The sequence below is a fragment of the Cibotium barometz genome, chromosome 1, assembly GCF_041138505.1.
Source record: "Cibotium barometz isolate CiBa-2024 chromosome 1, ASM4113850v1, whole genome shotgun sequence".
In the NCBI taxonomy this organism is placed as follows: Eukaryota; Viridiplantae; Streptophyta; class Polypodiopsida; order Cyatheales; family Cibotiaceae; genus Cibotium; species Cibotium barometz.
The window spans coordinates 44,486,193-44,558,281 of NC_141046.1; the positions used below are offsets into that span (position 1 = coordinate 44,486,193).

Below are 72,089 nucleotides of genomic sequence, written 5' to 3' on the forward strand. Positions count from 1 at the left end.
TGTGAATTCATTTAATAATTCACTAGTTTTTGGAGCTTCCCTCTTTCTTCAATCCCCATTAGTGGTTCCATCAACATACTTAACCAATTGATTGGTTGGGGGCCTCTACCGTGAACAAAGAATCAAGCAATTTGTAAGGTAATTAGTGAATATTGCTCTTTTCTATAATTTCTCAATGTTTCTCTCTTCTCAACCCCTCTCAAGCTTGAGAAGCTTAATTGGTATGGTTTTTTAAATGCTATTGAAGTTAATTGGTGAAGAGTTACATAAATTTAATAAATGCTATTGAAGTTAATTTCCATTTATGTTTAAATTCTAATGGTTTTTATGTAATTTCTCTCTCTCACTCAAGAAATGGTCATACTCATGACCCATTCTCAATCCAAAAGAAGCTTTTCATAAAGCTTTTTCTTAATCCAAGATTAAGCTATGCTTGAGGCCAAATTAATGGTTTTTTTTTCTATGCTTTTAGTTTATGCATATTGATGATTCAATCCATTATGGATTAATGATCCAATTAGAGATCATTTTAATTATTTCCTTAATGATAAGCTTTATCCCTTAGAAAAATTGAGATTTATCAATCATAGCAGCGGAGCTATGGCAAAATTTTTATAAAAATTATGCATAAAATAATTTCATTCAAAGCATAAAAAGAGGACTTCCTACCATATTCTAGGAATTATCATCCTAGACTAATTGAAAGAATTTCATTATAATCATAGAGAAATTGAATTTTTATATTATGCATAAAGAATAAGTTTTTATATCAAAAGTGTTACTTTTATCATTTTTATTTACATGCATAGAAGTATGCATAATGGATAAATTTTTATATCAAAAGTGTTACTTTTATCATTTTTATTTACATGCATAGAAATATGATGGATAAATTTTTATATCAAAAGTGTTACTTTTATCATTTTTATGCATAGAAGTATGCATAATGGATAAATTTTTATATCAAAAGTGTTACTTTTAGCATAATTGAATTTCATGCATAGAGGTATGCATAAGAGATGAATATTTTATTATAAAAGTGTTACTTTGACAATAATTGAAATTCATGCATAGAGGTATGCATAAGAGATGAATATTTTATTATAAAAGTGTTACTTTTATAATAATTAAAATTCATGCATAGAGGTATGCATAAGAGATGAATATTTTATTATAAAAGTGTTACTTTTAGCATAATTGAATTTCATGCATAAAGGTATGCATAAGAGATGATTATTTTATTATAAAAGTGTTACTTTTGGCATAATTGAATTTCATGCATAGAAGTATGCATAAAAGATATGGGAAGTGATAAGATATGATAAGATGCATATAAGATGAGTTAAGATGTGATAAGATGTGTATGGGATGAGATAAGAAGTGTATGAGATGAGATAAGATGTATATGGGTTGTGATAGGGTGAGAATGGATGTGATATAAAAGATTAGATATGAAGGCATATGGGGTTATATGAATGGGAATGTGAAAATGGATGTATGTATGTGGATATGTGGATGTGGAGATGGGAGTGTGGATGTATGCATGTGAAAATGGATGTATGCATGAAGATGTATATGCATAGATGTGAATGTGGATGTAGACGTGGTTGTATAGAAGTGAATGTGGATGTAGACGTGGTTGTATAGAAGTGAATGTGGAATGTGGATATGGATGTATGCATGTATGTGGATGTAGATGTGGATGTATAGATGTGAATGGGAATATAGATGTGGATATAGATGTGAATGTGAATGTCGATATGGATGTATGTGAATGTGGATGTAGATGTGGTTGTATAGATGTGAATGTGGAACGTGGATATGGATGTATGTATGTATGTGGATGTAGATGTGTATGTATAGATGTGAATGTGAATGTGGATGTGGATATATGTGAATGTGGATGTAGATGTGGATGTATAGATGTGAATGTGGAATGTGGATGTGGATGTATGTATGTATATGGATGTAGATGTGGATGTATAGATGTGAATGTGGAATGTGGATGTGGATGTATGTATGTATGTGGATGTAGATGTGGATGCATAGATGTGAATGGGAATGTGGATGTGGATGTATGTATGTATGTGGATATGGATGTATGAATGAGGACGTGATAGTGGATGTATGCATGAGGATGTGGATGTATGAATGAGGACGTGATAGTGGATGTATGCATGTGGATGTATAGATGTGAATGTGAATGTGGATGTGATGTATGTATGTATGTGGATATGGATGTATGAATGAGGACGTGATAGTGGATGTATGCATGTGGATGTGGATGTATGAATGAGGACGTGATAGTGGATGTATGCATGTGGATGTATAGATGTGAATGGGAATGTGGATGTGATGTATGTATGTATGTGGATATGGATGTATGAATGAGGACATGATAGTGGATGTATGCATGTGGATGTGGATGTATGAATGAGGACGTGATAGTGGATGTATGCATGTGGATGTGGATGTATGGATGTGGATATGGATGTGTATGTATGAATGTGGATATGGGATGTGGATGTATAAATGAGGATGTGAAAATGGAGGTAAGCATGTAGATGTGGATGTATGGATGTGAATGTGGATGTGGATGTGGATGTATGGATGTGAATATATGATATGTGATGTGAAGGAATCTGAAGTGAAGAGATGGAAAATGATGTGATTGGATGAGTACACATATAAATGGAATGAGGAATAAGTAATGTGGATTATATGAGGGATAATGTGGAAAAATTAGAGTTAATATAGAAATTGTATTTGTAAACTGTTTGTAAATGCTGTTTGTAAATGGCTGTTTTATGTCAAGAATGCTGGGAAAGCATTTTGATCGTCTTGTGATTAAGGTCGTGGAGACCTAACTGATAAAGTTGCAACTGCTGACGGAGAGTCAATGGAGGACGTCTCGCGTAGCAAGGTCGGCCGAGGTCTTGACCAGCCTCGGTTTGATTAAAATGGTGAGCTTCCAGTACGGTGGATGAGGGACCAAGGAAGCGGCCTATGAGTGAAGCGCTAGGTCACCTGCGAAGGATCCTAGAGGGTGCTGACCATACGGTGCTCGGGCTCTGGGTCGCCCAGGATACCCACGCGTGCGTCGAGGAAGATATTGGAACAAGGAGTAAGAGTTGTTTTGTGAAACCGGGCATGGATCTGGTTGATTGACCTTGCTGGTCTTCAATGGATGAGTCCATGGCCCTTTATATGGATCTGTTGGTTGATCTTGCTGATCTTCAACGAGAGTCCATCTTGATTTTTATAAATGATTATATTTCCGAGTATTATGGGCTAGGAACTATTGAAAAGGCCCCTTGTGTGGACAGGTGGTGAGCGTTCTAGTTGCCAATGATGCCATAGATACTCTGATGAAGGAATGATGGGAAATTATGAATCAACTGGATAAATTGAAAGATTGTGATCAGTGGTACTATGGTTTCATTAAAGGATTGTTTTAAAGTTAGCTGATGCTAAGGAAAAGGCAATTTCATATTGGGTGTGTAAGTGGTGTGGCTAGTTTTATGTTTGCATGAACTTCCGGCTAGGGGGCCTTGGAACTCTTTTCCTTGGTACCCGGGACAAAACCTAACCAAATTCCAAATTGGATCCCATCACTACAGTGGTTGGGCGGTTGGCTAACCCATGGGACTGGATGGGGTTAGGCTGGACTGATGGATCCGTAAATGGAGACTCAACTTTTGTTATTACGATAGATAAAGTAAATCCCGGACAGTAATTGTTCTATGGATAGGAATCAACGGCTGTGCCTCTTGAATGGGGAAAAAAGTGTTGATCCCAATGATCCAAGTGCAAGTTTCTTCCTTGATCTGATCAAGTATCTTGAAGATGTAATTGGATCAGTTTGATCAGAAATGATCTTGACTACGTTAGAGTAAAAAGTTTTCTTGGTGGAATCACCCGTGCTTTCCGGTAAAGGAAGTTTTTCCGGGTTCGGTTTTGGAACAACCGACAGATTAGTCTCTTATCCGGATATCCGTGGGTGAGGCCCTAAATGTGGGACCCTTGTCCCGCGCGAGAAGTGCTACTTCCGCTGCCAGTATCTTGAATCCGTTGCTCGGTGGGAACAGTGGGATCTCACAGTTGGTATCAGAGCCAGGTTAATCAAGATCAACTGAGAAGACAAATAGGTCAGAAATTTATCAAGAAACACAAAAAGGTTGTAATTGTGTGATATAATTCATACAATTTGATATTCAAACTGAAATTCGTAATTTGGTAATTGGGTCTTCAGATGGAAGTACTGCAATTAAATAGAATCCCTGACTTACTTGAGGCCTAGACATGATGGTATTTACCTTATAATTCCAAGGGCCGTGACTATCCGTATATAGCAAGAGTATAACTGCTCTTTACTGACAGTATATACGAGTAAATCTAAGACTTGAAATTATAAGCGTTAATGCTATCCAGATGATGAATTTGAATGTGGTTGATATGATTTTTAATTCTGTTTGGGAACTGATGAATTGATTGGGATTCTGATTGAAAAATGATGATTTTTGAAATTTAGTTGAAATATAATAACCTGAGCAAAACCGCAATGAGGATGAATGGGACGAGTCCCTGTAATGATAAATGATGATAATGATTTCAGCAAATCACTATGAGATTAGTGGATTGTGCTGTCAAAGTGCTACTGTTAACACTTGACTCGGTATATCAAGTTAAGGGATGACAAATTGAAAACTTGCTTGACTGAAATTCCCGTGGAGGAATGTTCAGAAAGAAAAATTTTCGATCTGATGGACCATTATCGTGTTAAAGATATGAATGATATGATCTGAAATGAATTTATTTAATGATGAGTTCTATATCAGGGATATTTATCCCCGTATTCTGTTGGGTTGACCAGAATATAAGGAACCCTAGAATAAATTGGATCTTAAGAAAAAGAGTTGTCCTCTACTTGGCGAGATGAGGACATCTCGCACTTTTTTAAGTGGGGTAGAATGTAAGATTCCTCCCCAGCCTTCGAGGTATACAGGAGTAAGAATCTCCCTTTTTGATCTTATAATTATTCCCTCTCAAAAATAAAAGAAAGATTCTGTTTTAAAAAAGGAAGACCCTTTCCCTAGAATACTTCTCAGGAGTCACGCTGTTTTAAGGATTCAGAACAATGAGTTCAGAAGTGAAAATCGGTGTTTTGGATACCAAGGTTTTGGTTTTCATTCGAGTACGGCCCAAAAGAAGATCTTTATCTCTTGGGGAGTATAAGAACTTATCCCCCAGATATTGTGAGCCTTATATGTGAATTCAATGAAAGTAGGTGACTTAGCCTACAAGCTTCTTTTACCTCCTCATCTCAAAGTTCTTAATGTATTTCATAGAAATATGTGCCAAACCCAAATCATGGAAAGACGGTAAAACTTCAGTGACAAGATACCATTGGCTTCTAAGTTACGCTAGCTCCTTCCTTTATATAAGTCGTAACTTTTACCTGTCGCTCACAGTAATCTTACTTCCATCGATCTCCCTTCTTCTTAATCTCCTTCATGGCTTGGCAACAGGAATTAGTTTTATCCATGATGATTTCTCACCTTCAAGACGCAAGTGAGTCTGTGAAGAAAGATTTTATTGAACAGTATGAGCGCTCACTTTTTCCTCACCTAGGAACTTCTGTAGCTCAGACCAAATGGCGGACCTATCAAGACATAACTAGGGTAACACCCTAGGGTCAGCAGCACTTTCGTAACAATGTCCGCTTAGCCATGGTTATTGAAGCTTTGGGTTCGGGTCCCCGATACTACTGCGTCATGAGATCACGGCATCTTGGGTTTTCTGAGCGGGTCTTCTTACTGGCGTGTTTTCTTCCTCATGAGAAGATATGACTTTACCCCGTTTTTGGCTTGCCTCTCAGAGGTCCTTTTGTTAGATCACCTCATACCACTGAGATATGTGCAGCAATAACCAACAGAATTATTCCCATAGATGAGTTACCTTATACATGCGCAGCTTGTGAGTGCTGCTTTTGTGATCATATGATGGACGAGCTTATGGAAGTGTAAAGAGTTCTTCTATCTTTACTGTATAAGTTCTGAGAATGAATAAAGTTTAAATCTTGTTCTTATCTTGAATCTTGCTCTCTTTGAGACTTTTTCTTGGTGGTTAATCCTGATTTAAATTTTCTCTAAGTCTCATAATTCGTGCATCTTGCAAAATTATCCCAGTTTGCAAGATGAGGACATCTCGCGTTTTTTAAGTGGGGTAGAATGTAAGATTCCTCCCCCAAACCCTCTTTTGATGTCTAGTATCTTCAACTATAATCAATCCCTCTTCAGAAATATAAAAGACTTATTTCTAACTGTTTTAACCTAGAGAGAGAATATTCAGATTTTTAATATTTTTGGATAGAAAATTATCTCATCTTATTAAAATAAGTTTCCCTGAAACAGAAATTCAAAAAGAACTTTCCAATGTGCAATTGGAATTAATTGGAAATGTGTATAAAGGACCTTAGTCTAAGGGTCTAGATTTTCAGAAATTTTTGGATTATGGTCCAATTAAGGTTCCTATGGGCCAATAGCATCAATCCATGTGTAGGGAGGAGATAAATCCAATTTGTAAAAGAAGATACCCAAAAATGAGTAAATGCTCACATAAGATGAAGAGTTGAAAATGTACAAGGTTTATTAGTAAAAAAAATTATGAGCAATATTAAAAGTATGACATATGTAAGGAAGGGGAGTTCTTTAAAGGAGGTGCATATTTCACATAAGATGAAGAGTTGAAAATGTACAAGGTTTATTAGAAAAAAATTATGAGCAATATTAAAAGTATGACATATGTAAGGAAGGGGAGTTCTTTAAAGGAGGTGCATATTTCACATAAGATGAAGAGTTGAAAATGTACAAAGTTTATTAGTAAAAAACTATGAGCAATATTAAAATGATTTCATTATGACACATATGTAAGGAAGGGGAGTTCTTTAAAGGAGGTGCATATTTCACATAAGATGAAGAGTTGAAAATGTACAAGGTTTATTAGTAAAAAACTATGAACAATATTAAAAATATGAGATATTTTGGGTATCCAAAAATGAGTAAATGCTCACATAAGATGAAGAGTTGAAAATGTACAAGGTTTATTAGTAAAAAAATTATGAGCAATATTAAAATGATTCCATTATGACACATATGTAAGGAAGGGGAGTTCTTTAAAGGAGGTGCATATTTCACATGCTTGAATGAGTTTTATACTCATAAAAATTGAGATATTTCATCTCTCCTCTCTCCTCATTCAAGTCTAGTTCCAAAAAGTTAGCTTAACTGACCTAAAAATGGTCAAATATTGACCAAACTGATTTAGAAAATTCTAAAATCAGTTTGTTTGGTTAGGAGCTCAATTTTTCCTATAAATAGAAGCCTCCCTCTTGTTGAAAAATAGATAGTATTTATGCATCGTTACTCTACTCCACCTAGGCCAAGAACTGTGAATTCATTTAATAATTCACTAGTTTTTGGAGCTTCCCTCTTTCTTCAATCCCCATTAGTGGTTCCATCAACATACTTAACCAATTGATTGGTTGGGGGCCTCTACCGTGAACAAAGAATCAAGCAATTTGTAAGGTAATTAGTGAATATTGCTCTTTTCTATAATTTCTCAATGTTTCTCTCTTCTCAACCCCTCTCAAGCTTGAGAAGCTTAATTGGTATGGTTTTTTAAATGCTATTGAAGTTAATTGGTGAAGAGTTACATAAATTTAATAAATGCTATTGAAGTTAATTTCCATTTATGTTTAAATTCTAATGGTTTTTATGTAATTTCTCTCTCTCACTCAAGAAATGGTCATACTCATGACCCATTCTCAATCCAAAAGAAGCTTTTCATAAAGCTTTTTCTTAATCCAAGATTAAGCTATGCTTGAGGCCAAATTAATGGTTTTTTTTTCTATGCTTTTAGTTTATGCATATTGATGATTCAATCCATTATGGATTAATGATCCAATTAGAGATCATTTTAATTATTTCCTTAATGATAAGCTTTATCCCTTAGAAAAATTGAGATTTATCAGTCATAGCAGCGGAGCTATGGCAAAATTTTTATAAAAATTATGCATAAAATAATTTCATTCAAAGCATAAAAAGAGGACTTCCTACCATATTCTAGGAATTATCATCCTAGACTAATTGAAAGAATTTCATTATAATCATAAAGAAATTGAATTTTTATATTATGCATAAAGAATAAGTTTTTATATCAAAAGTGTTACTTTTATCATTTTTATTTACATGCATAGAAGTATGCATAATGGATAAATTTTTATATCAAAAGTGTTACTTTTATCATTTTTATTTACATGCATAGAAATATGCATAATGGATAAATTTTTATATCAAAAGTGTTACTTTTATCATTTTTATGCATAGAAGTATGCATAATGGATAAATTTTTATATCAAAAGTGTTACTTTTAGCATAATTGAATTTCATGCATAGAGGTATGCATAAGAGATGAATATTTTATTATAAAAGTGTTACCTTTACAATAATTGAAATTCATGCATAGAGGTATGCATAAGAGATGAATATTTTATTATAAAAGTGTTACTTTTACAATAATTAAAATTCATGCATAGAGGTATGCATAAGAGATGAATATTTTATTATAAAAGTGTTACTTTTAGCATAATTGAATTTCATGCATAGAGGTATGCATAAGAGATGATTATTTTATTATAAAAGTGTTACTTTTAGCATAATTGAATTTCATGCATAGAAGTATGCATAAAAGATATGGGAAGTGATAAGATATGATAAGATGCATATAAGATGAGTTAAGATGTGATAAGATGTGTATGGGATGAGATAAGAAGTGTATGAGATGAGATAAGATGTATATGGGTTGTGATAGGGTGAGAATGGATGTGATATAAAAGATTAGATATGAAGGCATATGGGGTTATATGAATGGGAATGTGAAAATGGATGTATGTATGTGGATATGTGGATGTGGAGATGGGAGTGTGGATGTATGCATGTGAAAATGGATGTATGCATGAAGATGTATATGCATAGATGTGAATGTGGATGTAGACGTGGTTGTATAGAAGTGAATGTGGAATGTGGATATGGATGTATGCATGTATGTGGATGTAGATGTGGATGTATAGATGTGAATGGGAATATAGATGTGGATATAGATGTGAATGTGAATGTCGATATGGATGTATGTGAATGTGGATGTAGATGTGGTTGTATAGATGTGAATGTGGAACGTGGATGTGGATGTATGTATGTATGTGGATGTAGATGTGTATGTATAGATGTGAATGGGAATGGGAATGTGGATGTGGATATATGTGAATGTGGATGTAGATGTGGATGTATAGATGTGAATGTGGAATGTGGATGTGGATGTATGTATGTATATGGATGTAGATGTGGATGTATAGATGTGAATGTGGAATGTGGATGTGGATGTATGTATGTATGTGGATGTAGATGTGGATGTATAGATGTGAATGGGAATGTGGATGTGGATGTATGTATGTATGTGGATATGGATGTATGAATGAGGACGTGATAGTGGATGTATGCATGAGGATGTGGATGTATGAATGAGGACGTGATAGTGGATGTATGCATGTGGATGTATAGATGTGAATGTGAATGTGGATGTGATGTATGTATGTATGTGGATATGGATGTATGAATGAGGACGTGATAGTGGATGTATGCATGTGGATGTGGATGTATGAATGAGGACGTGATAGTGGATGTATGCATGTGGATGTATAGATGTGAATGGGAATGTGGATGTGATGTATGTATGTATGTGGATATGGATGTATGAATGAGGACGTGATAGTGGATGTATGCATGTGGATGTGGATGTATGAATGAGGACGTGATAGTGGATGTATGCATGTGGATGTGGATGTATGGATGTGGATATGGATGTGTATGTATGAATGTGGATATGGGATGTGGATGTATAAATGAGGATGTGAAAATGGAGGTAAGCATGTAGATGTGGATGTATGGATGTGAATGTGGATGTGGATGTGGATGTATGGATGTGAATATATGATATGTGATGTGAAGGAATCTGAAGTGAAGAGATGGAAAATGATGTGATTGGATGAGTACACATATAAATGGAATGAGGAATAAGTAATGTGGATTATATGAGGGATAATGTGGAAAAATTAGAGTTATTATAGAAATTGTATTTGTAAACTGTTTGTAAATGCTGTTTGTAAATGGCTGTTTTATGTCAAGAATGCTGGGAAAGCATTTTGACCGTCTTGTGATTAAGGTCGTGGAGACCTAACTGATAAAGTTGCAACTGCTGACCGAGAGTCAATGGAGGACGTCTCGCATAGCAAGGTCGGCCGAGGTCTTGACCAGCCTCGGTTTGATTGAAATGGTGAGCTTCCGGTACGGTGGATGAGGGACCAAGGAAGCGGCCTATGAGTGAAGCGCTAGGTCAGCGAAGGATCCTAGAGGGTGCTGACCATACGGTGCTCGGGCTCTGGGTCGCCCAGGATACCCACGCGTGCGTCGAGGAAGATATTGGAACAAGGAGTAAGAGTTGTTTTGTGAAACCGGGCATGGATCTGGTTGATTGACCTTGCTGGTCTTCAATGGATGAGTCCATGGCCCTTTATATGGATCTGTTGGTTGATCTTGCTGATCTTCAACGAGAGTCCATCTTGATTTTTATAAATGATTATATTTCCGAGTATTATGGGCTAGGAACTATTGAAAAGGCCCCTTGTGTGGACAGGTGGTGAGCGTTCTAGTTGCCAATGATGCCATAGATACTCTGATGAAGGAATGATGGGAAATTATGAATCAACTGGATAAATTGAAAGATTGTGATCAGTGGTACTATGGTTTCATTAAAGGATTGTTTTAAAGTTAGCTGATGCTAAGGAAAAGGCAATTTCATATTGGGTGTGTAAGTGGTGTGGCTAGTTTTATGTTTGCATGAACTTCCGGCTAGGGGGCCTTGGAACTCTTTTCCTTGGTACCCGGGACAAAACCTAACCAAATTCCAAATTGGATCCCATCACTACAGTGGTTGGGTGGTTGGCTAACCCATGGGACTGGATGGGGTTAGGCTGGACTGATGGATCCGTAAATCGAGACTCAACTTTTGTTATTACGATAGATAAAGTAAATCCCGGACAGTAATTGTTCTATGGATAGGAATCAACGGCTGTGCCTCTTGAATGGGGAAAAAAGCATTGATCCCAATGATCCAAGTGCAAGTTTCTTCCTTGATCTGATCAAGTATCTTGAAGATGTAATTGGATCAGTTTGATAAGAAATGATCTTGACTACGTTAGAGTAAAAAGTTTTCTTGGTGGAATCACCCGTGCTTTCCGATAAAGGAAGTTTTTCCGGGTTCGGTTTTGGAACAACCGATAGATTAGTCTCTTATCCGGATATCCGTGGGTGAGGCCCTAAATGTGGGACCCTTGTCCCGCGCGAGAAGTGCTACTTCCGCTGCCAGTATCTTGAATCCGTTGCTCGGTGGGAACAGTGGGATCTCACATTATATAAGAACCTAGTGTTCTAAGGCTTTTTGGGCCATCAATAATAATAATAAGTAACTTTTAAGTAATATCTTGTTTTGATATTTCATTTGTTTGCTGCATCATGTGGCATGTATTTTTGCAACACATATCAATTTTTGTAACACATCACTTTCTGCCGTTTGAGCTCCAATATCAATGAGCCCTCCTCCTTCAGCAGCACCACTCGACTTCAGTTTATACAACGCTATGACTTCAACCTTAACACAACACAACACAAGGAAGCTCCTAAGCACACAATTAGCTCTAAACTACGCTCAAATACACTATTTTCATCTAATTATCCTAAAAAAAGACAAATCAACAATAATTTTCTTCTACTTATTCTCGAAATAAGTTAATTTAACACTTAACTCTAACTTATGCTTCCATTGCTATCACGTTTTAAAAGAAAAAAAGAGTGTATACATGTGATTTTCCAAAAGGACCTAAAAAGAGAATGTTACTAAAATAATGTAAGCTTCACCAACGAGATTAAGGTGATAGCGACAAATGAAGGTTACATAATCAGGCTTTGTCTAAATAAGATTAATGCCCATCAACATGATTAAGGTGGTAGTAACCCAAAAAACATTACATACATAACTAGCTTCAATTGTTCACTAGCATAATTACTATCTTCCATTTGGCATGTCAACATATAGTTGGACAATTAGGTCCACCATATGGCAACGGCCACCAATGGGTTTAGATGCACGTGGGAGCTTCTACATCCATAGAGGAAGGCAGAGTGTACATACAAAGGTCTTCGTATAGATGTGGAATGTAATAAATGTTGTACACTAGCCCATCACACAACCAAGGGCTAGCTCGTGTTGTGGAGGTCCAGGGTGAGGAGGACATGCAAGTAGAGATAAACACAACTAAACCGTTTCCCTTTGATCATCTTTCATTTTTGGCCTTTCATTAGGACTTGTTTGGGCCCTTTAATTTGCCCCAAGCCTAATGACAGTCATTAAGGAATGGTGCAATGGGAGAAGGCCATGTGGAGAAAAATGTTGGGTTTCCCTGCCCCTAATATGTAGGGGTCAAACTTGAATCATACGTTTTTTTTTAAAAGAAATTGGGCTGAAAATGCAAAATCTTTCAATAAAATCAGATTTCCCACCTTTTTTTAATAAAGACAGCTCAAACTGGCATAAATGACCCCACCTCAAAAAGTGGGCTAGGGCCAGAAACGCCCCCCCATCATTATCCCTCATTTAAAGCTACTTTTCCCTCTCCCCACTCCCTCTTCCTCTCTCTAAAACTAGCAATTCGGTTTTGAGTCTCTCTCTAACTAAAAGAATCTTTTTTGGCCTCCTCCCTCCCCATTCTGCCTTCCCCTTCCCTCCTAAAGTTAGATCTATCTTTCTGTGCCTTCTTGGCTATGGAAAGCTTGGAAAACAGTCCACTTTTTCCCCCATCAAGTCCATCCTCTCTTGCTTGCACACATTCTTCACTCTCCTCTTGCTAGCTTATACACATTCTTGACTCCTCTTGCCAGCTTATATGCTCTGCTAGCATTAGGTTGCAGAGATCTTCTTGGCTATGGAAAGCTTGGAAAACAGTCCTTTTTTCCCCATCAAGTCCATCCTCTCTTGCTTGCACACATTCTTCACTCTCCTCTTGCTAGCTTATACACATTCTTGACTCCTCTTGCTAGCTTATATGCTCTGCTAGCATTAGGTTGCAGAGATCTTCTCACACACCTACAACTTCATAGCATTTAGCTTAGTCGGTTAGCCAAGCACAATGAGTCGCCGACCTCGTTCAAGGGTGGAGTCCTTTAGCAGCAGCAACGAACAAGACGACACTAGCTTGTGGGTTACAAGCACCTTTGCAAAAGGAATGTGGGTGACGATGCGTCCAAGCACAAAGGGAGCCCACAAAGTCTCTCGCAGATACATAGGGTTAAAGTCACACCATTGGAAGGGTCGCATAGTGGATCTCAAGCAGGGGGTTGACGGAAGCAAGCAGGTGATGATCCAACACGTCTACAAGGCATCGCAACTCCGTGTTGACAATGCCAATCACAAACGCTTTCCTGCAAATTGTAAGTTTTATTTGTGCTTCTTGTTTTATGGGCTGCACTGAGACATGCTAATATCATTTCATGTTACGGAAGCTTGATTTTTTCAAGTGTGTTCTTGTAATGTTCTGTGCAGACATCTTTCCGTCGACATTTGTGGAATGGGAGCCTTTAGAGGCCCTTTCTGGAACCTTTGAGGCGCATCACTTTGAAATCGGCAAGCTACTATATACTGGTTGTTCAACATCAGAGCTTTTAGAGCGCTCAGTTTTCTTCTTTCATGCAGAGTATATTGTACCCACGTCAAGAGATGGTTCTGGGACTCTACGGAGGCTCCCTACACCAAGTCTCATGGACCATGATTGGCCAAAGCCCGACAATACTTTGGTTGCACTAACCAGACGTCGGATTGAGATTGATGTGTGCAATGCAATGAAGTGCACCTATGGGTCACATCGTGCGACTCTCACGTTCTTCATGCCTTTACATTTGTTTGTGTTTTTGTTCAAGGAGGCTGATGTTCACCGGACTCCTACAATGTGGATTGCAAAGGGAGGCACAGTAATGAGTGCCTTTTTGCCACCTTCGTGGGATTTGAAGGTTATTCAACATCAGGGTGACAAGATAAAGTGCATGGTGGTGTCGGAGAAGATGGTCGTTCGGTACCAGCTTGGAAAGCAACAACTCTCTATTATCTTTCCTTACAGACGTTGGAAGCTGACTGGAGGCGAATGGCAAGCACTCGATTCGGACATCAACGATGCAGAACAGCTTGATGTACATGTTAGCACGCAAGCTGATGTGTGGGATATCGTAGTAAATGCTGATTGGAATATGGCGAACCTAAGGGAGTACTTAGGCCTTAGGTTTGCACTGAAAGGTGACTTTTCATTTGTGATTGATAACACACCTCTACGTAAGAGGAAAGAGGCATCTTACTTTTGTAAAAGCATTCCCTTCCCCAGATGTATCCATATCAAGCAAGCTATGTAACAGATTTTGAGAGATTAATTCAAAACAATTTTGGCTACTCGCAATTTGCGTTCAATTTTGTGCACTTTTAAGTTTTGTCGCGTGTTTTTATTTTTTTGGAGGTTTTAAGTGAGTTTTTAAACATAAAAAATTTTTTAAAGACCTCTTTATAAGTCACTTTTGGCCACTTTGAGTTCATCTCCTCACTCTCGGCATCTTTGCGGTCCCCTCGCCTTCTTCGCTACTCAAGCATGGCCACCCCCGCCCAAGCTCTCCTATCTCAATTGCACAAGCTTGACCTCGATCACTTGATCGAGAAGCTTGCACCCATCTTTCAGACATCTATTGACATGGAAGGCACCGCCGAACTCCATAATGACGTGTTTGGGGCGTTCACTAGCTACATGGACACATACATGGCTGAATATTGTGTCAACTTTGAAGACGAGGAGGGAACTTGGGTGCCTGTGGATCTTATCAAGCATACCTACAAAGCGGACAAAAATTTCAGGTTTAGGCTTGCAAGATTCCTCAAAGGCCTTAGTAGCGCATATCTAAGGGAGGAGGAAGAAGATAACCTCGTAGGTCTTGGAATGGGCAACATTGGCACAAGTTTTTTGAGGTGGGACATGACTCTTGCCCTCCTGATCTTAGAGGGAACAGAGAAAAGCAAGGGAAAGAGGAAGGCCACTCCTCCAAAGAAAGCCACACCTTATCTCTTGATCAAGGAAGCTGACCCAAAGGAAGAGATTGTCACCCCAGTGCAAGAAGCATCTCTTGCACTTGTGACTCTGGCGGAAGAGCCGCAAGCTGAGGCTGTGAAACGGGACATCGAAGGGGACGATGTCATGGATGAAGTTCCAGAGCTCGAAGTGCGAACTCTACACCCCATCATAGTAGAAGGTGTAGAGTTCTTATTTTTGGATGACATCGCCCATGTCCTTGGGCTACACCAGGATGAAACTCTCTCAGTCATTGCTATGTACGCGGGCATGCGAGACACACAACAGCCGTCCAAAGATGATGACATCCACATTGACTTCAGTTCCGCAGATGTCACAAAGGTGCTTGCGCTCCCGGAAAGTCATGTCTCAATAGAGTCCCTTGTGGCAGAGACTCTTGTACAAATATCCCAGTGCAAGGATTTCTACGAGAGTGTGCCAGAAACTAGCTTTGCCCCTCACAAGCCGCTTGCCATTTCGGATTCTGTCAGCCTCGGGAGCATCAATATTAGTGATGCAGACCTTGCGGATCATGATGATGCCACTGAGGTAGTACACCCAATTTCTTCCCTTCTTAATTTGTAATTTTTTGAAGTCAACTCATTCTTCTATCTACTTTGTAGACCGCAAGAGAAATGGACTGGTTCGCAAGCCGAAAGGGTGGAGCACGAAAGGAGGTGGAGGGGAAAGATGCTGCGCTATGGCACTACATCCCGAGCTTCAATGCCGAGATGCTTCGCGTAATTCACAACGACTTTTCAAATGATGCGCAAGCTGAATTTTTGAAGTGCAGAGCCCTAAGCGCCGTCCTGTCTGAAGCCCCTATAGCCCAAAATGCCCATAAATGTATTCTTGTAAATAGGGAAGCAGCTATCTATAGCTTTGGTGATAAAGGTGCAGGGTCTTTCCTAGGATTTTGTGGCCTTAGCCTTGGACAAGGCATCACTGATGCCAAAGAGATAGCCGAACGCATTGGTGACAAACCATCAGTAAAGACTCTCACCCACGAGGCTTTCACCAAGCTCATCAAGCGAGTTGGCTAGATCCAATGTAATCATTTGCCTTCTGTGAAAATCAAACAATTAATGACATCAAGATGTTTTTCGAGCTGATTTTAAGTTTTATCTTCTTGATGTGTTTATATGTTGTTGTCGTGTCCTGTCATGATGTTTCAATCAATTTTTGTGAACGCTCGTCTGTGAAAATCAAACAATTAATGACATCAAGATGTTTTTCGAGCTGATTTTAAGTTTTATCTTCTTGATGTGTTTATATGTTGTTGTCGTGTCCTGTTATGATGTTTCAATCAATTTTTGCGAACGCTCGTCTGCCACCGCCCGTCCGACTTTGGCTCGACTCGACGGGCCAATTTCTCCCGCGTATGGCCCCAGAAGGGTATATCAGCTGTGCGGGGTGCGCCGGGGCCGAGGGGGGGGGCCGGTGGTCGCTCCGTGGAGCCTGTGTGCCACGGAGCGACTTTTGGCTGTTTGACCAGGTGTGATGGCCGTACGGACGTGAGCCCATTGTGAGCGGACGCCCGGCCGAAACACCACGTCTTTGCCGCACGCGGCCCTTGAAGCTCATGACGGCTCCGCCGGCCCGTCGAGCGCGTTGCGCGCGTTTTCCCTTGAGGGTCTCACCGTCACGTGCCCTTCATGCCCGGCTCGGCTCCAGGACGCCTCACCCGGGACTTGCCTTCATTCCATGCCCAACCGGCCTAGGGTCCATCGCGGCCCCGTCGGCCCGGCCCGGCCCGCCGGCCACGTCGGCGGCCGTTTTTTCCACCGTCCACGGTCCCGTCGGCTCATTCGGTCCCGACACCGTCAAGGTAGGGAGGGCATCCCCCGTCAAACAGCCAAAAGTCGCTCCGTGGCACACAGGCTCCACGGAGCGACCACCGGCCCCCCCCCTCGGCCCCGGCGCACCCCGCACAGCTGATATACCCTTCTGGGGCCATACGCGGGAGAAATTGGCCCGTCGAGTCGAGCCAAAGTCGGACGGGCAGTGGCAGACGAGCGTTCACATGAGGTCGAATGTACATAGCGACAACAATTACATGCAAAAGACTACAATTACCTTGACAAGACAACAATCACTTGCAATAGAAAATAACTTTTTTGAAAATAGACATGGTTTTTCATTAATCAAATTGAGATTACAAAACATGGTTTGTTGCATTACAAGGCTTCCCCTATCTAGTGAAAGAGAGCTTCCTCTCCACGGATACGCCTAGCTAGATGAAGATCAGATGGCTTCAAAGTGACACGTTTTGCATGCACCATGCACAAAACCGCGTCTTGGAAAAGCGAAACCAAAATATCCTCGGCACCTTGTTGCAGAGCGCCTAGTGCCGCCGCTTGCACACGATTGACATCCCGGCGCTGGTCGTGGATAATCTCTTTGACGAGACGCCCAAAAGGTGCCTTTGGAATAATTGGTGTGCAGGTCTTTTGATATTTGCGAATTTCTCTAAGGGCAACTGTCCCTGGTCTCCACCTTTGCTTCTTCTGCGTTGTTGGGGGCGGTGGTGCTTGCGCGTGGCGAGTCCAAGCTGGCGTGTCATTTTTAAACTTCTGTCGCTGCTCTTGGAAGTTATCGGAAGGGAGTTTTGAGCGTTTAGGAATGGTTTTCCCCTTCTTAGCCTTTGCAGGTGTTGGAGTTTTCTTTGTCTTTGCAGATGGAGTCTTCGGAGCTGCTCGCTGCTCTGCCTCCTTCCTTACTCGCTCCTCTTCATCTTTCCTGTCTTTTTCCTCACGAAGCCTCCGTGTGTTTGCTGCCCTGGCTTCTCGTTCAAGCTTCTGTCTCTTATTTTCTACTTCCTCAGCTGAGAGTTTTCTCTTTCCTTTACCAAGTGCACGAGCCAAGACTCTGTCTAGCATTGCATTGACAATCCTATTGCTCGGCAGGTGCTCCCTTTCTACTGTGTCTTCATTTCTCCTCTTTGTATATTCTGCTCGAAGACTTTGTATGGCCGCTTCCAAAATTGTGTCATCTTCGTATCCGGCCATTCGCAGGTCAGCAACAAATCCGTGAGCTTTTCTGTTAAGCCAATCCTCCTCCGCAGCAAAGAATGCTATTCTTCTCTTGTTGCTTGCGGCGGCCTGAGCTTCTTCTACAGCCTTCTTATCTGCCTCCGCCTTCCTAACTGCCTCGTCTTCTTCCTCCTTCTTGGCAGCCTCATCCTCCTGTGCTTTCTTTGCTGCCTCGTCCTCTTGAGTTCTGACCGTCTCTTCGGCTTCTTTTCTTGCTCTCTCAGCTGCCTCCATGTCCTCTGCTTCTTTGTGTAATCTCTTCGCTTCTTGGGCTTCTTGGGCCTCTTGGGCCTCTCGCTCAAGCCTCACACGCTCAGCTTCCAGATCCACTTGGGCTTGTGGGTAAATGTTTGGGATTGCAGTTCTATGTGCCACCGGTAAGGGCCCAAGGTCTTTGAAAATGTCATCCTGCGTATTGGAGGGAGGATCATTTGGGGGCTCCATGTGCGTGAGATATTACTGCACGAGCGAGAGAGAGAGAGAGAGCGCGCGCGAGAGAGTCAAGGGGAGAGGAAGAGAGAGAGCTCACAAGTCAAGACTTTTAAAAATGACTATAAAACTCATTGATATTTATAGGAGGCCAAAATTACAAAAAAGTCAATTTACAAAATGAACGCGCCAAAAAGTGGCGAACAAGAATTATTGGGTGGGTAACCACACACGGCCATTTCTTAGTCGACCACTGTGCCATTGCCTCGCTCTTTCACGTGCCATTGACGCATTGCACCCTTCTCTTTCGCCTTGCACCTAACACCTTCATGATTTTGCGCCTCAAAGACAAATTTCCGGCTCGCTTTTGGGCCTTTCTCCCAGTAAGTGCACGGTAAAACCAATTGAACATTTCCTGAAACGCATTGCTGCAAACCTTGCCACCACCATGACCCGTGTTCTTAAAATAGGCCGCCTTGGCTTGGTAATGTGATCGTTCCATGCCTTGGTTGCTCCAGAGTGCAAGAGACCCATATTCATCTAGAAAGAAGGAACTGTGCGCATAGAGAATATGCATGTAGTGTGTTATATGAGTTTCCCCCCAAGCATCGATCATTTCTTCTGTGAATCTGTCAATCGAAGTCTTGAATGTAGCTATCTCTGCTTCATCAAGATACGGGCGCTCAAGAAGCCTCATCATCTCATCACAAGCTTCCCACACATGTGCACGCTTCAATCCTAGTGTCGCCTCATTGCCTCGATAGGTTGTTACATCACAAATCTGCTTCCATAATTCAAAATGTGTATGGCTTTGAGCCTCACCATAGTTTGAGAGCAGGTGTCTTGCTTTTGCACCACCCATACATATCTTATTAGGGTTATCTTGGGTACTTGATGGGTTTTTGCGATCCTTAGAGAGGGTGACAGCACCTGCGTGAAGCCCCACGGATGATAAAACAACTTCAAGCTCTTGGATGCCCTGTTCTCGCCGTGACTCTGGCTCCATGTTCCAAGCATAATTGATGTGGAGCATCAACAATTTGTCCAAAATTCTAAGTCTTGCGTGCAAGGTACACACATGTACTCGTGACAGTGGAATTGAAAGAATAGGGTTCCAAGTAGCATCCTCCTCTGCGCGAGATGGTGCCTTGCTTTGATTGCAGCTCATAATTCCATTGAGCCAGACGTGCATACCCTTCCCTTTTTGTAATTGATTTGAGCCCTTTGCACTTGCCTGCTTACGACCTTTCACCTTGGTTGCTTGTTTGGCCTTCCCCACTGCGACACTTGGCATCCTTGGATGACAACAAAAGATGCATGGAAACAAAGTGTTAGCACCGCTTTTAGTTCCCAACATGCATTTGAGGGTCTTGAGATCACCACCAAGGTGCCACTCTATTTCAAAGTGACCAGTGCCAGGCACATGCAAGACTTCACCATTTGATTGCCTGTGTATCACTCCTTGAATACCTGTACGGGTGAAGTACCACCTCAGACTGTCATGGTCCTCGTGCGGAAGGGTCCATGCCGCCTGCCACCATATGTTCTTCTCAGACTGCACTCCAAAGTAATCTTGCTTGCGTCGCTTTGTGTGCAAGTTATTCTCCGCATCACCTGTTTCATCTTCGCCGTCTAAGCTCTTTCGCTTCAATGCCCTGCTCATGAGTGTCAGACTTGTACGTTCCACCCTTTAGCCCTTTACAACCTGACATTCATCCAATTTGAGGACAAATATAGCCTTTCCATCCGTCTCCTCTAATGTCATATCATAAAACTGAATCATAGCTCGTTGAAGCGCCTCCACCTCGACGTAAACATTGTTAAACTTGTTGTAAGCAAAATCTTTTGAATTTGACATTGGCATGCTACCATCCACCCATCTGTAGCCGCCTAGCAAGTCGGCAATATTGTTGTTTGCTGACTTCCTTGCCATAACTATACTGTATGGTGTTGGAAGTATAGATCGTGTCATTCCTTTGCCTCGTAGACGTGCTGTGATGCAAGTATACAAAGCCCTGTATCCCTTATCACTGATACCTGCTGTGTCGCACACAGTGAGCATGTCAATGGGACTGACAATCTGCTCGAATTCCTTGAGAAAATACTTTTGAATCCTGTCACGCAACGCACCATTTACTGGATTGGTTATCATATTGATTACTTTCTGCTCTGGAATAATGTGCTCAAGGATAGACTCCTCAGTATTGGAACAACCTAATATTGCTTTAGCACATTCCCTGGACATCACATAGTTCAGAGTCAATGACATAACTATATGAAAAAGGAATGTAATGCTAGTTTTGAAGCTGTGATTACCTTGTTTGATGCACACGTCGCTTGCGAGCCCCCCCATCTTTGGAAAGAAGACTCAGAGGCTTGCGCTTTCGCTGCCTTGCATTATATCCCACGGGGAGGTGAGTGAAATGATCGACACGTCGGCGAAGGTTCCGAGTTGAGTTTCGAAGACGGAGATAGTTCTCTATAGCTCGATCCCTCCTTTCCACACCTTTATCAAGCTTCATCTTCTGCTCTGCATCCTCCTTCTCTAGATCCTTGACTCGAGCCAGCATATGTTCTTTTGTGGCCATGAAAGTTGACGCACATTCTTCCTTTTCTGCCTTGCATAATTTTAGAAGCTTCCTGAGGTGATTTTGATTTGAGAGTTCTTGCAAGTACAAAGAATAGAGCCTCTGACAGTACCCTAAGAAACCATTATAACCATCACCCAAGAAGCGTACGACCTGCGTGATATTACGAAAAGGGGGAGGTGCACCAGTCTGTGGATCAAGGGGATAAATGCTTCCATCAGTCCAAAGATCAATGGCTTTTGCACCTTGAAGTCGTAGCACCTCAGCAGGAATACATCCCTTCGTTCGATTACTTTGCATTGTGGCATACTCCTCGTCTAAGTCCACGTGCAAGCGAAACTTTGATTGCTTGTTGGTGATGTCCCGTAGAGCCATTGTACCTAGCAAATGGAGATGGAGATGTAGATGGATACAGAGATGGAAATGTGGATGGTGATGGAGATGGAGATGGAGATGTAGATGGATACAGAGATGGAAATGTGGATGGTGATGGAGATGATGGAGATGGAGGATGGAGGTGGAGGATGGAAATGTGGATGGTGATGGAGGAGATGAAGATGGAGATGGTGATGGAGATGGAGGTGGAGGAGATGCAGATGGATATAGAGAAATGGAGGCCTTGAGGAGATAGATATGGAGAGCTTGCTAGTGATGGAGATGGAGAGCTTCAGCTTGCAAGGATGTGTAGATCTGTACCTTCACAGGAGGGGATGGTGAGCTCTTCCATGAGAGCTGGTGGAGAGGATGATAGATATGGAGAGCTTGCTAGTGATGGAGATGGAGAGCTTCAGCTTGCAAGGATGTGTAGATCTGTACCTTCACAAGAGGGGATGGTGAGCTCTTCCATGAGAGCTGGTGGAGAGGATGATGGAGTAGGAGGTCCAGATCTGCAGGCCATGGCTCCTAGAGAGAGAAAAAGAAGCCCTTACCCAAGTAAAACACCCTAAACGCGTTTTAGAGAGAGAGTGTAGAGAGAGAGTGGGATCTGCAGCACCTCCAAAAAGGGAGGGAACAAAGTGACGAAAATTTTCAAACATTCTTTGTGAAAGGTACTTCACTACAAGACAAAAAGGAATTTAGGTCCATATTACTTCCCAAGGACAGAAGATCTAATGATTAGATTACCTTTAGGCCTATTTTCTTTTTTGTAGAAAAGGAAAAATGCATTTTCAGGCCTAGGCCACTAGCTTGGTCAAAGCTTGATTAGCATTTTAAGCATTTCACTAAGTGTCCAAATAAAAGGGCCCAAGAAGACCCCAAACAAGTCCTAATGGTTATCTTCCATTTTTGTATGAAGTTATTTTCTTCTTTTGTCTTATGTGTCATTCAAACAACAGCTATACATTTTGGTATTTTATTTATGTGTTTGTTTTTGTATATGTCACAATGTGAGTGAATGGTATGATATATCACGATAGATTATTAAAATCACTACAAGTCAGTGGGGGATCTAGCGAGGGGATTTAAATTATCTAGCGTCGCTTATACGATGATGAATACGTCGCTTAAGCGATATATTATCGCTTAAGCGATGTCTAAAGTTTTTTTTTAAAAAAACTCGTCGCCTATACGACGTTTTGGGAGCTGTCGTTTAAGCGAACATCTAAAACGACTGTTTTAGCGACGTTTGCATACTGATATGCGTCGCTTAAGAGATGGCTAAAAATTTATATCCCGGGCCCAGCCGAGAGAGATTTGTTTATTCGACCTGTGAAAATAGTTGTGGCCAGGCAACTTCAAAACCGTCCAAGCTGCTGTGAATAGCATCCCCAAAACCAATAAAAATCATGTCATCATCTACATCAAGGCAGGTACCTTCAGGTGAGTGAATTATATACAATGCATTTTCCTTGTAGAAGCCGACTGGTTTTTCCTTCTAGCCGATTGGTCCTCCTTTTTGCGCTTGCTGCTGCCCCTATCCTCTCGTTCAGCTGACCACCTCAGTGAGTAGCTAACAGCCTTGTGTGCAGCCAGCAACCCTTTTCCTGCAGCCCCGCGACAGCCATCTGACCTTCAGCTTGCTCTCCACGCCTGTCTCCAGTCTACACTGCCTAAAGTGCTCTGTGCCTGAACATGTGGACACACCATGTGTACCCATGTGATTATCATGTGATGACTGACATGTGGACAAGACTGGAAGTCTATATATGTAACAATTTGTTCATGGAATGATAACTCAATTTCCTATCTTCTTGTCAATACGCTTCTACCATTCCAACCTCCTTGAATCCCCACCATGTTTATAGTTCCTTTAGTCATTTAGTAGTTAGTAACTCAATGCTAACACTACTAACTACTGATGCTTCTATCTAGTATCAATTTGATACCCATTTTGGGCATCATCGACAAATTTGGGCGTCAAATACACCTTGCACAATGCTCTAAGGTGTCAACACAAAATCTTACCAATGGGACTAAGGCGTCAAAAGAAACCCTATAAAAACCCCTAAGGAGTCATGGGTATATATATATATATATATATATGGGCCTAAATATATAATTAATAGCGAGTCATGGACTCATGAGAATTGAACTCGGGTCTTTTAATTTCTTGTTGAGCCTGCCATTTGGCTGGGGAACCTTCAACCTATCTTAAATCTGTCGAAAAAATACACCCCATATTTAGAAATATAATTTCGCACACTACAGTCTGCTAGTGACTGAACGGAGGAGTGTTTTTTTGTGCGTAACACACCTGTTTCCATTCAGCTGCTTATCATTGATCAATCCAGCAAAGTTACAGTGTTCTTAGCAAAGTTACAGTGTTCTTTCTTTACTAAATCTATGTTGATGTGGTCCTGTAGAACTGGATATTTCACTTCCAAAGCGGAAGCGGCCGCAGCCCCACCGCCCACGTACACGCTTCATATCCCACCAAAAAAAACAAAAGCTGGCCGGGCCCTATCTATCACGGTCCACAGTTATGGCCAAAGTGGTTTTCAGAAACCCTAAAATAAGAAATCCTAGCGTAGGACATGGCAGAAGCTTTGAGACCAGGCATTAACCAGGACAGAAGCCCTACAATCTGCCGTAACAGAAACCCTACAAGTTCGAAACCCTAGAGTAACACACAGAAGAAACCTCACAATTGGAAAGCCTGGCACAGATAGAAACAACAGAAAAACCTAGAATTGGAAACCCTAGCATACAGAGCATCAGAAAAATGCGAGCACCCTATAAGTTCCATCCTCTCTCTCCAGCAGGCGAGCGCATGCATCTTGTCGCTCAATGTCCAGTTTTCGATGCAGTGTGCACTGTCAATGCGTAGTTTTCTGGCTGTTAGCACACCGACACCCATGATAAAAAGAAATAGACAGAGTTTTCCATCGAAGCATGTATTTGGTGGCATCATGAAGCAGACTGTCAAGCTTGAGTGAAGCTGAAAAAAAGTAAAAGTAGGTGTAGCTACAGTGTGTGTTGTAGGTACTCACTCCTCTTCTCTCCTGCATGTGTTTGATTTATTTTAGCTCTCACAAACTAGTATGGAGATTGAAGCATGTATTTGGTGGCATCATGAAGCAGACTGTCAAGCTTGAGTGAAGCTGAAAAAAAGTAAAAGTAGGTGCAGCTACAGTGTGTGTTGTAGGTGCTCACTCCTCTTCTCTCCTGCATGTGTTTGATTTATTTTACCTCTCACAAACTAGTATGGAGATTGAAGCAGGCTGTAGTAGCCGAGCAGGGGCAGGGCTGCGCCATCAGGACGACACAAGGACTCTGGGCTGCCTTCCGGACTTGGGCAAATGCCCTTTGTGCAACCAAAGGTAGCTACTAGCTATTTTACTGTCTAGGCTTCAATGTGTATTGCAAGTTGAATATACATTTGTACACTGTATGCATACATTTATGTGTATGCACCTCTATGATGTATGCATTGCATCAGTCCATATGCTTAAAGAGTACCTACATGCATGTGTAGTATCTTCATGAGCTATCCTTACTACTTTTAGTAGTCTGAACAATAATGTAAAAGTAAGGACACTCCTTGAGTCCTTGGTTGCATGAATCAAACAAAATGAACCCCATGTGTCTTGCGTAAAAAGATGAAGGGTGTTAATACATGAAGGCAGGCCTTATGTACAATCACCTTGCTCTTAAATTGAGAGTTCTGAAGGGAGTGGTATGTCAATCATGGGGATCAATAATCTGAACAAAGTGAGTATTTGAACATACAAAAGCATATAATACACACTGTGTCTTATCCATGTAAATATCCATGTAACAGAGGCTTTGGAAAGTACTTAAATACAACACATGGAATGCCTCTCTTTTTACAAAGACTTCCCTTCATGTGAAGGTCATATACACAAGAAAAGCATACACAAGAAAAGCATGTGTATGCCATGCATTCACAGAGCATGCAGAACATGGATATGGTTGACGTGTTAGAGAGAGAGAGAGAGAGAGAGAGAGAGAGAGACTCTAATTTTGATTTAGTCTTTGCATAATTTGCTTTTGATCTTAAAGATGTTCGTCTCGGCAACTTCCGGTGCACCTTCATCATCAAGAGGCATGAATATACAAACAAAGGTTAGACAAAACTTGATTTTTTTCACTATGCTCATATATGAAATTGTATTTACTTGCAAGTGTTTGGTATCGATGATTAGTGATGATTTGATTGCTCTTAATATTCTGCTAGATGAGTCAAACTACTCTCGTTCAACTTTTTGGCAAAGGAAAAGTGAATGAGACTAGGATTGAAGAACATCCATCAAGGAGACAGACAAGACATGATGTAGTGATGGAGGAGATATTTGGCGTAAGTGATGACAACAACGACGAATTTGCTGATTCTGAAATTGAGACATGCGAGGATGAGCTTGACTTTGACATGGAGGTACTCGGAGAGGAGACAGTAAGGGCTCCTTCTACCGCCACTCGAGATAGTGAAGAGAAGAAGAAAGGTCCAGTACGTAAGTTTCGTTCAGAATGGGTACGTAAATATGCTTTTCTCAAACATGTAGTTTGTGGTAAAGAAGAATTCATGAAGTGCATTTGGTGTGAAAAATACAAGTTGAAAGGGCCATGGGGTAGAGGAAATGGATGCAAAAGTATCATGCTAAGTGCCATTAGAAAGCATCGAAAGTCTAGAGAACATGCATGGGCTACTGGAAGGTATCGAAGTGAGTGTGGGGTACAAATGCCAGCACATATTGAGGTAATGACATGTAGAAACACATCCAGGGTGATAACAGTGATGAAGCTAGCCTATTTTAATGCACAACAAGACTTAGCATTGAGAAAGTATGAGAAATTATGTGATCTTGCTTATGCAATGGGGGTGTGGAGAATATGCCTATACAGCATGACTATTCTTCATACACAAATAGAATAGCATGTAGAGATTTTGTCATTTCCATTTCTGAGTATATAAAAAGATCTCAACTTAAACAATTATTGCAAAGCCCTTTTTATGGAGTGACTGTGGATGAGACAACTGATAGGGGATTAGAAAAGCATTTGATTATTTATCTTTGCTTTTTGCCTATGAATGGCAAAGCTTTATGTAATATTGAGTTTGCAAGATTGGTTTTGGTAAGTGATGGTTGTGCTCAGACAAAATATGATGCAATTTATAATGTTTTTAATGAGTGTGGTCTTGAAAAGCATCGCATGGTGGGAATTGCAACGGATGGAGATAGTTCCATATTGTTGGGTTGTAATGATGGTCTTGTAGCAAAGTTAAAACGAGATGTGCCTCACCTTGTAAACATACATTGTATAGCTCATAGGGAAGCTCTTGCCGTAGTTGATGCTACAAAATGCTTCAGTTGTCTTTCGTATATTGATAAAATGGCTAACAAGGTGTATACTTGGATATCTGCATCTAGCATACGACATACAGAATTCCAAAATTTGTTACAGGAGATGAATTTGCAGGTTTTAGAAGTGCTACGTATTCATGATGTCAGATGGCTCGCCAGAGGTAATGTTATGGTGCGGTTGACAAAGATAATGCCTGCTGTTTTGAGCTTTTGGCAAGAATCTGCACCTGCATGGTACAATAAACTGAGAGTGTATAAGGTCTTGCTGATGTCTTGAATGACTTGAATAGAATAAGCAAACAGTTTCAGGCAGACATCATTGATATATCTTCAATAACTACTTGCATAGATTTAACTATTTCTTCGTTGAAAAGAAAGTTCTTGCAGGAGGAGTTTGGAAAAGGCACACTCTATCTAAAGAAGTTTATGGCTGATTCAGAAAGTGGGTTTCTACAGCATGTAAATGATGATGGAAAGGTCTATGCGCATAAACTCTTATACACATGTATTCCGGGTAAGGATAAAGATGGTCTTCCATTGGATGTATTGCCAAGTGATGTAATGAGTTGCACTATGCTTGCTAAGGCTTTTGTACAAAAGGTTGTGGATTGCATTAATGATAGATTTCCAGATGTGTTTCTATTCAATGCTGTCAAGCTTTTCAATCCACAGCATTACCCACGTGATAAAAAACGACCACGAGACTCTACGGAAAGAGAGAAGAAAGTCTCCATGTGGCTTGATCAATTGTTGGAGAGGTTTGGGGGATACCTTGTGGATGAACAAGGTTGCAAAAATGAGGTATTATTGTCACGTAAGTTGTAATGCCTGTGGTGACCGACGGCAGACCGGATGGCCATGTCGGGGGTTCAGTGGGAGAGGACGCCCATGCGGAGTCATGGGCGGCGAGGCTAGTGTAGACGGTAGGCCACACACTATATAGCCTGGGGGATGAGGGGCAATCCTCATTCTTCCTCTATGGCTGGGTGGTGAGCCAGAGGCCGTCCCCTCTTGTGGTAATGCCCGTAGCGGCGTTACGGGAATGTAACACTGGTATCAGAGCGTGGTTCGAGGGAATCGTGAGAGTCCGCGCGTGAACGGGGGACCGGAGCCCACTCGATGGTTTTCGACCATTCGTCTCCTTATCCTTATCTCGAATGGAGGGTGTGGAGGGAGGCGGCCATGGAAGAATGGAAGGGAAGCTCTCTCTCTCTCTCTCTCTATCTCTCTCTCTCTCCCCGTCACACACAGCAAACGAATCGCAGGTAAGCTATTTCGTTTTTTGTTTTCCTTTCGAAATTGAGGTGTCTGCGCCATTTTAATCTCGTTGTAGAGAAAAATTGCAACACTGTTTGTGGGGGTGGGGGGGCGCAAACCAGCCCCACAATGACTGCTAAACTAAATGGCCTGCGTAGCGTGGGTGGGCGAAGACCAGCCCACGAAAGACTGCATTGTGAAGGGGGGCGATTTGCTGGATCAAGGCGGCCAGGCGTTGATTTTTTCTACGCTTGAGGACTTCTGAAACGCATGCTGTTTACGTTTAGAGATGAATCATGTACAAGGCGTCGGCTAAGGCTCGTACCCATGACCACAAGGTTGAAAGCCTTCCGCTCTACCAACTGAGCTAGGCCAGCTGCCGAAAATGAGTTTGTGAATACTGGCTGCTGCGAAAGCCTACGAAAGCCTGGGAAGAGCTAAAGCAAACAACGCCGGCTGCTCGTTAGTGTTGCTGGGCGGGTGGTTGGCGGGCGGGCGGGCGGAGTTGAACGCCCTGGCCAGGCGGCCAGCCCAGCGGGCGGCCAGGCCAGCCAATAGGCGGCCATGCCAGCGGGTGGCCATAGGCGGCCAGCCCAGCGGCGGGCGGCCAGGCCAACCCATAGGCGGCCATGCCAGCGGGCGGCCAGGCTCCCCACGGGTGGGCGGGCAGCCACGCCCAATCGGCGAGGGCCGGCCCGGCCCGTTATTAAAAAAAAACAAAAAAAAATCACATTGGCAGTTAGCGGGCGGCCAGCTAGGCGGCGGCGGCCAGAATAGGGCCAGTTGTGAACACTCCCCACACGGGCGAGCGGCCACGTCCGAATCGACGAAGGACGGCCCGGCCCGTTATTTATTTATGATTTTTTAATTTTTTTTAAAAACATACAAAACAACGGCACACCCCACGAAACAAATCCACACGACCGTCGCGCCGTGTGGTCATAGTGCCCGTTTTCCACGAAAGAGACCCACCGCACACGGCCGTAGCGTCACGTGCTAAGCGAGAGACAAATCCCACGGCCGTAGTGCCGAGTCCTTCGAGAGAGAGCCGTTCTATGGCCGTTGTGCCTAGTGAACACGTCTATGACCGTAGCACCTCGAAAGTAGCACATGTGGTGATCACATTTGGTTCAGAGAACTAAATTTAAGCTGAGCATAGACTTAGTGTTGACCATCAAAGTCACGTAGTTTGGCTAGTGTAAATCAAAAACTGAGCTGTGTTTTACTTGGGCTAAGAGGAACGGCAATGGCGTCAATTGTGCCTAAATTAGACAAAGTGCTTATCACGAGAAATCTAGGTAAGCATAATTGAGCCGTAGTGCTCATAACCCTTCACAATCTTTTAACAGATGCTAGAAGATTGTGATAAACTTTGGAAAATGAATCCATGTACAAGCGTAGTCTTGATATGGTTATGCCTTGTAACCAAACAAGTTGCTTACTGTTTGTAGCCACAAGAGAGCTTTGGCCCGTAGAGGCAAGCTGGCCCTTGTTGGTAGTAACAAAATAGTGTCACTACTTGGGCCTAGAGAGTAGTGACTAATTTGATTTAGTCACGTACATTTCCTGGTAAAAGTAATCCCTAAGGTGTGTATTACTTGGGATAAAGGGGCCAGTAGTGCTGCTAGCAGTACTCAATTGAATGGTTTATCTAGGAGTACTAATATGAGGGATTAGCATACGCCTAGATAATAATAGCAGATTTAGGATTGATTTGTAAAATCAAAGGTAAATCTGAAGGGGTATAATCTTGAGATGTAATGCTCAATGCCCTTATAGAAGTTGATCGAAGAGAACTATTCTTAAACTTACTAAGCATGGTTTTCTCTTCTTTTTATTGCCATGCGTCGACATCCCACTGCTCGAGAGTTTGTGGTGATCTTTCGAGGGGGGAAAGAGCCTTTTTATATGTCACATCAATTGGTTTGGTGGTAATTTGATGGTATGGGACATCAATTCTCTAGTCTTGGTGGAATGGGACGCCAAGGCTTGTGCATGTAACTTGACTCTTTGGCAGGTCTGTATGTACACTTGTCTGTACTGATAAAGTGTGCAAGATAAAATTTGAACTTTGAAAATTACCAAATATAGCCATAAGTTGGGATAAAACCCAGTTTTACAGAGTTCGGAGAAGCTCTAGGTAGCAAGACCATGATGGTGTGCTAGTGCTAACAAAGTGATTTAGTTCCGGAGTGATCTAAATCTAGAGGTTAGCAGTAAGACTAGTTTGGTTGAACAGTTTCATGCATGGGGGACGCCCTATAACATTTTGCAAGCGTAGTCTTGCCTATGTTCAACATAAGTGTGCGATTGTGAGCACATTTTAGTTGCTACCATATGAATTTGGAAAATATATTACTTTCCTACATAAGCAATTGTAATATTGCATGAGACAGGCTATTTTGCTTACAAAGTTCATGTGCATGTAAACCCTATAAGTCGTATGACCCCTGGGAAATGAGTGGAGCATTTCTAGGATTTAATAAGGTTTTACATGGCAATAGTGAGTAGTATCTCACTCAAGACGAGCCTGGTTGTTGTTAGTATCGGATCCGACATATGAGGTGTACATAAACTCGGGCTAAGTTAGGATAGAAGGCTAAGCCGGAGAGCTTAGTGGTAAATCCTACTGTATCTGGTGAGTTTTGACTTAACCGGAGTGTTAAGAAGTAAACTCAAAGTCTGGGGCTGAACCCGAGTGTTCGGAGGCAGACATATTTTTGTTAAATCGGCGAATTTAGCAAAAGATGAGCTTGGGGTGAACCATGGTACCCAGGAAAAAAGCTCTTCACACTAAAATAGTGCACAATAATTTTAGGGTGATAAAAATCCATCTCGCAGGAATGTTTTACAACTTCCCATAGATGATAGATGAAGACCATGTACTTTACCGAGTTAAAGTACATAGGTGGTGACTTCGACGCCACATTTTTGTAGGAAGTCACCAGTGGTGTGGTTAGGTCAGTCGAGACTCCACAAGACCTATGCACTAGTTTTTAAGTTGACCTCTATGATAAGGACGTCCAAAAATTCGTGTTGTAATACCATAAATTGTACTGCAATGTGCAATGGAGGGGTCAATTTGTGTAGTCAGTTCTTAGCAGCAAGTGACTTAAGCATCTTGTTATAGATGGCTGTATATGGTACTCCCACTTGAGGGAGGTACGCCATTGGGTACGGAGTTACTCATAGACTAGTATGGAGCTACTAGTGTGATGATAGTGGGTACGTAGTTACTCACTAGTGTGATGATAGTGGGTACGTAGTTACTCACTACTAATACATAGCTGCTAATTAAGATCCTCGAGTGAAAGATACTCTAGATCAACATTTTAAATTACCGAATCACAATCCATGAGTATCGAGGTACTCATTAATATGTTGACGTTGCTCAAATCGAGGGACCGATTTGTTCGATGGTATGGAAAAACAAGGAGAGTGGAGTAACTTAAAAGTTACAAATCACTAGTCCTAGTGAGTTGTCGAGGTCATCCGTAGTTTGATGATTCCCTCTACCTATCAGATAACATTCAATTTTGTAAGCCCTGGCATTTAATCCGTAGTGATGATTATGAGTTTGGTGTGAGATATGGTTATAAAGTTCTTACAAGAGTATTCGGTTATTTGCTTGTCAGGTTATAGCTTGGTAGAGATTGCCACCTGTGATGGGTTGGTAGCTTTGCCGCTATAATGAGGAGGCAACAAATAATGTTCTTATAGTTATACTTCATACCAACACCAAACAGGGATAGGATGAAATTCCTAGATTCATCATCATGAAGTACTGTGATGTTTGCATTTATATTGAATGTATGATGTAATGAGACATTGGGCTTGTGTAATTACCATCAATTATCTAGCAACCTATGGCTTCGCAGGCAAGCTCAGTCATTATCAGTGGATTGATAATGTGGTTATTAGTAGTTTAGAATTTTTCTTGATAGATGGTACAACCCACCCAAATGATTCATAAGTGTGTAACCGCTTATGAAGGGTAATAATATGCAACAATGAAGCACTTTGTTACAAGTGTGAAACCACTGATCTGTTGCAAAGCAATTTATCAATAGTACCACCATATGTGCGTAGACACTATACCACATCTTCATTGCAAGATGTTTAAAAATTTCTTGGAAGGACTCAAGAATATAACAATGATATTAAACACGGTCTAGATTTGTTCTTGGACCTATGACACTAGCGCGTAGTCCGCTTGAGAGTAGAGTTTTTGAGGACAAAAACCTTTCTTGAGGAAAAGGAGGGATATCCTCAAATATCACATAAACTCGAATAGTTGTGTGAGTCCAGACAATACTTGAAGGGATGTGTCTGGTAATAGCAACAAAGAGTTGTAAGTGATTGGATGTAACTCGAGACACCCGTAGTGGTGCAACAATCTTTATCAAACATCTCCACATACTATATGATCTGCTCGCATATATAGTATGGCATAAGAGATAGGAAGTTTGATTGTTATATTTGAAAGAAAATTTTCAAAAGTTACATTTACTCTGAGTTATAGAGTGGAGTTTAACCATCCGTAGATTGATGGTAGTTAGAAACTCAACAAGATTCTAGAGCTTGTGCAAAGATGTTACTCTAAGAGAGAAAGTATCTCTCAACTTTGGAACTAATCCTTGTGATGCATGATTAGATTGGCTCTAGTTTATTTCTCCTATGGCCGTAGAGCTTTCCAAGGAGAAGTTTTAACAAGTTGGTAATGCAACATGGTAGCGTAGTCTACAAATATCTAGTAGCATAGTCTGAGAACTTGCGCTACTAGAGTGCTCTCCATACATTAGCTTCTGTGCTAATGACATGATGCAAAATCAAGGCATGAAATTTGCCTTAAGGTTTTGGGTTGAAATACCAAATCATGGCTTGTGTGAGCATGATCCTATCTTTAGAGAGGTCTGGCGTGCTGTACGTGTATGCACTTTGTCACAGCCGCGCCCACCTTCCTCGCCGGCACGTAATGCTAGTCCGGAGAGACTGGCCGTAGGTGCGGCGGGTAGCGAGGCGAGAGTTTGTCCGGAGAAGCTAGCCGAGTCTTCGGGGTATAGTTTTGATAGTCCAAGTGCGGGTCATCCTGGGATTCAGAAGACCTATGCACTAGTTAAAAGACAGTTTTATTGGCCTAGTTTGTTTAAGAACGTCCAAACTTATGTGCTAAAATGCAGTAAGTGCCAGGTCAATAAACAGAACGTCTTAAGGTTGGAGGACTACTCCATCTGCTGGAGATTCCTCAAGGGAAATGGGAAAGCGTTTCCATGGATTTAATAAGGTTTACCCAAGATGAGTTGAGGGAATGACTCGGTGTGGGTAGTAGTGGACAACTAAACTGGCAAAGTTTATCGCCACGAAGAAAACTGTAAAAACGCCAGAGTTGGCAAAACTCTTTATTGAACATCTCTACAAGCTATATGGCCTGCCCGCAGATATAGTGTCGGATAGAGATAAATAGTTCAACAGTCATTTTGGAGGAAAATCTTCAAAAAGTTGGATACTACTCTGAGTATGAGTACGGTAGATCATCCGGAGTCTGATGGTCAAACAGAAAGGGTTAACCAAATACTCGAGGATATATTGCGTTCTTATGTAAGTAAGAAGCAATCAAATTGGGAAGAATATTTGCCCATATTGGAGTTTGCTTATAACAGCTCCAAGCATTCAGCGACGACTGGATTTACACCATTCATGTTAATGTATGGATTCCAGCCGGGATCTCCGATAGCTCTAGGCCTAGAAAAGGAGAAGATTCAATCTGTCAAGGATTTCCTTGAAGATATGAATGATATGCTCAGAGCCGCATGTGAGAGCATTCGTAGCGCTCAGGATCGCGCTAAAACTTATGCGGATAAAGGACGAAGAAAGGTGACCTTTGCAGAAGGTGACTTTGTATTTCTCAAGGTTCCTGCGCAGTCAGAAACCATGAAAATGGGAAAGTGTGATAAACTTTCTCCGAGATATTGTGGTCCTTTGAAAATCCTTAAGAAGATTGGGGACGTAGCATATAAACTTGAGTTACCGGAGAGTTCTCAAGTCCATCCTGTCTTCCATGTCAGTAAACTGAAGAAATCAGTTCACGCGTTAGAGAACGCAGTTTCTCCAGAGATTTTGGTGGACTTGATAAAGCCACCAAAGATACCACATGAATCAGAAAAGATTCTATAGTATCATGACAGACAAACCCGACATAAAGTGTACCAGGAGGTACTTGTTAAATGGACAGATAGGGATGAGTAGGTGGCAACCTGGTAACGTCGTAGTGCAATTTCCAAAAGGTTTCCCCAGTTTGTTTTCGAGGACGAAAACTCTTCTTAAGGGGGGGTAATGTCACGTAGGCTGTAATGCCTGTGGGGTGACCGACGGCAGACCAGATGGCCATGTCCGGGGTTCAGTGGGAGAGGACGCCCATGCGGAGTCATGGGCGGCCAGGCTAGTGTGGACGGTAGGCCACACACTATATAGCCTGGGGGATGAGGGGCAATCCTCATTCTTTCTATATGGCTGGGTGGTGAGCCAGAGGCCGTCCCCTCTTGTGGTAATGCCCGTAGCGGCGTTACGGGAATGTAACAATTATCATTCATAGATACTTTGTATTATGGTTGTGAAGGCATGAACATGATAGATGCATGGCGTGTTTTTGCTTCTAATACTGAATGGCAGAACACATACCCCAACATGATGAAGCTTTGGCAAGCTATTTTGGTGATTCCTGCCTCATCAGTATCATGCGAAAGAGGCTTTTCAAAGCAAAATATGATCAAAAGTGATCTACGTCAATGCTTGGAAGTGAGCACACTTGATGCCTTGATGAGAGTCTCCCTTCTTGGTCCTGATGTTAATGATGTGGATTGGCCATGCGTTCATGAAATTTGGAAAGATGTGAAAGCGACAAGGGTCTGTGATGGCTTATGATTCATGCATTTCAATGTACTTTGTTTGGAGCAACGTTTGACTCATTTTTCAATGGAATAGCATGCTGCCAAACGTGGGTTTGTGATGGCTTATGAGTCATGTTGCTATTGTCAGCTTTCAGCTTGATTTGGTTTGGAGCAGATTTCAGCTTGATTTGGTTTGGAGTTATGTTGAATAAGTTTTAATTATTGGCAAAATTCTGGGTTTCTCATCCATAGCGTATCTATCACGAAGTAAATTTCAGCTTTCAGCTTGATTTGTTTTGGAGCAGCTTTCAGCTTGATTTGTTTTGGAGTTATGTTGAATAAGTTTTAATTATTGGCAAAATTCTAGGTTTCTCATCCATAGCGTATCTATCAGGAAGTAAATTTCAGCTTTCAGCTTGATTTGGTTCGGAGCAGCTTTAAGCTTGATTTGGTCTGGAGTAAATTTTTTCCCCATCTTTTGCAGGTTTGACATAAATTTTTTAAGGTAAATTTAATGTTGTTATGGTCTGGTGCTAGGTGATTTGAATTGTTGCCTCATAGTGATGATTGCAGTTTGTTTGTAGCAAAGGCTAAGAAAGTTGTAGCTGTAGAAGGGAGAAAAGAACGTCTCTTATAGCCTAGCAAGTATGTGTTTTACTCATCCATGTTTGTGAGTTTATCTTGCTTGGAGCAGATATTGTAGGAGTGATAATATACTTCAGTGGAGTCCATGCTCAACTCTGCTCTCTTCGTACGGGACGATGGTTGGAACTTGGAGGTGCCATTCTTCTTGATGTAGCTAAGATGGTATGTGATGATTATTGGCATCTTTTGAGTATTTTGTATATCAAAGAGCTGGTCAAGTTCTATTTCTGTTGATAGTATGCTGCAGGGTTGGTGGAAAAGAAGTGCTAGGCTCTAGCTGATGCAGCTTCATCCCTCATAGTGGATGTGGTAGAAAGCGAGGACATGGTGATCTCTATTATGTGCATCGCATAGACGCCAGAGTCCCCATTGAGGTCACGGTAAGTGCAGAGTTCTCTCTTGTGGATTTCGATATGTTCAATTATTTTTTAACAGGAATCATTTGATGGATATGTATGCAACAAAAATACACACAATACAAGAGCTTAAAAACGTTTTCTCATCAAGAGAATGATGTCCTCTTGCAGGTGCATGGAAGAGGACGAGTTAAGATGACTGAAAATGCCATCTTCAGTTGTTTATTTACAAGTTGATGTGTATGTGTGTGCAATCACAATGTTAATGAGTGATTTGATAGTTTATAAACTAAGTGATTTACATTACTGGACAATGGCCTGTGGGCCGTAGGTGTTTGGGGCTAGAGATAGAGATCGATACATAAGGCTTGAAACCTTGAAAATTACATCAGGGCATCATTTGATGCCTTGAAAATAAGGAGAAGACGTCATTGGATTTTTTATGAAGCCCAATACTAGGCATCAAATTTCAGGCCTTTGGAGCTCCAGGTCCAGAAAGCATAGTATCACTCACATCTTGAGACTTTGACCCGTAAGTCTCTCCAAGAACTTCAACATCTTCCTCTGAGTCATCTATGTCTGTACCTTCATTCTCTTCATAATCAGAATCATCAATGGAGTGGTTGGTATTGTACAAATTGTCATGATGCTCTTGAAATGCTTCAGAAAAAGACTACATAAAAAAAAAGAAAAAATCATTCTAAGTAGAAGAGGATTTGAAGACTTGATAGAGTGAACTTAAAAGTAAGAACCAAAGCGTAACTTATGCAAAAGTAAGAACACTATAACCATCTCTCTGTATACTAGAATACATGGTAAACTCATTAAACTAGACATAAAAAGTAAGCCAAACTTCCTTCTTGCTAAAATTCATTCAAACTAAACAATAAAAACTTCTTGTATACTAGAATGCATTCTAGCATATGCTAGAGTAGACAAACTTCTTGTATACTAGAATACATGCAAACTAGACTTGACTAGACCTCTAAGTGTTTCAAGATATGAGCTAGAAAGACAAGAATTAAATAGACTAAAAGACAAAGAATAGTTCTCAATGTATTCTAGAATACACAAAGACAAGAAGTTTTATGAACTACGCGTACACTAGAATACATACAAACTAGACTAGACAAACTCCATGTATATTAGAATACATGCAAACAAGAGTTGACTAGACCTCTACGTATTCCAATATATGAGCTAGAAAGACATGACTCAAACAAACTTGAAAAAGAATAACAGTTCTCTACATAGTCCAGAATACACAAAGATAAGAAATTTTTTTAACATTAATGAAAAAAAGGTCAAGAGAAAGACATCCATACCCGTTTGCGAGTAATCATTGCATCTTTAAACTCTTGCTAGGTAGAAAGAGGATTCATCTCTTCAAGCTGAAAATCTACAGAGAAAACTCTAACTATAAGAAACTTCCTAGTGTTGTTGTCTCTACCAGATGATGAATGGTCCCACGAGATATACTTTCTTTGACTTCAACAATGCGACCATAAGTTAAATACCTAGGACAACTAGCATTGTTCTTAGGCCTATAAGACCCACAGGGCATGGCCATGTAAACATAACTAGTCAAGCCATGTACAGGAAGTTTACTAAGAGTCATCAAAGCTAGGGGAGATCAATCATTGACATGGATATGTCTGAAGGGGGAATTGTTGGACAAATATCATTGAAATCCAAAGTCGTATTTAAATGGTTCAGGAAATACTTTAGGTGAGAGTAACCTTAGACAAAAACCTTAGAAGGTAAGCCTAGAGGAAATTATGGAATAATCAAAGGAGATAGAATAAGCACTCCAAGAAAATAGAGGAGGTAGAGAGAATCTAGGAAGAGAGAATCATGGGGATGAAGTCTTCAACAAATTAAATTAGCAACAACTAATCACTTGTATTCAAAAGCCTATTTAAATGGCTCATAGATTAATGAAATCATGTCGTATTTTTTTTATTATGTGAAGATGAGCAGTGTGTTTAATCCCCCATAGTATTTATAGTATTTGCTTGTTTTTTTATTATGTGAAGAGATGAGCAGCGTGTTTAATCCCCCATAGTATTTATAGTATCTGCTTGTTTTACACAACTATCAGTAAGGCTTGCCTTAGGGTGTCATTATCCGTCTTCAAAGAAAGCAGTGAGTCATCTATAAAGCATTGTATAACCAGTTGCTCCCCACCCCTCAATTTTAACCCAGTTATCCCCCCCTTGTCACATGCATCTTCCAAAGCCACAATTAGAGGATGGGAAGAGATAACAAATAATAGAGGAGCTAGGGGGCATCCTTGCCTCTCACAGATCTTCTAATTTCAAAACCCCCACCTAAACTCCCATTTAACAGCAACCTAGACTATCCAGCCACTATAAGAGTATATATGCAAGTAGCCATCCCGTTTCCAAACCCTAGCTTTTTCCATGACCCTGGCCACAAAGGACCAATGAATCCTGTCATAGGCTTTCTCCAAATGAAGCTGAAGCATAATGCATTTTTGATCCGTCTTCTAGGCCACTTCTCTACCCAACATGGCAACAAAGATGTTATCTTAGATAGATCTCCCTTTAATAAAACCACATTGTTTTTTGGAATTACCTCCTGTAGAATTGGAGTGATCCTCAAAGCAACAACTTTGGCCACCAGTAGCAATGACATTGCTACTTGATGCATTTAATTTGAAATGCGGTTGTGCATTCTCGTGTCACCCTTTTTTCTATTACTATAAAATACTGCATGCCCTTCCATGATGAAGAGGATGATGTATTTTATGTTTCTTTTAAGGGACATGTGACAAAGGACATTTGGGACTTTCAACTTTTTTATGATGCAAGTTTTATATTAATGAAAGAGCGAAAAAAAAAAGAGAGAGAGAAATGCAAGGGTTGCCAAAAACACAAGAGAACATCAATGATTAAACCACCACCTGTACAATGTTTCTAGAGAGGATTACACCTAATGCAGGGTTACATTTCAAGGACTTTCAACTTTGATATATTTTTTTAAAAGGGTGGGGAGATAAGCTGGTGGATAACTCTGTCACATGTGCCAGTTTAATAGTGGCCCGTGCTTCCCACCCGGTAACTAAAGGGTTAATATCAAATTGTAGCAATGAAAAACAAAATTTAGTGCGGCTTATGTTTCTTGTAAGGGTCGTGTGACAAATGTCCTGTCATGTGTCATGTTTCTTGTAAGGGCCATGTGACAAATGACCTGTCATGTGGCAGAAATTTTATCGTGACTACTAGTAGTACTGCAGGCCATAGGCCATAGAACGTAAAGGTGGCTCCTCGTCGTCACAAGGAAGGCGTGCAATTGGATGGCATTAAGGACAAGAAGGAGAGACAAGGAAGGCGTGCAATTTGACGTGGGTTATGTTTCTTGTAAGGGCCGTGTGACTCATGGGCTATTGATAGTACTTTCAAGACAAATAAGTTTGGCCTACCATTATATGCAGCTGTGCTACCAAACCAACTTGGAGTTGGCATTCCAGTGTGGTGTATGATGTGCACTAATGACCCAGGCTCTCATCAAGAGAGCATTGCCTTGGAGATTACTATGAAAATGGTTTTTTCAAGAATGGGAGATATTCGTCCTACAGCTCTAGTCATTGACAAGTGTCCACAAGAACTACAGCCATTGCTTAAGGTGGTTGACAAAGATCCGCATTGTTGGGTTCAACAAGAGAAAGAAACTCGCCAACAAGTTGCATGCCATGTCATCCTATGTTGGTTCCATGCTAAGAAAGCTTGGGTTGAGAATTTGTTACCACAAGTAAGAGATTGCAATATTTCAAGGCTATGGACTGTGGGTATACAGTTAACTAGGACTGAATAGTAAACTAGGACTGTGCATTAACTAGGACTGGATAGTAAACTAGGACTGTGCAATAACTAGGACTGTGCAGTAAACTAGGACTATGCAGTAACACAATACTTCGTAATTGAGAGTAGCTTAGGATGTTTGATTTAATATGAGTTTTGGGTTATAATTTAACCTCAAAAAAAATGTGAAAAATGCAGGTTTCCAAAGAACTGCAAGATGAGATCTACACATCAATGTCAAATCTCATGCACTCGGTCACAGAAATGGAATTCGAACAGAAGTATCAACATTTCTTACAATGTTACAATGCCCATGACAATATCATTCGATATGTGACAAATGGTTGGTGTGGGTCGACTTGTGTTTGGCGAAGGCGATGGCCAAAATTTGGCCGATTGTTCTCTTATGGGAATGTTGATACTACTAACTTGGTGGAGCGCCTATGGCAATACATAAAATACACTCTCTTGGATGCACAAATCAACCGGTCCATGCTTGAGCTTATACATGCTCTTGTGGGCGATTCAAAGACTGGCAGGCGCATGGGTGGAACTATGCTTGAGTTCTTCAAGCAAAAGCAAGAAATAGGTAATATCACTAGTTCTTTTCACATTTTTGCTGTATTCATTTAAAGTATCGAAAATCCTCTTCTTGACATTTGTATTTCTTGATCTAGCCGATTCTGGGCGCTTTAGTATTCGTGGATCGTCAAAGATGCACACTTCAAGGTTGTCTGCTGGGGAGAGAATACTACAACGGTTTGAAAGTGACCCCTCATCGTTGAAAGTCATCAATGAAATGGCCTTGTCGTTCAAGATTCAAAGCACCTCTTCTTCAAGCCAGTGGTATCATGTGAGTATGCAATCCAATTATTGTGATTGCCTCGATTGGACAAGTGACTGCAAGCACTTATATGGCATAAGATTGATAATGAGGCATCACTTTCCTGAGTTATACAAGTTTCTTCCCATTATTGACAATGCACGCACCTTGGGAATGGTTTCTATGGATCATGAGATTTGTGAGACTTCTGCAAGCCCTTGTAATTAGATGGACATGATAGAGGCCAACACAAGTGAAGACATTCATCTCTGCATTGAGGAATTTAGAAGAATTTTAAGTCAAATAGAGGAAGAATTGGACACAAAGGACTCTACAGAAAAAGAATTATGCTTGACACAGCTACAAACCTCAAAGGAGTACCTTTCAAATCTTATCAAGCCAAAGGAGATTGACATGCCTACAAGAGGGAATGTTCGTCAAATTCAAGCACATGTGACGACAACTAGGCTTGGCCATGGAAGGCCAAGAGAGCCTTTCAATACCATTCCAACTTCAATTCAGGAAGCTGAATTGTGTCACCCCAACAAACGAGCTCATGTATCCGGTGTATTGAGAAGAAAACATCAACGTGGTAGACATCGTATTCAATTTGATAAAAGACCACGTATTTGGTGCCCACATTGCTGCACAAAAACATTTTTGGTAGACCCCCTTTCTACCCTCTCTTGTCACACTTGCCATGGTTTATTGCCTTTAACTGAAAGACATGCTCCCGTCGGTGTTGAAGGCATCCTCATAAACAAGTATGTGCTATTATGCGATGGATTACAAAGCTTGCAATGTAATATCATGTCTTGTTTGTATGGTGATTGTAAGGATGAGGAGAGACACTTTTCTTTGACTCTTCCAAGTGGACAAGTCCTCGAAAAGATATACGCATCGCGCGTTAGACTTGTGTTGTTGTACACTTGATATATGAGGAGGGTGGCAAGTACTGTGTTATTTTTCAGTATTTGTGTGGCATTGGATCTATGTATGATCTCTCTCATTGGTGAGCCTTTCCACAAAAACTAGGACTGTGTAGTAAACTAGGTCTATGCAAAAACTAAGACAAGCCGAAGTACAAATGTTGTGAAATGGTGGCAAGTACTGTGTTATTATTTTGTATTTGTGTGGCATTGGATTTATGTATGATCTCTCTCATTGTTGAGTGTTTATGATCTCTCCTTGGTAAGCATTTGGATGATCTCTCTCATTGTTTATATGGTGATTGTAAGGACTTTGTTGTAAATTAGGACTGTGTATTAAACTAGGACTATGCAAAAAATAGGACTGTGCAATAAACTAGGACTGTGCAGTAAACTAGGACTGTGCAGTAAACTAGGTCTATGCAAACACAGAGAAGCCAAAGTACAAATGTTGTGAATTGGTGGCAAGTACTTTTTATTTTTTTTGTATTTGTGCGGCATTGGATTTATGTATGATCTCTCTCATTGTTGAGTGTTTATGATCTCTCCTTGGTAAGCATTTGGATGATCTCTCTCATTGTTTATATGGTGTTTGTAAAGACTTTGTTGTAAATTAGGACTGTGTAGTAAACTAAGACTATGCAAAAACTAGGACTGTGCAGTAAACTAGGACTGTGCAGTAAACTAGGACAAGCCGAAGTACAAATGTTGTGAAATGGTGGCAAGTACAAATGTTTTGCATAAAGTAAAAAATCAACCCTAAAACCAAAAATAAGTACTACATTGACACATGTAGCATTCCAACCAAAACATTTAGCATTCCATGGAAGTGTAGCCTTACAAATCGTGCACAACTTATCTCGACGAAATGAAATTTTGTACGAACTATAAAATCCCAAAGTAAGACTTATCTTCACTAACGTGGAGACATACAATGTCATATATCATGGAATGGCATAAGCCATCCATTGACAAAAAACTAACATAGCAAACTTAAAACGGTCACGATGCTAAGGGCAGATGCTCATCCAATACATGGCTAAGCCAAGAATTGAACTCATCCTTCAACTTCATGATGTATCCATGGTCGAACCACTTCTTTGATAGCTACACAAGGAAAAAAGCAATGTTAGAGTTTATAACACCAAATTCACATTTAGCTCATACATAGCAAGAGATTTCATAAGGAAGCTTTTTAATAAGCATGTGGATACCCAATGCTTTGGAGGTGTATGTATAAGGCTCCCATCGATTAGTTTCTTGATAAATGCCATTACATAAAATCCGCAATCAATTGCGTTTGGTTGTTTTGGCACCTACAATGTTTACATACGTATGTCTCATTTGATCGAATCCAAAAAATGCCATATATCATGCTATATATATCATGTCTCAAAAGCCAAAATTAATTTTCACATACCTCTATACACTTCAACTCAAACCCAGTGGATGGGCATGCAAGAGACTCTTGTAATGGTCCATGTGTGCAACTTGAAGAAATTGACTCAAGGACTCTACAAATATATACATGTAAAATGTTAGCTAGCATTTACCCAAGCATTATGGATTCATGAACTTCAAAGTAAAGCTCTTGTCTTACCGTTGCACAATGGAAACATACTCGCCCGAATTCCCTACATGTAGTGTGTCTAGGTGAAGGAGAATATTTTTTCTCGATGACAAGCCTCTCACCTTCATGCTGTGGGAATTATAGACCACAAAAAGAGTCCAGTGGTGCCTAAGAAACATGAAGTTGTAAGTGCTTTGTCTACTCACGACAAAACCAAGAACACATGCATCAATATGAGTAAAGTATTGACCTTACCTATGTACTAGAGGTAGAAACAAGAACACATGCTTGCTCAGATCAATATGTCCAAAGAAATTCTGCAAGGAAGTATTCCTCGTTGGACGCCGTGAAGCCACATAGTCATACCACAAACTATCCACGAATGTAACCTTCTCCAGAGCATCTACAGGTAGGGTTTTTTCCATCCACCTACAAAATGAACATGCTTTACGCATCTTTGAGCTGCAAATCCAAAAGCTATATTTCAGAATTGAAAAATTTACCGACATGGCAAATAGGTTAAGCACACGAGTAGACGCTTCCACATGCATGATTGACTTGGCTAATTGCACATCCACCTCGGCAATGAATCCCCAACGTGTAGAGTGTAAGTGAATAGTCACTCCGTGTTGAAGTCTACACAACCAAAAAATCAATCCTTGCGTAACTTAAAACCATGCATATGATAAGATAATTCAATATTCAAGCCATAGAGTTATAAAAAGTATACCTTTCATAGACCGCACTTAGATCTTTTACCTTGCCCAAGACATTGTGCGTCTTAATGTCACTAGTGGATATTGTTATTATTACATTTGAAGGCTTACTCTCACTCGGAGAGCTAATATCAAAATAAGTTGCATTTACATTGCAAGCCATCCCCTTCAAGTTCAAACAAACAAGAGTTGACATAAGGAGCCATGGTATTTGAAATAAATCCTACTCTTAAATTGTGTACGAAGAGACATCTTCCACCCCTTACCTTCTTCCGTTTCTTACTTTTTTTAGAGAGTCCTACATGAGCTTCCTTGTTGACAATTTTCTCCTAAAGTGAGGAAACAATAAATAAAACATATTTATGTATTTTAGTGTAAGGAAAACAACCTCAAAGTAGTACAAAGGTTGAAGAGATGTATTTTCATACCGTTGTAAGGGAGGCTTTTCCCTCGAATTCCACATTTCTCATCGACACTTCGTCATCGATTATTTTGTTTCCATGTGAGGAGCCTTCACTATCATGGATTTGAACATTTTTCTTTGATCGAGTCTTATGAATTGGAAGATTACGAAGTTTCATGGTAAATACAATTTAAGGTTAGTACCATGTTTTTAAAGAAGCCCTCTACTTAACTAGTACATCAGAAGCCCTCAGACCAACTAGTACATCCATCTCTCACCTTCAAAGGAGAAAAAACAACACACTTCTGTCTCTTCTTCACTTGAGATGGAGCCACATGCTCATGGTTCGCCTCATCAAGAGAGCCCTTCAAGAGAGTGGCATGTTATGAGAGTAAAGATAACAAACAATGAACAAGTTAAAAAAATCAAAAAATCATATCTTGCATACCAAAGGAGGAGACTCTTTCTGATTTTCATCCTTGCCGCTTGTCAATATGTCCTCATCGAGGTTTTCCATCCGTTGAGAACCCACTTCACCATCATCATTGTCAGAATCATCACTTTCTTTTTGGCGTCGCTACAAGATGCAAAATGAGAGCTTAATAATATTCATGGTATAAATATATTTCACAATTAAGGTTAATAGGACAAGAGAAAATCTCACATGTCTGGAATATCCCTCTTTAATGCGCCGTTTAATCCCTTGCATGCGTTTCTCCTTGTTCTCCATGTATTGTTCCATGCCCTTGGCAACAAATCCCTCGATGAATGCTTCCTTTTGCATGTTATAGGCTCTCTTAGACAAGTTGGTAGGAGCTTTCTTTTCCCAAGCATCTTCAGCCAAAAGTCTTTGTTTCTTTTCATTGTTTTTCATGTTGATTTGAAATTTACGATTTGCATCTAGAAACCTTGTCTGTGATTGCTTTGCAGCACTCTTTGAAGCTCCTTGCATTCCACCACCCAAGGGGCGTCCTGTCTTTTGAAGTGGGATATCCACCTCTAAGCCATGGTCGACTTTCAAGTGGCGAATCATATGAATTCTCTTGATATAGTTCGTGTTCCATCTAGGACACGTATCTGAGACTCGACATTGCCGAGCAAGTTTCCCAGAAGGAAGAATTATCTCCTCATAAGGAGGGTTTGCAAGTGGCATCTAATAGCAATGAGTACCAAACTCACCATCAATATAAAGAGGTGACATACACAAATTGGTACCACATACTTTTAGCAAAAAGAAAGACTACAAGAAGTAGTGCACAAGGGTTAAACTAGGTTGAAGCTTTAAGTGTGTCACGTATGCATGGTTACATATTACTAAACACATGCATGACAAGAAGACATTAATCATGGCAATAAGTGAACCCAAGCATGGCTATAAGCATGCATGCAATAAGCACCATCGTTAAAAGAAGGCAGATTTTCAAACTATAAGCATGCATGCAATAAGCACCATCGTTAAAAGAAGGCTGGTTGTCAAACTGGGTCTGTTTGTATAGTAAACCAGGGATAAATAAGCACCATCGTTAAAAGAAGGCTGATTTTCAAACTATAAGCATGCATGCAATAAGCACCATCGTTAAAAGAAGGCTGGTTTTCAAACTGGGTCTGTTTGTATAGTAAACTAGGGATAAAGTACGACTGTGTACTAAACTAGTGTGTAATCTATTTTGAAAAAAAACGTCAAGCTACTTGAACGTTCCAAAGAAATTAAAAAAAAACGTCAAGGAGGAATGCAAGAAGAAGGCACCGTGTGATATAGTCTGATTGACGGCGGCTGAGGGAGGGAGGACGTGCACGTCAGTCGATGTATCACCGCCGGCACTTGGACTTCTGCCTTGGCGGACGTTACAGCCTCCTTTGCAGGTACGGCGGACGTGCAGGTCGACGAGCGCGCAGTTCCCGAAAGAAATAGAAAGGATGCTCTTCATGCATTGGAAAAAGTGTTATCCGATATAGGTCTGCATGGAGGTGATGTTCATATCACAAAGGATTTTAAAAAGTCTAGCAATGGCAAGGAGGTACCAATCAAGCCCTCTATTGGTGGTGTTAAGGCAAGAAGATTCTTGTCTCGACCCAAACACAATAGTAAGCAAGTAAGGCAAGGTAGAACAGTTTCAAGGATTAGTTATGGATTGTGGAAGCAAGTCCATAATGCCGTGAAAGATCATGAGGCAGATGGGGAAGCACGAAATGTGAAGGCAGAGGTGTGGATGTCTCTTGATCAACTCTTCATGTTATGTGACAATGTAACATGGACAAAGAGTGATTACAAGAACTTTGAAGAGGCAATAAAACATTTTGGGAAGTCAATGAAAGACGCATGGACAGCCTGCAAGATAACTCACTACATGGTAAAGTGATGTCTTCTTCTTTTACTTAAGTGTGATCCTCTTTTCTTTAATAACTTACTATGCATTCTTATGTCTTTGTGAAAACAACATATCATCTACAACCACCTTCCCTATTTTGTCAAAAAGTATGGATGCCCAGCAATTTGGTCTACCCAAGGCATGGAGAAGTCTCACTACATGGCACGTAATGCATTTTTCAGACACACACAACACTATGGAGGGAGTCAAAAGGCAAATAGTCTGAAGGAAGTCTTCCAATGGTTTTATCGAGGCATTCTACAAAGGCTGCATGCTAAAAGAAAAGTTGCTAGCTCCAAAGTCAAGCTTGCTTTTATTCTAGCCCAAAAGCAAAGACGAAGACAAACTTTGGACAATTCAATGGCAGCAGAGAGACATAGACAGTGGAGGGATTCGAAGATATTTAGAAACCATAAATGGACAAGTAAACATGAATAGCAGTTGTAACTTATTGGTGTTATGTCCACATGTTTTCAAACTCAATCAATAGATTTTTATTCTGTGGAACAAGTGACTCTTGGTGTAATGCCTATATGTTTTGAGACTCCATCAAAAGTAAGTCTTTTGTGAAACATGTGATCTATATTAACAAGCATCAATACATCCATATATTAACACACAAAAAATTCAATCAATACTACTTAATTATGCTAGACATACTGTTGATCCTTACCAATAAAATACTGAGAGTCAAACACTTTTAGAAGCTTTTGAGTGTGGGAAGAGTAGTGAAGTGTCGTACGGTGATGGGACAAATACAAAAGGGTACTGATCGTCCGTACGGACAAGGAACTGATGAGGATCAAAGACTTTGTACAAATCAGTTCAACTTCAACATAATGTTTGTGCTATATTTGATGACTAAATCCTATTACTCCCAAGGCTTGCGAGTCGGAACTCTCTTTTTGAACTTGATTGGACTCTTTTTCTTCCTTATTGGCTTGATGTCGACTTTCTGTTTATCAATGCTTGCCTCTGTTGCTTGTCTGAGAGGGGTATCCTTGTCTTCAGCTATCTCCACGTGTTCTTCTTCTTGGATTGTGTGGCCTGATGCAATCATGGGTGGCTCTCGAAACCTTATGAGCTTGTGTTTTCCATAGCCCTCTAGGCATTTGGGCTCCTTAACACCACATGCTAATGCATAAGAAGTGTAAGACAAAAAGTAAGAGGCCCTAGAGGCCTGCTTATTCACATAATCCCCAAATATATCTATGGCGGACAACCTCTCTATTAAAATGATCTTTTCCTTTTGCCATGGAAGATCATGTCCACCTAATACCCTAGACAAACATTTAAAGAAGTAAACAATGGCTTCTCCATTGTTGCTCAACTGCCTATGGTAAATCAAGATCTTAGCACTGCCTACATCATGAATATAATGAGCTAGGCTTGACATTTTGCCAAACCCAGCTGGCCTGCTTCCACTTGATCTCTGGAGGAATGTGTCATCCTCAATTTGTAGCTGCCATGTATCAAAAGATTATAGTGAGACAATGATACATAACTACAAAACATTTAAACACAACATAAAGTATTTGATTTGAAGTAATAATATCATACCCTCTCATTTTCATCAGCAACAAGAAGTTCATCTTTCCAAAGATTTATTCCTCTCCCCTCCAGTCCAGCCTCTTCTTTAAGTTTTTCCTTATGAAGTGATGAGAGATTCATAGCTTCCTGGGTGAGCTGGAAGGCAGCTTCATCTGGCTCTTGGAAACTTTCAGCCTCTTTGAAACAAATAGTAAGGGCCTCTGCAGGATCAAAGGTTATTTCCAAAGCTAGCATAGTCCTCCCTCAAATTGAACATACACTCTATATCATGGAGGAAAACATAATCTTTACCACCAATCAAGACACCTGGAAGCATGGGCACTGCATAGTTGCTGCTCTGAACATCAAAATCTTCAACTAGCTGTGCTGCCCTAAGAGTTTCAGTCCTCAGTTGAACAAGGTCAAGAGCAGCCACTTGCAGCCCCTCATCCTCTAGGTTGATATCTTCTTCCTGCTCTGCCATATCTGTTGCCATAGGAATATCCTCTTTTACCTCCGCTACAGATATATCTTCTTCTTCAGTCTCCTGCCCTTGCTCTTCTAGAGATTGCTGTTGAAAGACAATGTACATAAGGAATGCCATGTTTTCCTCAAGCACTCAACACTTTCTGGTGTGCAAGTTACAGCTGAATTTATATTCCTTAGGAAGGCTGTCAAACCTTCTATTCACATGGTACCTCAGCTTGTCAATGGAGACAATATGATTTAAATGCACAAAAATCTTTTCACCTTCCACAATCCTTCCTGCCTCTGTCAGTTGTTTGAAGGTATCCCAATGGTCTGAAAGGAAATCTCTGTGATGGTCCAAAAGAGTGCTCATAGTGAACTCCCTGTTGAAAATACTGTGGTATATGTGGAAGTTCCTTTGAGCCTTGCACTTGTGAAGAAAGTCAAATAGGAGCAAATCTGGAGATTTGTCCTCTTCTGGTTCCCTTTGTTTTGAAAGGGAAGACTCACCTTTCTGCTCTAGTCTCTTGCTTTTGCCTGAAGCAAAATTTATATAGCATGAATTCTATATGCTCACATATGCAATCAGATAATGTATAGGATATCACCAAACAAAACTCTTCATAAGCACACATGAATCACCTGGTGATTGCTGTGGTCTGAGTATAGCAGTAGAAAAGTCCAACTTCCTCTTGAAAGGAGGGACCTGAGGATCAACTGTTCCAAAGCAAAAACATTTCTCATCATCAAGAAAGACATCTCCATGGACATAGAAAGCAAAACAATGAGCAAACAATAAAAACCAAAAGAGACACAAGACTTTGCAACAAAACGCGATGCAGATCCATTTGAAAAATGTAAAGTGCTCTCCTCGCATTTTGTTGCAAATTCTAAATTTCTACGGACATCCATTTCCAATCAAATGCTAGGGATATCTCACAATGTTCAGGACAGTAAATGATGCCAGGAGGAATTCCCCAGTGCAAAAGAGATTAAAAGAAGGAGGAAAAAATAAAAACTAAAACAAATATCAGAATTTGCAGGAAAACGCGATTTGGAGCATTTGGAAAATGTAAACCACTATAATCGCATTTTGTTGCAAAATTCTAAATCCTACTCATATCCATCTCTAATCAAATCCTAGGGTGATCTGCTAGATTTCTAGGCACTGAGATTTAAGAATTCTACAGATGGAAGAAATATATATCAGAAAACATTGGAAAGGGTATAGATCTCTGACCTTTCTTTTCCTCTTCCATACTGTTGGAATAGCCCTGGAGATTCTCCTGCTCTCTTCCAAAACTGAGCTATAGCACTAGTAACTTGGAGATCTGGTAATGGTAGTAGTCTTCAGACAGGTTGCAGAGTGGATGGAGTGTGTTGGGTAGAAAGTGGTCAAAGTGGGAAAGAAAAGGATGATGGGAGGGTGCTGGCAGGGATGGAATACGGGGAGGGAAAAGTGTTAATGGATCTAATTATGAAATCATGATTGGCACAATTTCCAAGGCAAAAAGTGACCCACAAATTTCAAATTCCAAAAGATCTGGTGGGACCCACATGTGTTAAAAAATGACTATATCTCACACGTGTGGTATTTAATAACTCCATTATTTGTATTTTGTAATAATCTACTCTCCTAACTCAGTTCTCTTGCATCTCTACCTCCCTACTCTACACCATCAGCATCCAGACCAGCACAGCAGAGGTTCATACCCAGCACAGGATACTCATCATCAGCACAGCACACTTGCAGATAGCTTCCAAGTTAGTAAGAAAATCTTTTTCCTTTTCTTCTTGTTTAATAGTATATTAGGGTAAGGAATTGATTGATGTGATGTAGGTTACATATTATGATAAATATTATATGCATTTTTTAGATTTTCTCCACTGCATGTAGAAGCAGGAAGACTTTTTATTTGGGCCTGTTGAATGAGAGTTTGATCACTTCTTGATGTCCATAGGCTCAATCCATGTTGCACCAAGCTGCATACACATTGAAATGACTAAAGGCATGCTGAAGTATGTTGTCTCTAGAATTTGCAGCAAAACGCGAGGAGAGGATTTTAGAAATCTCAAAATAGTCCAAATCGCATTTTGTTGCAAATTTTAAAATGCTTCTTCATCCACCCATTTCAAGGCTGCATAGTTCTTCTATAAACTTAATACATATTGTTTGTAGTTGGAAAGATAGAGAATTCATCATAGGAATGCAATAGCATGTTGTTTCAAGTATTTGCAGAAAAACGCAATTTTGAGCTGTTACAAATTTCAAATCATCATAATCGCGTTTTGTTGCAAATTGTTCAATTTTGCTTTATCCAATTTGTCATCACCTTCTTTAATCATTCTATGTTCTCCATGTTTCTAATCTTTTACTATTGCTTTGTATGGACCTTTTCAGAGTGATGGCAAGAACCAAGGCAACTGCAAGGAGGTCTGGCAAGGGGCCAGGGCTTGCAGCAGCAGCAGCTGGGGCTGATGTCAAGGAATCTAGTGTACCTACAAAAGGAAGAGTTGCACATGGCAGGAAGGGGAAGCCAATGAGCATGCTGCAGCAAAAGTCCAAGAGGTTAAAGCATTCTGCTGGTGTGCTAAAGGAGATCAGGAAACAACAAAAAGCTATAGGCTTTTTGCTGGTGTGCTAAAGGAGATCAGGAAACAACAAAAAGCTATAGGCTTTGCAATCCCCAAGGCACCTTTTCAGAGGCTAGTGAGAGAAATTTGTGATAGCTGGCACCTTGGTTTGAGGTGGAACAGGACTGCCATTCTTTCCTTACAGGAAATGGCAGAGGATTACTTGGAGTACTTTGAAGATGCAATGCTTGTAGCAGCCCATGCTCACAGGGTAACTCTGATGGCCAAGGACTTCAACACATTGTCCAAAGTGAGGTGGAGGTATGACAAGCTGGTCCATCCTGTGGAATGGCAGGACATTAAAATGAGAGACATATTATTAATTCCACCTACAAGGAAATTGAAGGCAGACAAGGTGAAGGTTGTTGAAGTGACCCACTCAATGAGCACCAGAGGGAAAGCTTCTTATGAGGAGTCACTGAAGCAGCAAATAGAGGAATCCAAATCTGCTATAAATGTGGAGACTGTACAGATGGAGCTACAGATACAGAGAAGGTTGCAGGAGCTGGGCCTTAACATAGTTGTCCATATTGAAGATGATTTTTCAGAGAATAATTTTGACTTGACAAGAGCATGCTTGGCAACATTGGCTCATAAGAATGAGTATTGCTCAGATACCTTCATTCTTGCAATGCTCTAGTAAGTGTCTTTTATTTTACATTTGTTTGCAAAACAATCCTTATTGTACCTCCTCCCTTACACCTTACCTTAATTATTGTTTTGTCCAATGTAGCATGATGAGAAGCTGGCTGAACCATGCTGTACAGCATACAGTTTATATTATTGATCCTGCAATTTCCTTCAAGTTAAGAGATCCAAAGGAAACTCCCATGGATATTTCCAATTGGTTCAGACACTGTGATTTTGATCATGTTGATATTTTGCTACTTCCATACCATAACAAGTATGTGTGTGGCTGCTTCTTTTGGGATTTTCCTTCAAGATTGAGTACTCTTGTAGCCTTTGATTTCTTAATGCTTTTTTTCTTATGCAGTGACCACTGGAGCTTTGCTTCTATTGACATCCAGCAGAAGCAATGCTTTTTATTAAACTCTCTTAGAAACACACACAGAGAGGTTAAATTGTAAGTGGTTTGTGTGCTATTTTTAACTTTAAACTTCATTATTTGGATTTAATGCACACTAATTGAATTATATGTATTGCAGTTATATTAGAAGACTTCTAGATGCATTGGATCAGTGTCCTCCTAATGTCAATCTTTTGGATTCAATAGAGCCAATAGATTTAGAGGTAGAAAGTTGCTCCCTCTACTGATGTCTATTTCATGCTATGCCTTTGAACTTATTGAATAATTTTATTTTGTTCAGACATTAACAATTTCTAACATATCTTTCCAACTATCCAGACACCACAACAAGATGATTCAAGTAGCTGTGGCTGGAGAGTACTGATTAGTGCCAAATATATACTTTCAAGCTATTTTGAGATAGGACAGCCAGAGCTTGTAAGAAAAAATAATTTTCATTTAGCTTCAAAAAATTTGATATTGGTACAAAGTGTTCTTAATCATCATATCTCATTGCAGATGAGAGAAGATAGCTTCAACTCGAGCTATGTGTATAGTTTCAGAGCTGATATAATTTGGAAGTTTTTGAAGTATGCCTTCCCCAAACCTATTGTACCAGCTACTGTCGAGTTAGGTGAGAGCTCTAAAGTCCGAGAAGGTGTCATACACCTTGATGACACAGATGATGCAGATGTGGTGCCACAAGAACAAGGACCTAGTGCTGATGAGGAGAAGCCACAAGAACAAGGATCTGCTACTGCTGATGTTATTGAGGAAATGATGGAGCAACAGCAAACAGATGCTCCAGGGGCAGTAGAGGAGACAATGGAGCAGCACCAAGAGACTGTACACGACAAGATGGAGCAACAGAAAGTAGATTCTCCAAATAAAGATGATACGGTGGGCTTGGACCATGTAGAGCAGCCTCTAGATCAGCCTGTAGATAAATAGAAAATTGTTGTCAAGAATATGTTCTACATATGTAATTAAACACTTCTGTATAGAATTTTACATTTTTGAATATAATACCTTTGTTTATGGAGTCTGTGTTATCTCAATTTTAAAATTTTCAATGTCTTTGCATTTTATTGATCTCTCTCTTCTTTTGAGCACCTGCAAAAAAGCAATATGAAACAATAGGGTAAAGTAAACTAATAGCAGTGCTTAATGAGACTAGGATAAGTCACATGGTATACCTTCTTATTGTTGTAGATAAATAAAAAGTCCTTTGAAATAGAACCTTCTGTCTCAAATAGAATGTAATTGCGCAATTGAGCTAGGGAGCAACATTGTCTTAATGTGATATTGACTAGCACATCACCATTCTCAACAACATCAATATCAAGAAGTTTATTTTCTGCACCAAAAGAATCTTCATCTTGATCCATAGGGACTAGTTTTGTACCTAGCATTCGACTGCGCTTATAATAAAAAGAAAAAATGAAATTTTGTGATGCAACCATGTACTTCAGTTGCATAGAAGGTTGGACAACCTCACAAAACACTGAACTACATGTCTTCTTATCCCAACCTTTATCCAAAAATTGTGGCATGCATGCCAGACTTGTTGCTTTAAAACTGTGAACATTGTTTTTGAAACCTTCACTAGAAAGGTATTAAACAAGTCTACAAAAACTGTGAGAGGCATGCACAAAGAAATTTTTATTATCCTTGTGGGAATATTGGGCCTCAGAGCTTTCTGTACTTCTTTGAAAAGCTTGGCTCTATATGCCTCTGTAACACTAAAATGTGGGAGAGGCCAATCCACTGAATTCCATGCTGGAAGGTCTTGTTTTCTTAACACACCATGTGTGTTTGCATTGTCCAGCAACTGATAAAAATGATCAGTAAAAAATATACCGGATTGAGCTAGCTCTATTGCACATCGACCTTCGTATTGTTGTTCTCCTATCGATCCATGCAAAACATCTATAAATCCCAGAATACAATCGATGTTTTGCCATGTCTCATACGATGAAGGGTATAAATCTGAAATAAAATAACACAAGAATATCAATAAGCAAAGAAAGAAAGCTTTGTCTTAAAAATCCATGCACCTCATAAAGAACAAAACCACAATAGAAAATATACAATTAGGCCTGTGTTGCGGAAGATCATTTGGATAGTCTCGCAAGACAAGTTCTTTATGCATGTACACATGCTGAATCAAAACTTCTTTCACCGATATCTTTCCTCTGGTGATTTTAAAATCTCGTACTCTTCCCTTCCATGATGCCAAGAAAATATTTTTTGTCTGGGGTCTCTTTCTTTTACTAGGTTGCATGAGCACCCATGCTCCTTTCGAAACAGTAAACCTTTCCCAAGTTCCTTCCGTTTTGACTGTACTTGAATTCTCTACCGAAGAAATAGAAGAAGCAAGTCGACGGGGTAAGGATGTGTGGTATAATTCTGCCTTCATAGCATTATCATCCACAGAGCGTCTTCCACAAGAACGACCATAGTTTTTATTCACCATGGATACCTTGTGAATCTGTAACCACAGCAAAGTAATGTAAACAAGATGACAAAGTGAAGTTTCAAGAAAGAGAAAGTAGGCAGACAGATAGTTGACAAGAAACATCTTACTCTAAGCCAAACTGGATCAAGGGAGCAGTTTTGGAAAAGAAGAGGTTGCTGCACAATGAGGTAGTGGTGTAGAATGGTAGACCTTTCGAAGGAAAGGCAGCACAACAATTCAAAGTTCAAAGGGAGGTGGAAGCGGGAAGGCCCTTGTCAGAGAAAATGTCAGACTAGATTCTATCTTCATGTCCAAAGATCTTGTGAGAATAAAAAACCAATCTCCACATTAATGTAGCACGCTTGTACCTACATAAAATATTGTTTCTTTTATCTATTTTCTTTTATTTTTGTGAATTTCCAACGTTACATTGGCCCTCTGTTCATTGGTTGAGAGCTTATTTTTCCAAACCGTAAAAGGCCCCAAAATGAGCTCCCTTTTTCCCTAATGTAATGACATGTAGAAACACATCCAGGGTGATAACAGTGATGAAGCTAGCCTATTTTAATGCACAACAAGACTTAGCATTGAGAAAGTATGAGAAATTATGTGATCTTGCTTATGCATGGGTGTGGAGAATATGCCTATACAGCATGACTATTCTTCATACACAAATAGAATAGCATGTAGAGATTTTGTCATTTCCATTTCTGAGTATATAAAAAGATCTCAACTTAAACAATTATTGCAAAGCCCTTTTTATGGAGTGACTGTGGATGAGACAACTGATAGGGGATTAGAAAAGCATTTGATTATTTATCTTTGCTTTTTTCCTATGAATGGCAAAGCTTTATGTAATATTGAGTTTGCAAGACTGGTTTTGGTAAGTGATGGTTGTACTCAGACAAAATATGATGCAATTTATAATGTTTTTAATGAGTGTGGTCTTGAAAAGCATCGCATGGTGGGAATTGCAACGGATGGAGATGGTTTGTAATGATGGTCTTGTAGCAAAGCTAAAACGAGATTAGCCTCACCTTGTAAACATACATTGTATAGCTCATAGGGAAGCTCTTGCCGTAGTTGATGCTGCAAAATGCTTCATTTCGTATATTGATAAAATGGCTAACAAGGTGTATACTTGGATATCTGCATCTGTATACTTGGATATCTGCATCTGTAACAATTATCATTCACAGATACTTTGTATTATGGTTGTGAAGGCATGAACATGATAGATGCATGGCGTGTTTTTGCTTCTAATACTGAATGGCAGAACACATACCCCAACATGATGAAGCTTTGGCAAGCTATTTTGGTGATTCCTGCCTCATCAGTATCATGCGAAAGAGGCTTTTCAAAGCAAAATATGATCAAAAGTGATCTACGTCAATGCTTGGAAGTGAGCACACTTGATGCCTTGATGAGAGTCTCCCTTCTTGGTCCTGATGTTAATGATGTGGATTGGCCATGCGTTCATGAAATTTGGAAAGATGTGAAAGCGACAAGGGTCTGTGATGGCTTATGATTCATGCATTTCAATGTACTTGGTTTGGAGCAACGTTTGACTCATTTTTCAATGGAATAGCATGCTGCCAATCGTGGGTTTGTGATGGCTTATGAGTCATGTTGCTATTGTCAGCTTTCAGCTTGATTTGGTTTGGAGCAGCTTTCAGCTTGATTTGGTTTGGAGTTATGTTGAATAAGTTTTAATTATTGGCAAAATTCTGGGTTTCTCATCCATAGCGTATCTATCAGGAAGTAAATTTCAGCTTTCAGCTTGATTTGTTTTGGAGCAGCTTTCAGCTTGATTTGGTTTGGAGTTATGTTGAATAAGTTTTAATTATTGGCAAAATTCTAGGTTTCTTATCCATAGCGTATCTATCAGGAAGTAAATTTCAACTTTCAGCTTGATTTGGTTCGGAGTAGCTTTAAGCTTGATTTGGTCTGGAGTAAATTTTTTCCCCATCTTTTGCAGGTTTGACATAAATTTTTTAAGGTAAATTTAATGTTGTTATGGTCTGGTGCCAGGTGATTTGAATTGTTGCCTCATAGTGATGATTACAGTTTGTTTGTAGCAAAGGCTAAGAAAGTTGTAGCTGTAGAAGGGAGAAAAGAACGTCTCTTATAGCCTAGCAAGTATGTGTTTTACTCATCCATGTTTGTGAGTTTATCTTGCTTGGAGCAGATATTGTAGGAGTGATAATATACTTCAGTGGAGTCCATGCTCAACTCTGCTCTCTTCGTACGGGACGATGGTTGGAACTTGGAGGTGCCATTTTTCTTGATGTAGCTGAGATGGTATGTGATGATTATTGGCATTTTTTGAGTATTTTGTATATCAAAGAGCTGCTCAAGTTCTATTTCTGTTGATAGTATGCTGTAGGGTTTGGAGTAGTAGCTGGTGGAAAAGAAGTGCTAGGCTCTAGCTGATGCAGCTTCATCCCTCATAGTGGATGTGGTAGAAAGCGAGGACATGGTGATCTCTATTATGTGCATCGCATAGACGCCAGAGTCCCCATTGAGGTCACGGTAAGTGCAGAGTTCTCTCTTGTGGATTTCGATATGCTCAATTATTTTTTAGCAGGAATCATTTGATGGATATGTATGCAACAAAAATACACACAATACAAGAGATTAAAAACGTTTTCTCATCAAGAGAATGCTGTCCTCTTGCAGGTGCATGGAAGAGGACGAGTAAAGATGACTGAAAATGCCATCTTCAGTTGTTTATTTACAAGTTGATGTGTATGTGTGTGCAATCACACTGTTAATGAGTGATTTGATAGTTTGTAAACTAAGTGATTTACATTACTGGACAATGGCCTGTGGGCCGTAGGTGTTTGGGGCTAGAGATAGAGATCGATACATAAGGCTTGAAACCTTGAAAATTTCATGCCATGAAAATAAGGGGAAGACGTCATTGGATTTTTTATGAAGCCCAATACTAGGCATCAAATTTCAGGCCTTTGGAGCTCCAGGTCCAGAAAGCAAAGTATCACTCACATCTTGAGACTTTGACCCGTAAGTCTCTCCAAGAACTTCAACATCTTCCTCTAAGTCATCTATGTCTGTACCTTCATTCTCTTCATAATCAGAATCATCAGTGGAGTGGTTGGTATCGTACAAATTGTCATGATGCTCTTGAATTGCTTCAGAAAAAGACTACATAAAAAAAAAGAAAAAATCATTCTAAGTAGAAGAGGATTTGAAGACTTGATAGAGTGAACTTAAAAGTAAGAACCAAAGCGTAACTTATGCAAAAGTAAGAACACTATAACCATCTCTCTGTATACTAGAATACATGGTAAACTCATTAAACCAGACATAAAAAGTAAGCCAAACTTCCTTCTTGCTAAAATTCATTCAAACTAAACAATAAAAACTTCTTGTATACTAGAATGCATTCTAGCATATGCTAGAGTAGACAAACTTCTTGTATACTAGAATACATGCAAACTAGACTTGACTAGACCTCTAAGTGTTTCAAGATATGAGCTAGAAAGACAAGAATTAAATAGACTAAAAGACAAAGAATAGTTCTCAATGTATTCTAGAATACACAAAGACAAGAAGTTTTATGAACTACGCGTACACTAGAATACATACAAACTAGACTAGACAAACTTCATGTATATTAGAATACATGCAAACAAGAGTTGACTAGACCTCTACGTATTCCAATATATGAGCTGGAAAGACATGACTCAAACAAACTTGAAAAAGAATAACAGTTCTCTACATAGTCCAGAATACACAAAGATAAGAAATTTTTTTAACATTAATGAAAAAAAGGTCAAGAGAAAGACATCCATACCCGTTTGCGAGTAATCATTGCATCTTTAAACTCTTGCTAGGTAGAAACAGGATTCATCTCTTCAAGCTGAAAATCTGTAGAGAAAACTCTAACTGCAAGAAACTTCCCAGTGTTGTTGTCTCTACCAGATGATGAATGGTCCCACGAGATATACTTTCTTTGACTTCAACAATGCGACCATAAGTTAAATACTTTGTATTTTCAGAGTAGTCTCCTTTTTCTTCACAGCAATAGAAAAGAAAGGTGTGTTTGGCTTAACGATTGTCTTGTGCTTACCTACCATGCCAAAGTGAATTGTCCAAGTAAATCCTTCTCGTGCTTTACCTCTTGCACTACTTCAAAGAGTTGTAGCTTCGATGCTTGAAGACTTTTTCTGCTGATGTTGAGTTAAAGGTGTGCTTCCTTGAGATGATGGAGGAAGTCCATGAGTAGCTAAAATCATTATGCTTGATGGTGGTTGATCTTGTAACTCTGGAAACTGGTGAGCTGCTAAAAGTTGTCTTCTTGGCTCACTTGGACGCCTATCAGGGTTTGGAAGAGCTACAGTCACTCGAGGTGCCTGAAAGCGAGGACTAATTTGAGCAGGTTGAGATCGGGGAGGTGTCAAGACTCCAGAACGTGCTGAGCCACCCACAAGGACAGATGTAGTTGCTTGATTACTTTTCTTTTTCTTCTTAGAAGTTCAAGCATCACTTAATGGTGAGGCCATCTTAATCCTAAACAAGACAATAAAAAATTATTATCTCATTGCTAAGATAAACAAACAGAGACAAAATGATATTTCTCAAACAAATAGTTGACCAATTAGGCAATTGAAAGATCTTTAAAAAGGTGAAGAGTTGGGAGGATATTAGGGTTCCATTTCATGATAGGGTGGCTATCTGCAATGTGGTGTTAAATGTTTACATTATGTTTCTCTGCCCTGTACTGGATTTTAAAAAATGTCACTAGAAGAAGATTGTAGCCCCTGTTAGGGACTTCCTATGGAGAAATTGGGAGAATGATAGAAAAACTTCAACCTTGTTAGCTTGGGAAAAGAAGAGCCTGCATCCTAAGTGTTAAATTCCCTAATATGGGATTGATCATGGTGATAGACACAAGATTAAGCATAAGATTAAGGTGGATTATACTACACTAAATCTCCATGACGAGACTAGAGAGAGAGAGAGAGAGAGAGAGAGAGAGAGAGAGAGAGAGAGAGATTTCACACTCCACAAGTTCTCTATTACATTCACAACATGAACCATACAATGATTTAGGCCTTCTAGTCTTATCCCACTTTACACATCATCATCCATGTGGCACTCCCTTTTGCACTCTTTTTGGTCAACACTCACACACCATACAATATCACATGTGGTATTCTTATCTTACCACAATATCTTGCACCTCTAGGGTTCTTTCCCACACACACACAACACCACGATTACATCTCTCAACACCCCCTCTTAATCGAGGTGTTCCACAACTCACCCATCACCCATATCAATGTATCATTGCACAACCATAATTGCTATCTCTTAACACTCCCCCCCCCCCTCAATGCAAAATTGAAGTGTTATCCAATGAACATGTGTGCGTGTGTCTACCATCTTAGACACCAAAGTCCATTTTGAGCCCACTTACTCGAACGAAACCACTAAGTCCGATTTGAAGCTTGAAAGCAATCAATTGTTATTTGCAAGCAATTGCAAATAACACTCTGGCTACACCAAGCGACTCTGGCTACATTAAGCAATTGCTGATGAAAGAAATTTGTTAGCAAGCTATGCCATATGCTTAGCTCCACCGTGTTTTGCTTAGTTCTACCAAACTCAGCCCAACTCCGCCGTGCTGCCCTGCTCAGCTCCGCCCAGTTCAGCTCAGCTCCGTCGCACCCTGCTCAGCTCCACCCAACTCAGCGAGGTCTTCAAAAACATAACTTTAGGTTTGAAGCTCCATTGGAGGGCAAGTCTTTGAATACTCTTTGAATTAGCTTTTAAATTATTATTGGTATGACTAGCTCTTGTCAGATTTTAGAAGATTCTAAAGAAACTATACACATTTCATCTGACTTAAAAGCTTCAGCAAATCAGCCAGCTAAGTCACAGAAAATCAAAATTGATAAAATAAGGCTTAAGCCTAGGAAAAGAGTTATTTCCCAAGAAAGAAAACTTTGGATTAAAGAATCAAAATCAAGGCTAGATGGAAAACCATAGTATTTTGCCTATACCAAATACATTGGTTTAGGTGATTTCCTTACAACAAACATTGTGCATTGGTATGGAACTGGAATGGATAACTAATCCTTTTTTTCATCCTCCTCTAACTCAATTTCTTTGTACAATGCATTAGATACTACTTGGAGAGAGTCTCCCAAGTAAGACCTTGCCACCATCATGTCTAAAGCCTCACAGTTAGAGAAATTTACTAGGGAAAATTTTTTTCATACTTGGCAGACTAGGCACAAGTTTATCCTTCAAAAGAAAGATTTATGGAAAGTAATTATTACATCTAAAAATGATAAACCTACCACAAGGAAAGAAAAAGCACAATGGGAAATCTGAGACACTAAGGCACTAGTAGCTATTTTAGCACTTGGGCTTGGTGATCAATATTTGCATCATATTTCAAACATAGACTCAACTAACGTAGCATGGGAAACTCTTGATAGACTCTTTGGTGCTAGTGGAAAGAATTCTAAGAAGTTTCAAATCTTTAGGCTCACTATGAAGACTGGAGACTCATTTCCTAAACATCTTAATAAAATGAAAAGTCTCCTTGCACAACTAGTAGATATCAAGGAACCTGTCTCAATGATGAAGATACAATAGCTTTATTACTAAATGGTATGCCTGAAGAATATGATAATATTGTAACTACACTTCTTAATGTTCTGGATCTAAAAATTCAAGATGGGGAGTCCTCTCTTCTGGGGGAATATAAAAAGAAACAACTCTGACATGATGCTTATGAAGAGAAGCTGGTGGATAATGCATATCTCTCCAAAGGCAGGTTTCAGTCATCAAAGCAAACTCCATGGACTTTCAAGGACAAGAAGAAAGGATACAGTTCTTTTGGAAATGAAAATCATCCTGAAAATCATCCTGAAGATAAATGCTTTTTTAAAAAGAAAGGATACAGTTTTTTTGGAAATGAAAATCATCCTGAAGATAAATGCTTTTTTAAAGAAAGCACAAAAGTCCTACTTTATCCGACAACAACCATGAAGAAGATGAAAGACTTGCTAAAGTAGAAGGAGCCTCACATGAGGCAAACTTTGTCGTTGAAGAGACAGTTGGGCATTTTAAATGCTCAAGTTTTACAAACCCCAACTCTCCTAAACATAATTTGTGAACCCTCAAGCTTGTAAACTTTTTAGAACTTACCTAGGACAACTAGCATTGTTCTTAGGCCTATAAGACCCACAGGGCATGGCCATGTAAACATAACTAGTCAAGCCATGTACAGGAAGTTTACTAAGAGTCATCAAATCTAGGGGAGATCAATCATTGACATGGATATGTCTGAAGGGGGAATTGTTGGACAAATATCATTGAAATCCAAAGTCGTATTTAAATGGTTCAGGAAATACTTTAGGTGAGAGTAACCTTAGACAAAAACCTTAGAAGGTAAGCCTAGAGGAAATTATGGAATAATCAAAGGAGATAGAATAAGCAACGCAGTGGCGCCCCTTGCGGTATTTCTTTACTTGATCAAATTTGAGTACAAAGTACAACTTGTAGAGACTTTGCAACGTGTGCGACAGCCAGCATGGCCGCCTCCTGTGAGCTTATATAAGAACCTAGTGTTCTAAGGCTTTTTGGGCCATCAATAATAATAATAAGTAACTTTTAAGTAATCTCTTGTTTTGATATTTCATTTGTTTGCTACATCATGTGGCATGTATTTTTGCAACACATATCAATTTTTGCAACACATCACTTTCTGCCGTTTGAGCTCCAATATCAAAGAACCCTCCTCCTTCAGCAGCACCACTCGACTTCAGTTTATACAACGCTATGACTTCAACCTTAACACACTCTACTTTTTATACTGACAGGACTTTTCTAAGTCTCGGCCATTACTTGGCTCAGCTAAAGATAACTTTTCTCGACTCAATTCAGTTAAGACTAAATTTTCATTCTCTTTTAAATCCTCTATCCTTTCAAGAGTTTCGGATTCCTTTTCCAGGGAATCTAGGAATAAATCAGTCACAATTATTTACATTCATTCAACTAAGTGTGTTTTTGCTCTTTTTCTGGGAAATTCTTTTTCCGTTCAAAATGTACCCCAAGATTCTATTTTTCGAGAATCTAGACATATACTTCGTAATTCCAAAAGTTAAATGAATATTTCTTCATTCTTATCCCAAAAAGTCTATGAACCCAATCCTAGCACCAACATTAACCTTCTAAGTGTAAGAGATGGCTTCATCCACACGGTCCCTCTTAATCTAGTTATTTTGGTGGATTTTATTGGATGGTTTCCAAGTTTTATATGGACTCATCAGGTTCTGCCTAGATCACTTGTGTCTAGGAGTTTTTAATGAGAGTGCTACACACATGTGTTTCACTTTCTTACTTTGGAGTTTTGCTTGAACAACACCACGTTCATATACTCCAGATTAATGAGTTGGCTACCAATTTTAATTCTTCTTTTGACATGATTAATGACCATTAGATGGCATGCATTGATTTTTATAATCAACTATGGTTTTCATGGATACGAGGTGCTTCTATGCTTCTATCCATGGTTTTATAAGGATCTTTTGATCTTTTGGATAATATTATGTGCTTTGAAGGTAGCGTTCGCCTTCGTTTTTACATATAATTTTGGACTATGTTCCTTGTACTCTTGTACATATTCCAACTTAGATACCTAGTTGCTTATGTATCTAGGTGAATTGTTATTTTTCTACCCCAACTTTATTGTGTTTATTGGATAGTTATCATTAGAAAGGTGCCAATAAGTCAAATTGTTTTATAATGATGTACTCCGAAAGAGTTCTTCCTTGATGTGGTCTCAGGTATATACACGTTTTAGTATGCGAAAGTATGGGATAAGGCCATTGCATTCCTTTTATGCAGGATTTTGTTCATATTTCCTAGACGGCATACTAGGGAGTTCCAAATGGGTAAGGTATATATGGGTGGTATCATGGTGGTATGGGATGCTAGTGATCCCTCACATATGTTATCCTATCGGGGATAATTTGGGCTTAGGATTTTTGCCTTGCTTACATCTCTTGGCATGTTGACCCCAACACTCAAAGACAATCTCATTTTTTGAATTCACTTGAAGTTGTAGTGTAGGCATTCTCTAGATAAACTTCTTTTATCTATGGCCTGCATGTTTTGATGAGTGTAATCTCGTCGTCATTTTCACTTGTTGAAATCTCTTTCTTTAGAGTTCAACAAGTTTATCTTTTTGTGTTCGGACTAAGGAGTTTTGGATTCTTTCTTTGTTGGCATTTCTTTCTCTAGTTCCATCCTTTAGGTGATTTCTACCTAATGGTTTACGGATGTACATATGTGACTCATCGAGACGTTTATGACTCCCTATGTTGATATGGGTAACTCGGGATGTCGATAATTCCCTGTGCAGATGTGGGTACGTCGGCGGGCCGCCGATGGATCCCTGGTTGGTGCCGTTAATTCCATGTCTTCCTACTTTATTCCGAATGGTTTACAAGAAAATCAGAAACTACTTTGAGTATGAGTTCCTCTGATCACCCACAGTTTGATCGGCAAACAGAGCGTGTGAATCATATTTTAGAGGATATGCTTAGTGCGTATATCTCTAGAAAACCATTGAGTTGGGAAAGGTATCTTCCAATGATGGAATTTGCCTATTAACAGTTCTAAGCATTCGGCTACTGGTTATAGTCCGTTCATGCTTATGTATGGGTATCAACCGAGGGCACCTATTGATGTCGGTCTCAAGGACATTGAGCTTGATGCATCGAGGGATTTCTTGTGAGATATGTAGCAAATGCTGACCCAAGCTCAGGATTCTATCAAGAGTGCTCAGGATAGAGCACGGTTTTATGCTGATAGGGGATGCTCACCTCGGTCTTTTCCACTAGGAGTGTTGGTTTATTTGAAAGTTCTTAAAGATTCTTAGACTTTTTCAACAGGAAGGTTCTCAAAATTATCTCCTAGATATTGTGGTCCATTTTGAGTTATACATCGGATTGGCACAGTTGCGTATGAATTAAAACTATCTCCACATGTCAGAGTTTATCCAGTCTTTCATGTCAGTAGATTGAAAGAGAAACTGCGAGGTAAGGATAACACAATTACTCCTCAAGAACTTGTTGAAGTTGAAGATTTATCCTAGGTTCCACATGAACCTGAAAATATACTTGAATTCAGGGGGAAAGGAAACTTCGTAGTCGACTAATCCCTAAGGTTCAAATTATGTGGAAATATAGGGGAATAGAGGACTTTAAAATGAATGGAGAACACCACTTTTCCTTATCCAAGTCGTGGCTCCTTAATTATGCACTCACAATGTGATTAGTACACTAATCTCCTACTCCTGCTGATGCACTAAATCATGGTTTTCCTCACCTTCTATCCACCATAGCTTCTCCCCCTCTCATTTGTTCATGCTCACACCTCTAATTTTAAGTTGGTATCAAAGCTTCAAGGTCCTTGGGAATCATTTCAATGTCCTCAGTCATCATCTTACACCATAAGCTCTAATGTGGTGCTAATCACATCTTAATCCCTATCTTATTCCCTTCAAGGTTCCATGAAATCCGGACCACAACCTAGTTTTTGGACGATTTCATGAGCATCTCGGCATCTCTTTTGGAGCTTTTTGATTCAAACTACTGCTGGCTATAGGGTGCACAAAAGCCTTAACAAAATTGGGGAGCCTTGTCCACTAGAAGGTCGCCATTGCGCGCACAGTTTGGAAGCTATAGCCCACGACACAATCACCATTTGTGCATGGTACACAGCGATTCAATCTAATTCCATCTGGTAAAACGTGCACCCTGACTTGCTCTACAAGCTTGTAAAAGTGTTTTAGCTATCTCCACGAGAAGAAGGAGAAAACAAAGGTTCTTCAGACCTACCCCCTATTGCCATAACCATTTTTTTGGAGGTATTATGAGTATATTTGACTAAAGGCTTAATCTTAGTGGATTAAGGGTTAGTGACAAGACTAAGTACAAGTTCCCTGAGTCTTTTTGAAGTGTTTTTGTGAAAGGCTTGCTCTAATATCTCTTTGCTTCCATAAGCTCATGAGAAACCATGGTTAAGATTGCTTTGTAATGCCTAATCTCACTAGTGGATGTTCTCATTAATGTGTGTGGTAAATCTACTCATTGATGTGGATGCTACCAAGTTGAATTACCTTGCAAATCAATAGTGGATATGGTTGTATGTAAGATTCTTTCACATTAGGGAAACTGGTCATCATAGTTTGCCTTGTGCTATTCATTGTAAATGGTAGACACTATCGAGTACCTCTGCATAGATGGGGACTTTGGTAAGACCCCCTACTCATCATGGCACACGATGAAATCATCAATTTTAGTGGTATTGGATTCCACACATGGTAGTCAAAAATCATGTATGCACTCATGAAGAAAAATCTATAGGGGATAATTCAAGGGAGGGACAGTCAAGCAAGCCTAGGAACTTTATGGAATGAGAAGAATGAGAGAGCCTTGGGACTCATAGCACTTGCATTGGATGATGAGGTCATTCATCATATCATTGGGATTTAGAAGGCCAAGGATGCATGGGAAGAGTTAAACAGTTGTTTGGTACACAGGTAAAACACTCCAAAGTTCATGATGTGATAAGATGTGAGTGGATGTGAAGAGATATGAGTGGATGTGAATGTGATGTGATAAGATGTGAGTGGATGTGATGAGATATGATGCGATGTAAATGGATGTGGATGTGAATGTGATGATATGTGAATGGTTGTGATCTGATGTAAATGGATGAGAATGAGATGTGAAGTGATAGATGTGCATGTGAATGAATGGATGGATGTGGATGAATAAGATGAGATGGATGAATGAGATGAGATTTGAATGGATGTGTAATTGGATGTGATCAGATGTGATGTGGATGAATGTGATAGATATGATGAGATGCAATATGATGTGATAGATGTGATGAGATGCAATATGATGTGATTGGATGAGATGTGATGAGATGCAATATGATGTGATAGATGTGATGAGATGCAATATGATGTGATTGGATGAGATGTGATGAGATGCAATATGATGTGATAGATGTGATGAGATGCAATATGATATGATTGGATGAAATGGATGAAGGATGATGGGAATAGATATGACTGGATGAGGAATAAGCAAAGTGAATTGATTTAGAAGAATGTGGAATAATGAGAAATGATGTGGAACAATGTGGAAAGATGAGAGTTCGTTAGAAACTGTATTTATGACCTATTTTTAAATGATTTTTTTATGTCAAGAATGTTGGGGAAGTATTTTAACCATCTTGTGAATGAGGTCGTGGGTGATAAAGTTGCAACAGCTGACGGAGAGTCAATGGAGGACATCTCACATAGCAAGGTCGGTCGAGGTGTTGACAAGCCTCAGTTTGATTTAAATGGCGAGCTTCCGGTACGGTGGATGAGGGACCAAGGAAGCGGCCTATGAGTAAAGCGCTAGGTGACCTGCGAAGGAGCCTAGAGGGTGCTCACCATACGGTGCTTGGGCTCTGGGTTGCCAAAGATACCCACACGTGCATCGGGGAAGAAAATGGAACAAGCAGTTAGAGTTGTTTTCTAAACTCGAGCAAGGATGTGGTTGATTGTCCTTGCAACGGATGAGTCCATGATGGCTCTTTTATATGGATCTGTTGGTGGTTGATCTTGCTGATCTTCAATGGAAAGTCTATCTAGATTTTCTTATGTGATTATATTGCCGGGTACTATGAGCTAGGAACTATTGAAAAGGCCCCTGAGTGAACAGGTGGTGAGCGTTCTGGTTGCCAATGGCTGAATGTGTGAAACGGGCAATTTCATATTGGGTGTGTAAGTGGTGTGACTATCTTGAATTTTGCTTGAAGTACTGGCTAGGGGGTCTAGGAAGTCTTTTCCCTAGTACCCGGGGCAAAACATAATGAAATTTCTAAATGGATCCTATCACTATAGTGGTTGGATGGTTGGCTAACCCATTGGATTGGTTGGATTGATGGATCCCTAAAATGAGACTCAATTCTGTTAAGTTACGATAGTTGAAGTAAATCCCGGATAACCCTTGTTCTATGGAAAAGAATCAACGGCTGTGCCTCTTGATGAGGAAAAAAGCGTTGGACTCTATGATCCAAGTGCAAGTCTCTTCCCTTGATCTGACCATGTGAGTTACAAGTTTGGTTGGATCAGTTTGGTTAGTTAAGGCTCTTGACTACGAAAGAATAAATTATCCTGGAGGAATCGCCTGTCTGCTGGGCGAGGGATGTTTTTTCGAGTTCCATTTTGGAAGAATTGAGCGATTAGTCTCTCGTCCGGATATCCGTGGGCGAGGCCCCGAGTGAGAGGCTCTGCCTTGCACAAGAAGTGCTACTTCCACTGCTAGCACCCCCGAATTTGAAGGTTCTTTTAAGCAAGGAACAACCCACAATCTTTAATTTTGAAGCATAATTATACTTTTTATTAATCCACTATTAATGAAGTGATGAAGTCACTAAAATTGTGATTAGTGAGATGGGATCTTAGAGGGCTCAATTAGGCTTACCAATGTGGTTTATGATCTACCATTTGGTTGTCCTTGATGAGATTGAAGGCCCAAGGTTGAAAATATACCCCCAAATCACTAAGAATCACAGAAATTTGTGCCCCCTCTGTAGGATTGGTTTTTCTGTGATTGTGGTCAACCTATACATAAGATCTTGAAGATGTTGATGCTTCAGGTGGGTTCTGACCTTGTGGCTAGGAGCATTCCCCTAGGCCTTTTTCTCCATCGTGACCATCATCTCATCATCATCAACACAATCCTCCGCACTGTCTTCTTCTTTTTCAGTATCTTCCTTACTTTCCCCTTCACTATTTTGTTGGTATCATCATTCACTATGATAGTAGCTTTTACACTCTTGAATTTTTCTAATTAGTTTTCATTGGGATTCTACCATGTGACTTCTAATAATTTCACCAAGTCTTTTTGAATCTCTTCTATAAGTTCCTATATAATAAACTTATATTAGTGTATATTCCTCCCTCTTGTGAAGTTTGAACGGATCTCATAGCTACATGTGGGTATGCTTGAGTGTATTTTATTTGGATCCCTTTGATGTTCTTGGCCATGAGGGTTAGCTACATGTGGGTATGCTTGAGTGTATTTTATTTGGATCCCTTTGATGTTCTTGGCCACCATGAGGGTTAGATAAACTTTTTGTACCGCATTTAGCTACTCCAATTAGTGAACCCTGGCCCTCATGACCCGATCTATTTCTTTAGTGACGACCTTCAAATTCATTGCTATAGTTATAACATCCCTTTCATCCTCCACTTGCATTCGATCTCAGTCTAGATCCAATTTTTCTAGTGTTTCCTCTGGAAATTTTGGCTAAGGAAGATTTTAGTTCTTCTTGAACATCTATAGCTTGCTTTCACATAAAGCTAAGACTAGCTTCACTTTAAATTTTTTTAAAACCCTTACAAATCATTGCCTATGTGCATGTGTCCGAGTTTCCCACACACCGTACATTCAAGCTTTGGTTTATAAATGAATTTGCATGTGTTGAATGTGTGGCCTAACTTGCCACAATGATTGTATCTAGGCTTGAATTCCCTTTTACCAACATAAAGTGCCAATTTCTTTGACAAAAATACTCCATTTTCATACTTGCTCTTCATCTTTTGCTCATGTTCAAGCAATGAAGCTTGTACATCATTCAAGGATAGAGGAGAGTTGTTAGACAAGATTTCAACTTTGTTAGACAAGATTTCAACTATGTTACCATACTCTTCTTTCCTTTCATAGCTAGCAAGCAAGATAGCCTTAGCTTCATCATCATCAAGTGTCTTACCAATGGTGGCAAGCTGTTGTTGCTTAATGCTTTCATACTTGTTGATGTGATCACATTCACATCCACTCATATCTCATTCACATCCACTCATATCTCATCACATCCACTCACATCTTATCACATCACATTCACATCCACATCCATTTACATCGCATCACATCTCATCCACATCTCATCACATCCACTCACATCTCCTGGCATCACATTCACATCCACATCCATTTACATCGCATCACATCTCATCCACATCCACTCACATCCACTCACATCTCCTCACGTCACATTCACATCTTATCATATCACATTCACATCTTATCACATTCACATCCACATCTATTTACATCACATCACATCTATTTACATTACATCACATCACATCCACTCATATCTCCTCACATCACATTAACATCTTATCACATCACATTCATTTACATTCCTTAAGCTTCATTATGACAACTAATTGTAAACTTTTGTTTACTCTTTGGATCCTCGATCCTTCCTGGGATTCTAGATTCCCTTTTCTGAATAAGAATTATCCAAGTTTTCTCGATGGATATTTTCATATTCTTTGTCAAATTTGTTAATTAAAATATATTTAATATTCTTCTTTTTGAGTAAAAGATTCATGTGATTTACAAAAATCAATTCTACCCATATTTCCCAATAAAAATAATAATACTCAAGATTTCACTTTTGATAAATACTAATAATTTGAATTATGCCAAAAATTCATCTTTTACCATTTAATTTCTTGGATCTCAATTACATTGGAATTCCTCTTTTTGTATAAAAATAAAATTACCAAAAATTCTTGTTTTACCATTTAATTACTTAGATCTCAAATATCATGGAAATTTCTCTTTTTGCATAAAAATAAAATTACCCAAAATTTCTCTTTTACCATTTAATTACTTGGATCTCAAATATCATGGGAATTCCTCTTTTTGTATAAAAATAAATTTATCAAAATTTACTCTTTTCTCATAATCAATTAATTATGCATAATTACAAAAAAAGTATTTCTCATGAATATGATGAAAATCATTCTTTTTGCATAGGATGTCCAATCCTAGAATATGGTAGGAAGTCCTCTTTTAGCATTACGCATAAAAAAAGATATGTATTATATTCTGAAAATTTTGCCATAGCTTCACTACTATTACTGATAATTCTCATATTTTTTCTAAAGAATAAAAGCTTGTAATTAAAATATGATAGTAGTTCCTCTTTTATGCTTAAAATATGATAGTAGTTCCTCTTTTATGCTTAAAATCAAACTATGAATTTAAAGCATAATTTTAGCCATATTCATAAACTTAATTATGATTATCCCACTAGATTAAGCTAATTCCATCATTTCTCTTTTTTCAAATTAAGAGGATAATCTATTTCTCATTTAGAATCAATCAAAGTAGTTTTTAACTAATAAATAATCTAAAAGAAATAACCATTATTTTGGTAACACAAAATCATAAAAATACCATTTTCTTAATCTCTAGCTTATTAAGCCTAGAGTTTAGCTTTGAATTAGGAGGCTATCATTGAGAAGCATCCTTTTTCAAGGGATCTAGCCATAAAGATGTCTATTCTTTTAGAGAGAGAGATTTACTAAAAGAAATAATTATAAATAAGCATAAAGATCAACTTTCTCTTCATTAAGCATTAAGACTTTAAGGAAAAACTTGATTTGAATTAAAACAATTATTTCAACCTTGAGAGGGGTTGAGAAGAAGAAAGTCATTGAGATAAATTGAAAAAAACCATAAAAATTGATTCTACCTCCAAGTTTGGCTTGATTCTCTATTAGCAGTGAAGCCCCCAACCAATCAATTGGTCCACCAAGAGGAAAAGAGCAACTCCAAGAGTTGTTGTAGAGAGATAGAGATCTCGAAGAATCCAAGAGAGAGAAAAGTTTAAGGGATAATAGAAAATATGATTATTTTAATATAATACTAGCATAGTATAGCTCTAATATTTTTTTACAAATGAGTGAGGGTATATTTATAGGTGAGGGAGGACACTAACCAAGCCCAACTGGGTTCTAGAATTTTTCACGTTCAGTTTGACTCAATTTGGACAAGATTTGGACCAGTTTGGCTCCCTTTTTGATTTGGTTTGATCTAGGAGAGAGGAGAGATAAAAATATCACAATTTTTTTGAATTAAAACCCCTTCCACACATGTCAAAAAGGCGTCTACCTCAAGAGTCCCCCTCTCCTTACCAAGGTGTCAAAAATGCATCATTTTTCCAAAATATCTCATTTTTTAGTAATATCTCATAATTTTTAA

The 72,089-nt window shown here is 39.7% G+C and overlaps 3 protein-coding genes and 1 long non-coding RNA gene across 4 annotated transcripts; 3 read left to right on the forward strand and 1 right to left on the reverse strand.

Annotated features, from left to right (window-relative positions):
- The first annotated feature begins 25,780 nt into the window (after positions 1 to 25,780).
- On the forward strand, positions 25,781 to 26,758 carry LOC147642042 (uncharacterized). The gene is made up of 2 exons (XM_086824617.1): positions 25,781 to 25,844; positions 25,957 to 26,758. Exons 1-2 carry the CDS (start codon positions 25,782 to 25,784, stop codon positions 26,650 to 26,652), a joined length of 759 nt encoding a protein of 252 aa, XP_086680743.1. The 5' UTR covers position 25,781; the 3' UTR covers positions 26,653 to 26,758.
- A 471-nt stretch (positions 26,759 to 27,229) lies between these two features.
- On the forward strand, positions 27,230 to 35,260 carry LOC147642043 (uncharacterized). Its single transcript, XM_086801200.1, has 3 exons — positions 27,230 to 27,243; positions 27,373 to 27,896; positions 34,932 to 35,260. The coding sequence occupies exons 1-3, from the start codon at positions 27,230 to 27,232 to the stop codon at positions 35,258 to 35,260; spliced, it is 867 nt and encodes a 288-aa protein (XP_086657326.1).
- A 4,531-nt stretch (positions 35,261 to 39,791) lies between these two features.
- LOC147642044 (uncharacterized) lies at positions 39,792 to 40,684 on the forward strand. The gene is made up of 2 exons (XM_086801313.1): positions 39,792 to 40,001; positions 40,250 to 40,684. Exons 1-2 carry the CDS (start codon positions 39,792 to 39,794, stop codon positions 40,682 to 40,684), a joined length of 645 nt encoding a protein of 214 aa, XP_086657439.1.
- Positions 40,685 to 42,804: 2,120 nt separating this feature from the next.
- On the reverse strand, positions 42,805 to 43,424 carry LOC147642045 (uncharacterized). Its single transcript, XR_015269939.1, has 3 exons — positions 43,224 to 43,424; positions 43,018 to 43,119; positions 42,805 to 42,910 (listed from the first exon to the last, which is right to left on the reverse strand). It is a non-coding gene; the product is annotated as an uncharacterized LOC147642045 (long non-coding RNA).
- Between the last annotated feature and the right edge of the window lie 28,665 nt (positions 43,425 to 72,089).

Bases quoted from the DNA above. Each gene is read 5' to 3' on its own strand.
- LOC147642042 (XM_086824617.1), top strand. From the start codon at position 25,782: ATGTTCGTCTCGGCAACTTCCGGTGCACCTTCATCATCAAGAGGCATG. The intron at 25,845-25,956 runs GTTAGACAAAAC...ATATTCTGCTAG, and splicing joins GCATGAATATACAAACAAAG to ATGAGTCAAACTACTCTCGT.
- LOC147642043 (XM_086801200.1), top strand. The intron at 27,897-34,931 runs GTAAGTTGTAAT...TATCATTCATAG, and splicing joins AAATGAGGTATTATTGTCAC to ATACTTTGTATTATGGTTGT.
- LOC147642044 (XM_086801313.1), top strand. From the start codon at position 39,792: ATGGTTTTTTCAAGAATGGGAGATATTCGTCCTACAGCTCTAGTCATT. The intron at 40,002-40,249 runs GTAAGAGATTGC...TGAAAAATGCAG, and splicing joins TTGAGAATTTGTTACCACAA to GTTTCCAAAGAACTGCAAGA.